Source organism: Lottia gigantea (assembly GCF_000327385.1).
Source record: "Lottia gigantea unplaced genomic scaffold LOTGIsca_107, whole genome shotgun sequence".
NCBI lineage: Eukaryota > Metazoa > Mollusca > Gastropoda > Lottiidae > Lottia > Lottia gigantea.
In genome coordinates, this window is record NW_008706931.1 from 326,048 (window position 1) to 398,136 (window position 72,089).

Here is a 72,089-nt window from a genome sequence, read left to right on the forward strand (position 1 = left end):
AGTGGTAAACATTAAGAAAGGCGACTAAATTAGCAAAGAGTCGCTAAGAATCGTGGAAATAAATTTAAAGAAGCTATTTTAATCTCTTGTTGCCTCTGAGATGAAAAGAAACCAAAATGAAACTTGTTATATGCGACAAGGAAAATTTTTCATGTCTAAAAAGAGAAAAGATAGACATCCTTATTTGTATGATTTTAGTCCCGCGAACCTCCAAAAACTACTCACAGGCTGTAAGGATTATATTGCTTTTTTACGCCAAATAAATGGTAGTCGTGGGTTCTAAATATAATCTCGTACGAAAGTCTGGTTACCATTGATAAGTCATGTTCTTCATCATTCCAGTCGATACAGTTGTAATTGGTACAGATGATCTGAATATCAAGGAATATATAAATATTCTGAAAAGGAGAAAACAAAATAAGAGAAATAAAAGAAAAACTTCACATGAAAATTTGCAGTTTCTCCCTCCGAAAAGGTAACAGAAAAATATGTTCAGATAATAGAAATAGATTATACCGCGAAAGGAAAGCATGCGATAGCCCAGCTTTTCTTAAAATATTTTGAAAATTTTAGTCGATATGAACAAATTGCCTGCGGTCGTGTCTGGGCCCGTAAAAATAGACCCAAAATTTATTTTAAAAACTGAAAATTTATCAAATATTAAATCAAGTACCACTACCCTCGAGCAATTGTGAATTTTCAATTATATATTTTTGAGGAATTTTTTAAAATTGTTAAAGTTGAGGGTGAGATCCTTCGACCATCTTCTTTTTCGCAGTCTGTTTAATAAGAGCCGGGAAAACAATTTCTTAAAATCTCAGTCAAAATTACTGACCACATATCAATCGAATATTCCAGTGGATGCTTTTCGCTATAGAAGTGCAATTTTCCAGACCATTGTAAGCAATATCTCACATCTGACATATATATATATAATATCCAGCAACGTTAGAAACAAACAATGACGTCTTTGCTGATAACTTTATGGTTTCAAAAACAGGTGCAGGTTTTTTTCTTTTCATCCTGATCCTTCAGGATCCCTTATCGATTGCATTATTCCCTTCATCTGTAAGTTCCTGGTTTTGATTGAACTTTATCAATTGAAAATAATACAACAACATGTATACGACCATTATACCCAGTATAGATACGCTCGGAACGAATGCCACGCCCTACTTCAATCCCAGACTTATCAAGAATTTTAGACAAAGTCATTCAAAAGCACTTCCAATAGAAATTGAACATTCATGTATTAAGTATAATAGCAAAAATGTCAGTTATGTGTTTTGATTTTAATACAATTTTAATGTCCATGCTAAAAAAATCTTGATAATATAAGATACCAACGCACCGTTTTAGCGACCCGGGTTGTGAATGGATCCTTAACATTAACTTAATGGGTGAAAACATAAGTATATTTAGTAAGGTATCCACGTCCAAATCTTGAAAAAGATTTAGAAAAATAAAATTGCTCGTTTTAAAATTGGATTGATAAAATATAGGAGGCGATCAAGTCACTCAGCTAAGCGGAAAGAAAATAAAACACACACATAAAACTATACGTTTATTGTCTCACAAATGAAGTCGTCATTTCACTCAAGGAACGTGACCCCTCCGGCCTGACCCCAAATTTGTCAATCGAAAATGCGCCAGTTAATGACAGTTTAGAGTTAAAAAGTGACCAATTTAACATTTGATGTCTTAATCGAGTTAATACTTTTCGAATATGTTAATTTATATCCATGGATGATTTTGTATTCGGATTTTGTGATTTTTCGAGTTGAATTGAAAGTTTTAATTTTTTTGTCAGATTGTCACCTTAGAAATTCATAACGGAACTGTTTGGAAATTTGGAGTGGGATATTGGATCATCGGACAGTGTAAAGTGGACGTAACCAAAAGTCTTACGATCGGAATAATTCCGGATTTAAAAGTGGAGTAAGACAAGGGGACGTTATAGCACCTTAGTCAGTTCGTTTATTGAACCAATAAACTTACGATGCATGTGTGATCTACTTCTTCATTGGTTTTGGATGTTTTATCGAGCTCTTCGTTGAAATGTACGTCTGTATTGTTCGGATCCATTGAAATACGTATGGGCTCAGTTTTATTAATTTTAACTAGTGTAATGCGTCTGAATTGAAGATGTCATAAACTGTAAAGGACTGCCATATCAATTTTCCGTTGTAAAGACATTTTTTACAAAGAATTTAAATACTATTAAATTCTTTAAACACACAATAAAATTCTTGTGTCCATTTAAGTCGGAATGTAAGACTCCGATTAGCAGTTGTCAATATTGTTAACTTGCCTAATCTCTTTTCAAATAATTAGGACAAAATAGATTTGTAGCCACTTGAAACGACAAGAACCCTGAGAACATTAGAAGTAGGCGGTGCTATGCCTATTTACCGATGTCGCATCATCCTTTGTTTAAACTTTTCTGACATTTTTCTAATCTTAACCTAGGAGTTTAAGATTCAAAACGTTTGGTTTTAAAACATCCGATATTGGCCGATCAGGATTAAGTGAAATTTTGGAATAAAATTTCCAGATGATCAGCGGAAAAACGTTGGATTTTGTATCAAGGATATTTCTAGAATGTGCCAATCAACCAAATCGATAAAATTGATACGAAATTTAAAAAACGGAATAGATGATTGCCTTTCTCTGATGAAACATTAATTGGGACGGGCAAAAGGAATTAAAAACTCTAAGCAAATCGAATGATTGCATATGCACTTAAGCTTCCCAAAGGATTGAAATTCTGGATGGCGAAATTTTCATCAAAGTTTTAAAAGAAATTTTGCATAAAATATATGTTCCATTTAGTTAATTTGTGGTTGTGAAAAATTTTGAAAATTTGGAAACAAGATCCGGCTAACTAATGTGAAATACGATGCGTCTATTGTATGTTCTGGGACTGTTGTACGTCAGTGTTTTACTAATCATGTGTAAGAAGGGCAGGCATCGCGGCCGGATGAAAGGCGTTCAATGGTGGTGAGTAAACGTTTTAATGTTGTTTTCGAAGTAAAGGGGTAGAGGTGTAGAACTAGAAGGCGGAAAGTGTAGGGTGAAGGGGGGGTGGGGGAGGATAAGACTGGCTTCTGGGCGAAATTTTAATTATAACTATATTTTCGTTCGCTTTTTGTTCTTATGAAGAATTGATATTTCGGAATACTGAAAAAACATGAAACGAATCAATAATTAAATCTAAATGGTGAGACAGATACTTTGATTAAATTGATTTGACTTTATCAATATAAAATTCTTTTACATTTTTTCGGGGTTTGGTCTAAAAATATACAAAATTCAATATTTTGAAAAGACCTTTTAGAACAAATTGTATGTTGTTTTCCACAATTTGCAAAACCATAATATCGCCAAAATATAACTACAATTATTTTCAAAATAACAAACATGACACGCAAAAACAGTCATTAATAGTTTCTACGGGTCTTCTGTTTTAAAAATTGATACAACCAAGTTCCCGAAATAAGTCGGAGCCACCCAAATGTTCGCAAATGATGGGGAATAGCTAATTTCTATGCCATATGTTGGTAATTGATTTAAATTTACAATTGAATAAGAATAGATTAAATAAGATAGTGAATAATAATAGATAAATACGTCCAGCAATTTGTTTATCTGAAAAGCTATCAAATATGTTTTGAATGTGCTAAATAACAATATGACAAGACCTTTTGTTCTTAGATCATTGTTCTTGAACCAATAATATAGAACCTAGAAATATGTGAAGTGTCGAAACGTGATATATTTTTGAATTAATAACAATATTGCATAACATTGTTCCTGTTTATATTTGAATAATTAATCAATCATATGGCATCTAATAAATATGAGAAGTGGTTGTAGAAAATATGCAATAAAATGAGATTTTACATCACAGTTTTCTGTTCCTTAATTGGACTGTTCCTTATTAAAAGACAATGTCAATGTCATTTGTCTATTCCTTGGATTTCCAAATGTCGACATAACTTTAATTTGTGAATCCTGAACCTGAATCCTGTCATCTGTTCTGAAGCATCCTTTAAACATGTAGATGATTAAGGTTCATATCCAGGTAGGAAAATGTCTGCAACTTTTTTTGGTAATTTTTCTTGCAGGTCCTTGGCCAAAATGGGTCACAGAACCAACGATCTACGAACGTCTGTAACCCAACTTTACAATAACCCAAGCTTACTACCTTTAACGAAAAAACAGAAAAAATTGGTAACCCGAAATCCGGGTTCAATCATGGCAATTGCAAAAGGTGCTAAAATGGCAATAGACGAATGTAAATATCAATTCAAAAACAGGCGATGGAATTGTCCGACCTATGTCGATGGTCACGGTGGTTCTATATTTGGTAAAATTCTCAATACAGGTAAGGATTCTTATTGTTCTTCACATTATAATGGTAATAATAAGTAAATATCTTGATTTTTTCTGTATTTTACTTAAAGTATTGTTGAAGTAGAAATAAACGAAACGAAATATCTGTAGCTGAATTTAAATCAAATTGTAATGTCTCTTACTCATAACAATGAAATAAAAATTCGAAGAATTAGTCACAATTTTCCCACAGTTTGGATAAAATGAACCCAGTTTTTTTCCAATTTAGACTTTTTTTTGTCTTTTGAGCAAGTGAGGAGTAATTTAGTTAGTAAACATTACTTACTAAAGTTAGTAAACATTACTTATAAAAGTCAGGCTTCTCCGCCTTTTTACTTTGAAAATTTTTGACTAGATTTACAATATGGCTGAGAGTTGACCACGACATTTTTACTTATCTTTCTTACAAAGATCAAATAATTAAATATACCCCACCCCATTTTTGTTCTCATGTCTTGGGAAAATTTCATTGCTTCTGTTTCCGAGACATTTGTCAAATTCCGATGCGTATGTTATTCTTAAATCAGATCAAATTAATTAAATGTACTAGGTCATATAATTATATTTGAATACAGTATATATATACCAATAGGTCTTGCTCAAAATAATCATTATAAGATAATTATGTGAACTGTTCAAAGTTCATAAACCCCATAACTTCCGCCGCAACACTCATTTAACTCGGGCTAAAATGCAAAAAGGAACATTCTAAAACCGGAAAAAACAACATGATCCTATTGTATTATTAAGATGTTCACCCCATTGTGTACGACTATAAATAAGTTCCGAAAATTACAGCGTACAAGCAAACTCTACGAGGCATTTGAAAGAACATCCCCAAAAACTACAGAGCAAACCTGAATCATTGAAGAATTACAGAATGACAGAGTCAGATTGATGTAAACCTCCAATGAGTTACTGTTAACGAGAGTTATTAATCGATGGTGTTAATTTCACTCGGACTACTCTAATCAGTCTCACCATCTCGTTCATTATTAATCCCTAGCTTATCCTAGGTATTCAGATAAGAGGCCAACCATTGGTAGATTTTATTGTTTTGATGATACAAGGTGAGAAGTTGAAACTCCGGGGTCAAACTCTCAGATCTACCATGTGTCAATAAACAATTAGATTTAATTTTACCTATTATATCTGCAAGATTTATGGCTTTTTCGATATTGAAATATTTGAGTTGATACTTAAAACAAAGAAATTTTATAATGAATCCCAATAAATACGCTCAAACACGAGAAAACTGAATTTACAGAATCGCTTAAATAATGATATATAGGTATTTGAGTGAAGATTATAAAGTCATTCAGTCAATCATTCTTTTCAAAACTTATTCACCATAATGCCTATAGACTATTTCATAGATGTTTCAAAATTGATCATGTAAATCGTCACATACTCCAATTTTATATCATTAAATCACTCACATTTGTAATGAATAAGAAAGGTCTTATAATGTATCCTTGTCTGATCCTTTTTATATCTATGGTAGTGCTGGGTATCACCAACCATTCCACGTCACGATACGTGCAGCGATACACGGGTCACAATACGATACTTAACTTGATATCGGGGAAAAGGATTAACATTAATATTCTATCAATAGATGGTTTCCATATATAATAATATATAACTTTATAATTGTGATACTTGGTAATGTAATTGAATTGATAGGAGTGGTTAACGTCCATTGTTTTATAAATAGTTTCCTACAACTTCAGTCGAGTCAGTGATTGCATTATAACCATCTTATTAAATTCCTAATTTTTTTTATCTAATGAGAGGGCACTAATCTATGGTAACAAAGCATGCATCTTGAACATGCTCCATGGCAATCCCGATTACAAGAAAATCAAATGCAGTTTTCAAACTTAGTTAGTTAACGCTATAATTTGTAGAAAATCCATATTTATGACATTTGCATGAACTACATAGTATATGTATACAATAATACCCGAGTATTATAGTAATTGAAATGAAAAGTGATAATATAAATGTACCGAGGGCCCTGTTGCGATAACACCCAGGACAACCCATGCATTATTGCATGTTTATCGACTAGAACATACGGGTACGCACAACCAGGATAAAAATCGATGTCACGGCTCCGGAATGTAACGTGGGAGACACTGATTTTTGACTAATACTCGTAATGTGCTTGACAAATCTATAAAATTTGAGATCAATCGCTCTCACACCCTATAGCTACAAAACACTTTTTGTGACAAGGGGGTACAAGTCACTAACGACGATAACGTAACGATAACGTTACGGTCTACTTAAAGCTTTATCCCGCCAATGTTCAATACCGATATTCAATTTAATCAAAACTAAAAAAAATAAAACTGAATAACTGATCGCCCGATTACTTGTTGATTTCATCGTCTGTGATTTTTAGTTAAAGTCATATGAGTGAATAAGTGTATATGTTAGGATTTTACAATACAAAAGGTGTGAAAGAATTGCTGTTTTTAGCTAAGCTATATTTGAATTGTGTAAAATGCATTGTTAATGACATAAAGTCGTCTAAATTCTTAATTTACCTTTTAATGGAACCCTATCTCAGCCAAACATATCCTTTATCAGACATGTGTAACTTCAATAAATAAATGTTTAGAGGACTTGGTGGAATGTGCTACCATCTTGCTATATTCAGATAATGAGACAACAGCTTAACCCTCTGGGTTATAAAGACGAATCATATGAAAAGATTTTGTAAAAGCTGACTGAAATGTGCATGGTTTGATCCAAGGTTACGGTTTCGCTTATTTAATTAGAAGTAAAAACGACATTGGCAATACTATATTGTTTTGATTTGGATAAAATCTCAGGGTCGATATATATCTTTGGATTTTTCAGCCTGTTTTTCTCTTGTAAGTCGTGACGGTTGGAGGGCCTGTCTGCAAAAGGCATCTAGTCGATCGAATTTGAAAATAAACTGGGGTTCTCTGAGTGCAAGGCTTTGCCATTTATAAATCTACTAGCAGCAATAAATAGGAAATGAATGGGCAAAGGCCACCGTCCTTTCCTTTTCGTACTTGTATTGTACACTGTCTTTGTTAGCTTCAAACAAGTAGGACGTTAAACCCCATTTATATTTCAACAGTTCGATTGTTTATCAAATCAAGATTAAAGACAATATTATCTGATTTATTTCAAATAGATAAACTTTACGGATTAAAATTTCGTCATCGACTTTTGATCAACCCTTTGAAAGCCAATGAGAAATATGTCGTATTTCCTCCTTAACTTTAAAATGACACGACCAGATGGTTTACGATTTCATTAAAATCTTTTGTTTTTATAAGTTAGATTTTTTCAGGTGGCTCAAGTCGTTCTTGAGATAGATAGAATCTGAGAGCAATTGGGTTATCAATGGGACGTGTGAGAAAACATTATCAATCGACAATACCTCTTTTGAGCAAAGTTGCAGTATGTTCAAACATATTGCACACATAATAGTTTTTGTGGCTGCTTGAATAAATCCGATGCCTAGATCCCTGGGCTGGACATCAAGCGCTCACTTTTTCAATGGATGTGGCTAAGCCATTCTTTTACATTATCTTGAATGGCTAGTGAACTTAATGGTGCATGTCTATCTCAATGTTTTGAGTTGTTGTTGGTTTATATTTGTTGTGGGGGATTCCTCTAATAGCACACTACCAATATGCCAAAGAAGGATAAGACGTAAAACTCATTTCAATTCTCGCATAAAAAACCCATTTACTTCCTATTTTAATCTGAATTCGATCCTCTACAGATATTTCGTCCCTGAATCATATACATAAAAACAAATTGTTTATCTAAAACTTTCCTTATATCTAGGAACTAGGTGTTAATGGTTTCGAAAACATTTATTAATAATGTGTGAACCCTTTTTAAAGTGAGTTTTTACCCCCTGAGTGGATCTGAAACCAACCCCACGATCAATTCGAAGGCAAAGTGTGAAATCTATCGACATATTTTGTCTATGATACAGGTGACGTCACATGTTCGGTTGGCAATATAAACGAAGCCATTGAGTTTGGAAAGTAAATCGATTTTGATATTTTTCTTGAAATTTTTCTTCATTGAACAATTTTGCCTGTTTTCGTCATCTATAAATTTTTGACAACTTTTACCATATTGTTGCCAATATCTAGTACCCCCGAAACAGGACGTAATACTCACATATTAATGTCGCAAACAATTCTGTGGGTTTTTACTTTTCAATATACGATAGGAGAAACATACCGAACCCAAAAATGATTTAGAAAAGTAAACAACTTATAAAATTTGTTATCAACCATCAAAAGTTAGAGAGTGAGCATTTAACACCATCCTGCTAGACTCCATTCACAATTATTACACTATCTATCACTATATCTGAACAACTGATTCAAACCCGATAGCCATAAAATAGCATCGAGGATACATAAAACATATATAGGCGAAACCGAAAATCATCCTTTAAAAGGATTTAAAGACTTAAAGAGTGTAGTAAATGACCACCCAGTCTTTTCATAAACATGAAGCTCGGCTAATTTTTTATGGGGTATACATTTCTCTAAGTGATCGCAATTTATTATTTAGCCACCAAAGTTTCTTTAATGATGTGATTTATGCCGCTTTTAGCGTGTTACAGTCGACTGTTTCCTTTTCGCACGCCTTATTTTCACCCTTGCTATTGTGTATCAAGATTTTTATGGTTCTATGTCCATTAAGAAGAAATGAAAAGTTCGTTAAAAGCCTAAAAGTTTATAGTTTATGATGCTCACTGAATTGATTTTGGGCAGGTGACTTCATAAAAATACGAAATTAAAACCTTACATGTTCTGCTCGTTTGCCCTTAATGACTCTAACATACCTATCAAATAGTCTATAGAGACATATTTTTGAGATGACAAAAGTGACTTTTACTTATTGTTTGTGCAATTTGATTCAACACTTTTGAGTTCATTCGCTATGTCGACTCTCATCCTCTATTGGACACACCCACAAAACAACTTTGTTAATTGTGGAGTGTTGGCAGAGTAGGCACCTTATATTTTTGAAACTTTGCATTTGTGCCTTTCTGAGACCCCAGTTAGCTAATTTTATCTATAAAATATACGTGTATTATGAAGGCAATAAACCAAAAAAAGAAATGTCTCACCCTACCCAGTTGTAAGGGATTGCGACCAGTGATTTGTACGGGCATCTTGATAATCGTTAATTTATTCAAGATCACCAGATAAAATTTATTTTTAGGCCCTTATCAATCTATTTTGATATGATTTTGGAGGCGATTTATGGGATACTGTGGGAAAATATTTAATTCGGAAATAGATATTACGAAAAATATAGACTTGCCTGTTCTGTATCAGAAAATCTTTTTTTCGTTTTAAATTTAGATCTTGTCAGCAAAAATGCATGCCTTATGATTGAAAACCATGTATTCTTCTACATTTATTTATCAATTTATTAATTCATTCATTCTTTTATTCATTCATTCATTCAAATAACAACACAAGTCATGATTATCTTGAGGTAAACCCCAAAATTATTTATATATTTGTTTGATGTTCTGTATTGAATTAAAAAGCAAACATAAATCATCACATTCAAATTCAAAAGGCGGCACACAATTAATTCAATGGTATTTAAAAAATTCAGACATAACGTTAGATTATAATCGAGATTATTTCTCGAATGAATGAAAACATAACGGCAAAAAAGTCTACCTTGCGTTATACCCTTTTTATAAAGTCACTTTTATACTTAAATTTATTTTAAAAGGCTAATCTTTATTAGAATCTCTATCGCGTGTGTCTGTTTTGTTAATAAATACCTTTTTTACAATTGTACAGATGAATTATACAAAAATATTAATAGGCAATAAATAAATGGTGGTGTTCTATGAACAACTAAAGGGGGTCTGGAACGACCTTGCGACTTGCAAAGTCTATGAGCATCAGGACTTTCGATTTTCAACGACCGTTAGCAGCAGGAAGGATCTTGTAAAATTTGATCGATGGCTGAATTCTTTTAAAAAATTGCAGTTGCCACAAGTTGCCTGTTCGAGTTCCACTTCCCAGCGATAGCTGGATATTGTCGTTGCTATCAGGCGGTAAATTTCTGATACAAGCGATGCATCTTTGTAACATTAGGACGGATATTGCATGAGTCTAACGTATTCAAAAGATGCTAAATGATGAACAAAAATTAGGAAAAATTGTTTTTTGTAGATTTCTTAGCATAAACAATTCACGAATTCATACAGAAAATTTACTAGAATACACGGATCAGAGCTATATTCAGCTATGTGCTTTGAAAATGCAAGTAGATATCAGAGATATGTAAAAAGCGTGGTCAAGTCTGTACGATTTTAGAATTAGAGGAATTTTCTGGTGAATTTCATGTATGTTTATTTCAGAGTTCCTTCCCTTCTTACACATTAATCTAACTCATTATAGGTGTTAATAAAATCATACATTTCTTTTCCTGTTTGAGCTAATAAAAGAGAAGACACAGCTCCAAATATCCTATCAAACTACAGAATGGGCATTATGTTTAAATAATGTTGTTGCAAAACTACACGTTCTTGAAGTTTGGTTTTCGATTTTGACGAAAAGGATGAAGATAGTTTACACCCATTTGGTCCATATAGCCTCATCATCAGAGCAGAAAAAAATAAACGTAAAATAAATCTGGCTGGTTCAAAAACTAAAATACATCCAATTATGTTTTTCTCATTGCAGGTTGTCGTGAAACAGCGTTTATTTATGCCGCTACTAGTGCTGCTGTTTCGCACTCTATTGCACGTGCGTGTTCGGAAGGAAGTATTCATACGTGCTCTTGTGATTTTGAACATAATAAAGTTCCTGTTGGGAAAGACTGGGAATGGAGCGGATGTAGTGACAATGCTCGATATGGACATAAATTCTCTCGGAGATTCGTGGATGTGCTCGAGAAAGGACGAGACTTCCGGTATATGATGAATTTACATAATAACGAGGCTGGACGAGTGGTGAGTCGGCATTTTGTTTAGATATAAATCCAAAATTAAAATCAGATTACAATTTTTTTTCCCAAAATTTTCCATTTCCATTGTAAGCTAACAATTTTTCTATTGCACTTACGTTCTAATGACGTTATTCTTTACCAATCAAAGCGTGTTATGTAGAGCCAGTTTCTTAATGATAATGACGAATTGTCGGATAGCGCAAACCAAAGTAGACAAAACTATCAAAAAAAAAAAGAAAATAACCGTATTCTGATTTCAATTGGATTTAAAATAATTAAGGATGCCTTTCTGATTATTGGATCTTGTTGCATGGGTGCGAAAAAATGGTTCAGACAATTGGTAAGTGACTAGTTCGAAATTTGTCTCACGGTGACAAAAATCAATGACATATTCACTTAAGGAATGCAAAGCGAACTGTATCTATAGAAGAAAATTTCAAATCACGTAGAGCAAGATGCTATAAAAGATGTATGGCCCAGAGCTGTTAAACTAGGACAATAAACAGTAAATTTTAATTATACCCTATCGTCAAAACAAATAAAATCTTGACGAGATCAGAACATTGATATCTTCTGTGAACTCTCCCTTGACTATCGTGCTGTATCAATGGTATACAGAGTTTTCCACGAATATCCCTTGATGTAACAAGCAGTTTATATAGCAAATCGAATTACCTTCAGTGGGTCCATATTCATAAATTTCTCTAAACCATCGTGTTGTATCAATGGTAGTTTTTGACATTTATCCTTTAATGTGATACCAGCTTCATAGTCATCACATGGCTAATAATGATATCATTGCTGAAGTTAGGCTACCTCTGGAGAGTCCACTTAAACATCTACTGTTTCTACTTTCAGCATGTATCGTCTGGTATGAAACAAGAGTGTAAATGTCATGGGATGTCTGGTAGCTGTACCATTAAAACATGTTGGATGCGTCTTCCTCCTTTTAGAAATATAGGTCATATATTAAAAGATAGATTTGATGGTGCTTCAAAAGTCCTTCCTGGTAAGATAGCGTCATAAGAATGTCATAATTTGCAATTTCCAGATCTCTGAAACATAATCCACATTCAAATATTTTCATCAATCAAAAGAAAGCTGGGTTCTGGTAATTTGCAACTAGGAAGATGAAGGGAAAAACAAGATGAGCTTAATACTCCATTTTGGTTTGGTTATCTGTTTAAAGCAGCTAATCGTATAACATAAGATGAACTGGGTGTTGGGTGTTATGTATTATGTTATTCCTATAAAATTGTTCGGTATTTGGTACTATGCTTGTCGAATTGATTGGTTCCATGTTTTTCTTGAAAATCTATTATCTCAATTATCTCTATTATTCAGGCAATACTGGAAGAGCTGTTAAGAGAAAGCGACGAAGGTTCAATTTTAGTCCCGTTAATCCAAACCACAAGCGTCCTGGACGACGTGATTTAGTCTACTTTGAACATTCGCCAACTTTTTGTGAGAAAGAAAACATGATAGGATTTGAGGGGACGGCAGGCAGGGAGTGTAACTCTACCTCACTCGGTGTGAACGGTTGTGACCTTATGTGTTGTGGACGCGGATACAAATCCGAAACGTTTCCTGTGAAGGAAAGATGTCATTGTACTTTTCATTGGTGCTGTCAAGTAAAATGCCAAGTGTGCACTCGATTAAAGGTCCGGAACACGTGCTTATGATTATTTGGATCGCAAGAGGCCAGTGTACTTTCCATCGAAGCTTTGAAGAAAAATTTCAAGTGGGCATTCGATTAAATCAAATGTACGCGTTCGTACACCCGTTTCAAGATAACAATCGGATTATGTAATGGTTACTTCCGGATCAGACGTGCACATGACTATTATGAATTTTTGTTGTTACCATTATACAGTTGTCCGAAAACTATTTATAAATGCAGGGGTCGAGATTTTATTTACTTTTGCATTGTTATTAAAATAAGAATAATTTCATTCTTCTTTAATGTTTCTCTGTAGAAATATGCATGCAAATCTTTTAATGTAATCTTGTTGACTTCTTTGAATTGATGTGAATTGAATTTTGCACTATGTAATTGTGGTGAAAGGTTGGTTGTCATATATTTGAGAATTTACTGATTAGTGATTTACTAGTTCACATTGACATCTAAATATATGGTACGTCCTGTCCTGTTAAATTAATACGTACTGTCGTACTGGTAATAGTGTCTAGAAAAATGCTACGTACTGATTTGTACTGATTTATAAGAACATTCGTACTAAACCCTTTTGGTTCTTGCTGGCATGGAACTAATTTGAAATGCAAATTTTTCGTTCTGATTTATGAATGGTTCGAAACGGCAGAAAAAAGTTTCGAACTCACTTATAAATGGTACATAGTGACCATACTGTAAAAATAGTAAATTGTAAAGTTCCAATATCGTTGTTTATATTATAAAATTATTATATTTATTTCATAGAGATTATACTTAATAAATGTTTTATACAAATTTTGCATTTGTGTAGCTTCTTTATATTGCTGAAATTCAGACATCGGAATTGGAACGGAATTTACTATACTTTCATAGGGATACTTACTGCAGAGGACATCACTAGAGGCATGCTCACTTCCGGAACACATGATGTCACACAACAAGAAGAAGAAGGTATTACGTTAAGCCTTACATTATCATAGGTATACTTACTGCAGCGGAAATCACAAGATATGCAGGACACGGTCACTTAAACGGAAACACGGAACACTCAATGTCACATGTTAAAGGAATACTACCACTAAGAATGGATTTAAAATTTTAAAGTCTCAACAAGTGAATATATTCATCAGTTGGACTTACCAGGTGCTATGACTAAAGAATACAATCAATACAATACAATATATCCATTAAACTAAATAATTATTGAAAACCGCTTCTAAACATGTTTCAAAATAACTTAGTTTAATGAATTATTTCTTAGTTTTATGTATTTATTGTATTAAAGCGGGATTCTGTTGAAGAGTTATGACACCAGGTAAATCCACTGATGAACGAAGGCTGATTTTGGCTAAGTTTGAAATTTCAATTTTTAGGTCATCCCACGAGGAAGTATACCTTTTAGAAGAACAAGGTATCAGTTTTGAACTACTTTATGTTTTACATTATCTACAATCAACATTATTACATTATAAAATACTACATTTATTTTCATATTCTATTGGACATTTATACACAGTATCGCTACAGTTAAAATTTACACTGCACTGATATTTATAAAAGATTTGCACGATATTTAGTATCTATATTACTACGATAAAAATTTACACAAAGGCATTCGTTATATCTATACGCATTATACATTGAACAGAAATACGTTCAACCAGGGTACACTAGCAGAACGAGTCGATTCGGGTGTATTGCATTCCTCGATATACATGTTCGAGTGCACCCAGAACACGGTTACGAATGAAACTTAGTATTAAAATACAACTGATTGAAGTGAGATATCATAGTCGTGTATAGTCCAGAAAATATATCTCACGCGGGGACTTTGCGAACATAAACAAGAGCAGTCCACTTTATTTTTGGGGTAGCTTGATCGGTAATTACAGGCTAAATAGATATTAATTTGCCCTACCTCGAAACAGATTAGACAATTATGGAATCGTTCCAGGACTTACATGGATATATTCGCTTTACTAGATATATATATGTATTTGTTAGACGTTTAAAGCATAAATGAAAGTTCTAAACTAGAAATTACCTTCATAAGTCTACAAAGTTATTTTGTCTACATGAAAACAATATACAATAATACATATGAGACTTGTATCCAAAAGACAACCATCCAACCGCACTGATTGGCCCAACCGGAAGTAATAAAGAATATTTGCGACATTTCTTAATTGTGGCGAAATTTAAAACACTTATAACTTTTAGGTCAAAGTTAAGTAGTTTCTGTCCTTTTATGATTTTATGATATAAGCATTTTCTGCAGAAATTTTTACTTCCGGCTGCGTACACAGACACTCGGATGAGTGGATTTTAAGGTCACCACAATACCTATGGCACTATAACACAAAGTTAACAAACCTCTACAATGAATTCATATTGCATAATATCAAAAAGCACTATTGTGGCATGAAAGGTGATTGCTATGGCAATGGTACTGGGAATTTTGTTCGAAATCTAACCTTTGCTGTAATAAGTCGACACTTCCGTTGCTAATGATTAACAGCATCATCTTACGTCTATTCTATTTGACCAATCAGTGTACGCGTTACATAATTAATTATTATTAATGATTTCGCGCCATCTTTTGCCTCGAAGATCATTGTTGGACGAGAAGAATAATCAAAATTTAGGCCTCAATTTCAGCTTGTTGCAGCAAAGGATATATGTCAAAATCTCAAACCATCTCTGTTATAGCATAATGTGTCGGTGACAGCACTAAAATGCTAAATGAACATGATTCTATTGCATGCAATGAATATTATTCCAGCGATTGTTTATCCACAAAATCTCTATCCAACATTTACTTGTTGGTGTAAAAACCATCAACGATCGTATCATATTGAAAAGGACCGTGAAAGGCAAAAATGCTATAAAGACATTTTATGACATTCCATAGAAAGCCCAATAAAGGGATAGAGTCGTCTGATTATTCGCTTTAGCAGCAGAGCTCAATGAAAAAAAGACGTCTGCTTTGCAGCCTGTGAAAAGGCTAATTTTGGAATTTAACAGTTGTTGTAGCAAATTACTAGACGACTGTATCCCTTCAGTAACGTGACATTTGTCCTCGTATTCACAATGTATTTTCATACATATATTTTGCATACAAATTGGCATTAAATTAATTAATAACACTATATAATAAATAAAAATATCTACTTGTATAACATTTGTTCTTTGACATTATATGTACATTAAAATTTTGCATAATCTATCTGCATATATGGTCAGAGGCTGATACATCGATTATAAGAAGCTTTGATGCTTGCAGCACTAACTCGTTAGTGCTGTTACTACAGCACAAAGCTGATGACATAACGTTAGACAATCTTATTGAAATAGACCAAACTTCCATTTTATAATTCTAATCTAGCCACTACATTAAGGGTCTAACGATGGTGCTTTTGATAACTCTTTGAGTCAACCTGATGACTTTTAATATCAATAACGTTATCCACTACGATTCTGTTTGTTTCAAAATGTTTCTATTTCAATTTTGATTACATTTTGTAGCTTAAATGACTAAAACATTATGTTCTAGTACTACATAACAAAGTCAGGTGATTACATTACTTTAATATCAATATCGATTACCATTAGGTTTATCTAGCGCAGGTTACGTTTGGTAACGTTGAGAGTTCGCTTGTAATAAATTCCATCACGTTTCCAAAAAAAAAAAATCTCGTTACGTTCTAGTACTACTGCACAGGTCCGTTGATTACGTTCGTTTAAATTTTCGATTACGTTTTCAAACACAGGTAACATCATATCTTGCTAAGAAGGCTCTAAATAGAATAGCAACATACATTCACAAAATAAACACGTCATAAGCACCTCGTTTCCGTTTTAATTTTCTGACACGTTTCACATATGACCTCACAACACCACATGAAACGACAGTTACAATTTTCTTTAATAGTCACTTGCTTTTTAGAATAGTTCCGACCACAGCACAATAAGTCACAGCCCCCTACCCCCATTGACGTGGGGTCACATTCCCTACCCCTCGTCCCTAACGCACCTTCCTTTTTGTTTCTTCGGCAGAAATCCGGGGACTCCTCCGAATAAACTAAGTCTTCTTTTGATGGCGGTTTGATTGTATCTCCTTCCGGTATTAAATATTTCCCATCATTCGAACTGATGACCTTTGACCCGCCATCGAATTTCTGTTTTAGGCGATTGCCGACGTCTCTAAATAATGGCATTTTTCTCCAGCAGGTTTTCAGAGTACAAGAACCGGAAAGTCCATGACATTTACATTCTTTGCGCATGTATTTTCTGACAGCCTGAAATATAAAAGTTATAAATTACAAGCAGCCATTGTATCGGCCATATTGCATTTGAAATATCATTAAAGCAATTAATAAAAAAAAAAAAAAAAAATAAAAAAAAAAAAAAATTGGTCAGAAGCTGTATATAAGTTTTCTATAATCTCACCTGCCGCCCTGCTTCATTATTATGCAACTGTACTAATGTTGTGACATCACCACGGCGACGTTTCCTTCTACGTGCATCCATGAATTCGCGCGATTTCTGATATCCAAAATCCACGTTATCGCCACAACCTCCCCACTCCCATTCTCCGTCCGTGGCTATATCTCTCAGGTTGTTATCGCACGTACATTGCAGTAGTCGCCCCATACTACAAGCCTCCGTTACAGCATATACTACTCCGGCCGCTGTTATGGCATACACGAACGCTGCTTCTCTCGTATCTGTAAGTAGAAAGTAGATATGACTTATAAGTAAATAGTAGCCTATAAATAAATGATCGGTAATGATATATATATATATATATATATATATATATATATATATATATCTGTATTTATATATTTTACTTTGTGAAAAAGATCTATAAAGGCTCTGTGCGTCTGATACATATTACCCTTGATAGCAGACCAATTCTCTTAAACTAATAACCCCACTGTGCTATATCTGTCATTACTCAATTTGATCACTTAACAATAGTTTAACACACTTTAATATCGGAAACTATACAAATTGGCAACATCGTCAAAATCACGATTTTGTTTACGATGAATCTAATTGGCCGAGAGGCAAGTCCTCAGCTAATTAAAAGTAGCGATGAGGATATATGTTGGGTAGCCAAAGGATTCCCTCAAACATATACGTAAATACTTGTACAAAAGTGCAACAAATAAAATTTGCTTTATTTCACTCCATTTTGTAAAATTTTCAGATTATTATTAGTACAACGCTGTTTGTACTCTTGATACTGGACAATAAATTATTTGGTAGTGTTAAAATTAATAAAGTTCTTAGTCTTGTTTGACAATACGAACACGTGCTAAACAACTGTCGGATTTCAACAATAAACTTTGTATTTTATTGTTATCAGAAACAAGTATGATGTAGGGCTCATAAAATTTGAGAAAATTCGACCTCGGATTTGATCTTTTCCTATCATGGCGATGGTCTGTTCTTTAACTATGCGCACAGCTTTGTCCGCTATTCAACTATGCACACGACAACAGACGACTTGGTTCTTTCAAGCCGCTAAAATATTAATTTTTAATCTAGTTTTTTTATGAATAGTTATAGACCCGAAGTTAAATATGCGAAATAAATTAATTTTACTCAAAGAAAAGCTGTATTTGTAATACTCGAAGGTTTACCGCTCAATAAATTTGTAATAAAAGGCATTAGGGGCATTAAATGCGCCTTAAAGACGCCCTGCTATGACCGTCATCGACGTAGGTATGATAATCTAAATTTGACATTGGGTCGACTGCAACAAAGGCGTTACATATCTTTTCATAATGCATCATATTCTATACCACAAATAAGCAATCGTCATTCCCTGTTATATTCTTGGTACTGTCGATTTCACGTTATTTCGTAAAATGGTATGCCACTCGTGCGGCGATCGAATCCACTCAAATATGATATGGAATTATATGAAATAATAAATGTTTTACATCTTAATTTACTGCACCCTATTGTTAATGAAGACAAGTTAGATGTGCAGTGTGCAATGAGAAAAATGTATTGAAAAGCGGCCACCAGTTTTTTCCAACTGTCCAGGGTTCTCTAACTACACATCTTTCGACACACTTATCTTATTTATTGTGTTTTGCAAACGACAAAACCATATTTTCGTGTCATTTCCCCCGACCTGCATAACTTTGGGAAACCGAGTTGTAGGCAGCGTATTCTGGAATACCAGTTTAGCGGGCAAGCATGAACCAGGTGAGCCACCTCATAGATATTATGGCATTTAATTTCTGATCTCTATGCGTCATCTCAGTGTGGTTTCTCAACTCATATCCCGGAGTAACTAAAGACATCCACAAACATCTCAATGTCCACTCATAAAACCACCATAAACCCTTTCAATATAATGGTAGATATGATTATTCCGAGGAGCACGACGGGAATGCTCGTTTTATGATCCCTTAATGTCATCTTGTTACTCTTTACATGGTATTCGTGGACCACCTTGAAAGTTCAGATTAAAATACTAGAAAAAGTAAAATTCACGTCGATGTTGAGACCTCGTTTTAAGTTAAATCTTTTCCTCTCTCTAAAAAAGAGCATGGTCCGGTTTTTGAAGGGATTTTCATGTAGTTCTACTATTTTTGAAGATTATGTACAAACATTCAAAACCCAAATCAATCCCGAAAATGGTGAAACATGCCGTTTAAAGGAAATAACCACTATATCAGCTGATAGAAAAGAGTTTCGGCTCTGCATATCATTTTTTCAGCACTCCCGGTGATATTAAAATCATATTCTAAAATATTCAAAACCAAAATAGTAAAATACTAATTTTAAACATATTTCTACCACTTTACATAATATAACTTGAAAAATGTGTTTTTGCATTTTCAGCATTTTTTTTTCTTATTATTAGTAACATATAATTGATAATTTGCTCAGTAAAGATATAGAGTTTAACTTAATAAAAGAACACAGCATCTTTCTATAGAACCACGGTTCCAATCTGCATGAAACTATGGCAAGATATTCTACAAATTTCTTTATAGCAACCGATTCTATAGAATTGTTCAACAGTAAAAAAAATAAGTAGAGTTCTTTCAACTCAAGTTTTTTTCTGAGAAGACTTCAAAGAGATTTTGGTAGTTAAGGCAAGAACCAGACTCCGTAAATGATATTCTACACCCCGTACACACAAAACGTTTTAATCGGCATTCGTCATTAGCTGTTGGTCGGGAACATATCTGACTTAATGAAATGATGTGACGGTTTACATCCTTCTTTACTGCTTTTGGTTTGGGTTAATAAAGATGGCCAACGTCTAGCAGTGAGTAATGAGTTAAAGTTTTTAATAGTGGCATTAAAAAATACCGAGGATCTTAAGGTGCAAGGTTTTAAACATTTAAAGAGACTGTAAAGAGGTTTTCTGAAATTTGTATGTGTATCGGGACACTGAGAGTATCAATTTGCCCCATTCCAATTTTGTGGTTCTTGCAATTTCACAAAAGAATACTTTTATGGCATAAGGTACGAACTACTTAGTTTTAGTGGAATTGCAAGACCCACAGACACAATCATTACTTTAACAGTAATTACGAAAGCTGTGACATTTTTCTGAACCTTCGGCGATTGTGTCTGATTGCCATTTTAGTGTACGAACAGTTGACGTTAGCTTGTCATACGGTGAAACGTTTTAGTTTCCAATCAGACTTGGATAAGAAATTACTGTGTGAATACGGCTTAGATTCTTCGCTAACTATCTTTTACTTTCGACTACAAAAAAGAACATATGTCTTTTTGAAATCGGCAACATCAAAGGGTTGGTAGGCCATAAATATGATGAGGTTTCGAAATCAAAGCAATCATTATGGCAAAGTGCACACAGCGATTCCTTTACTGTGCCAGAAAATGACGAGAAAGCTCTGATAATATTTTGTCGGCTTCTTTGATGTGTAACCTTATCCGTATCGCACGCGCTCTAACTGATTGATGTTTGCCGCTTCAAAGAGATTTTTCTTTTGATCTTCTAATTAAATGACCCTCACTGCAGATAGAATTCTGCAAAAATGGCCTAATTTCTTGGTAGAAAATACTTAGCTCTATCATTTTACTAGTTTCGTCTGGTTCTAGCCAAACGTACGTCGGTTCTTACTCAATCGTTTTTGGGGTTTTGAATTTTCAAACTTAGAGAGTATTTTAGCAGCCTTTTATACAAAAATGGTGAGTGTCTTCTAATATATATTTTCCTTTATGTCTATTCACTCACATTTTTTGTATTTTATTAATATCTTTCTGACAATTTGCTGTTAGATTTGTCAGTGGCTAGTCAAAGTTGAATTAAGGTTTAGGACCAGTGTGTTGAAGACGGTACAGAAAGGAATACGAAATGATTGCATAGGATGCCTAGGGTGATATTTTCTATTAACAAGAGAAAGGAATATTGTTTATTTTGACCGCGTTTCGAGTGGTTTGAGGGAATTGGATATGTTTTTCATATGTTGATATTAATGATTTAATTTAGTGAAGACGGTACCTAAAAGTATGGACTTTGGTTAAGTTACCCATTGATAGAACGGACCAGCTGTGTGTTAGGCTTGTCTAGTGTTTTGTACTTGGGGTAAAAGTCAATGGCTTTGCTCTTGTGACCCCTCCCACGTCTTCGGATAGCCTATTTTGGGAATTATATGAACTTTGTGCCTTTTTTTATGGGTGATCTTATTAAAATTCAGTACAAATATTTCGTTTCGTATTTCCTGTGCTATGACACCGTTCAAAACTTCAACAAAGTACAAAAACGAAACGAATAGTGAATCAGATTGAAAGTTTGGTTGTTAAAAGCCAGTTTGCTTGAATGAGCTCGCACGCGTAGCGTGTGAATTTATGAATAGGAATTCAAGAATTCCATGACTTTAACAGTCAGACCGGCCTTATAATGTTGGTTGGTCTTACTTACCCTTCATTACGAACTATAACAGCTTTTAGGAATTTGGTCATATGAGCACTTGTTTTTTTTTTTTTCATTTTTTACTAATGAAAAATAATTTTATATGTTAATCTCTTAAAATGATGAATTTTTTGTGTATGATTTTATGAAGTTTAACACAATTTCACACATTGCACACTACGTGACGTTGTGGGTCATCTTCAGTTAAATTAGGACGTAAAACTCTATTTTATTGTATTGTAGCGCGCTGTAAGAGCATAAACTGACGCCTGTTAGAATCAAAAGAAACAGAACTTCGAATTACATTCCTTCTGTTTCTGTGAACGCGTGTGTAAAGACTGCGCCTTCGATACATATTTTTTTAAAACTAATGGTTACATTTAACAGGTTAACTTTTTTTCTTTTTTCTTGTTTTAAACAACAGAACGTGCTCGCGAGGTTGTTAGAACGCGTGTTTCTATGTCTTTGTTAAATATCAATTTTTGAACTTTCGCTCCTGTGTAAAAATTTTCGTACATCCAAATTTATATTAGTTAACATCACACTCCACGTGACACATTTGAAGATCAACTTGACGTAACATAACGTTACATATTTTGGTTAGTCGATAATACAAACGTACTATTTCTTTTATAGTTTTACATCGTTATTATATAACGTAAAATATATATGAAAACATTTTTTACGTTACAAAGAGTAACAAAGGCTTTACAACTACGGCATATTTTCTAAAATAAGATAAACCGACGATGTGTATTTTTCATTTTATGGGTAAGGTCTTCCCCTCGTAGATTTATACTATTTTATTAAACTTTGTTCGGAAAATGAAAATAATGAACTCAAACTCAATACTGAGTTGAAACACTCAATCACAGTGTGACGTCGGGTTTTACCGGACAAGAATTCTTGTCCCAATAGCGACATCCGTCACATTAAATGTTAAATTGGTCCTCAATTTGAATAATGTATACGAAGAATGTAAGTTATCGTAGATGCACAAAGCCTTGTGATGAAGATGACTATTTGTTTCTAGAAGTTTCGATATTACCACTCTCACTCCTTAATTAACACTCCAGGCCCATTCAATCCCATGATTCCCTGGGGTGAAATTATTGAATGAGTCACCTCCCCTTATTTGATATACAAGTAGTTATAGGTATCGTATTATATGTACCGTTATATGACGCGCATAATGTATTTTCCACGTGCTTTTCACATTACTGATCAATTTTTAGTGGCCGTTTAGAAGAACTCCTTTATTTTTTATTGCCTAAGGACGATTATTTTATATTTTATGTTGGAAAATGACACAATGGAAAATAATTTTTGACAATCCTTTAAAAGTAATGGCAAAAATAAGAAAAATGATTAAAAATTGTTATGGAATATAAATTAATTTTCTTTTATACAGAATTTTTATTGTTTTTAAATTTAAAAGTTGAAATTGGTTGGTTGAAATTTTTATCCATAAGCCTTCGCTTGCATTATTTTCTCGTTTACAAAATATTTACAGAATTTAAATAAATTAGAGATATATAAAATTGCCCGCTTTTTTGTTTTGCCCATAACATTTTCAGAAATGATGAACTTATGAACTATATTTTTGAGAATTCTCGAAATTTACACAAATACATTTTGGTGGAATTATTTAAAAATTTGACTGACAGATGCATGACGTTACGCTCGTGTTTGAATCTTTGGTTTCGATTTCTTTTGATATTTATAATATGGTGCCACGCTCGTTTCTAGAACGCACAGGCGCGTGCTTAAAGAATTACTCTCCCTTGCATCATAAATAGTTTTAGATATACCGAGTCTTTTAAAATTGAAATGAAATAGAGTTTTTTCGAAACTTTTCAATAAAAACTGAAATTTTACCTTCTTTTTTACACCGATAACGGAACAGACAAATATTGGAAGTGTGCTTTAAATGCAAAAATTAAGTAAGAAAAGCGACGTAGCAACCATACTGAAAAATTCTAGAATATTTCATTTAATGAAAAAGAAAAGCTTCTATTGCACATTTTCCCGTAAACTGTTGCCAAAAAGCGGTACAACAATGCTCTTTTTTTGTTATCCATGTAGAGGAATCTTTAATGTTTGTAAGTCTATCTACAATGAGTTCGGTAGCGGATGAGGATGTTAAATGTTATCAGCCATGTGTTCGAGCGTCGACGTTTTGTTTACTTTTTCTTTTCATTCGCTTGGTTTACAGGTTGTTAAAACTAGTTAAATAAATTATTAGATAATTTTTTGATTTTTTCATAAATTTTTAATAGACAATAATATCAGGCAGGGAAAATTTCTGGATTTTTTTTTTTAAATATTAGACAATTATTTTTGAAACATTTGCTTATAAAATGCCATGGAGTTTTACGTCCTACTATTCCGAACTGTATATAAATTGATTAAAAAAGTTAAATATGATTTTGCATCTGCGTTTCTTCATCATAAATTATATTCGACAATTCGGCTGAGATGTAAAATGTGAAACTTTTAAAATTTTATATACAAAACAATAAGGAATTGATTTTCTGAAAATATAAAATGTTTTTGAATGTGATATACATAAACTAAAAATACATCAATCGATTGAATAAATGGAAAATCCTTTTCTCTTAACAGTCATGGCGTTTGAAAGCAAAAAAGCGCAAAATGAAACATAAATATCAACCCTCACTAACAATTCGGACTATTAGACGATTCTGCATTTTTCTAATAACTCAAATTTATTTGGAAGCAATTTTCTTATAATAGCATTTTCTAATATTTGTACTTGGCTTTCGATTTTAAATTAAAATGATTTTCTCGGACTGTGTTATTCTAATTCTAATTACATTTTATTCAATTTTAAATTCTATATTGTGTTTGAATTCAAATATATTGTTAGGACTTATTATCATTCCTTTTTGGTGATTTTCCGAATTCTACATTACTTCCTAAACATTGATTGACTTAAAATTCATTTCATTTGTTTTGTTTGATGAGTTTTAACCTTTGCACTTACTATTTCCTATTTACTGAATTTATGATTTACAGATTTATGATTACCAAATAATTTGTTGTCACGACACACAATTTTAGTAGTATACTATTGTGGTGTATTGAACACAACGTTTCAACGATTTACATTCCTATCATCAGGTGATGTTAATTGTTTAGTTGTGGTGTACTATCAAACTTCGGAGTTGTATATCATAAAATTTTGTCCCGTTATTTAATGTGACAAAGTGTCTGTTACTGATTACTACTACGTTTTCTACATTTAATTCATGACGTTTTATTTTCGGTTTGTTGAATTCTGATTTTATTTTGAAGTCATTTAATATAATTCCACAATATCTCTGTCACAATTGATTTTGATTTATTTAATTTTATATTTACCTAAATAATAGTCTTATTCTATATTTGATAGATTTCTCTATTTTGTCGCCGGCATGCGATTTTCATTTCAATGAACATTATTTATTCATAAATTCATAATATTGAAATAATATCCAATCAAAATTAATTACTTGAATATTATATTTGTGGAATAAATTCGCGAATTTTATGAAATTATTAAATAAACGTTGGTTCATTATTTTCGACCACGAACGCGGATTTCCATTTTTCGCCGAACTCTTTATTTTCCAAATAACTGTAATTATGAGACTTGTGATGGCAAAATATTATTTTTAATTGGCATGCAGATTGACTCGAGCCTGAGAATTATTTTTAATTATCAAATTTAGGCGTCTTTGATCTCTTTGAGACCAAAAGAATAAAATTAGTCCGTCTTTATTAGTCATTTTCAAGCATTCAGTAAAATTTGATGCAGTTCTTTTTGAAATGCTACGGGCCGTTTGCGATATTATGATCAAATATTTTGTAATATTGGCATAATTAATAAAATCACACTTCTATTTTATTACAAATTTACGATGACATTTTTTGTTCTTTTCGTTTCAGGAAAAAAAAAATTAATATTTTGTTGTAAATTTCTACTATTTAACATTTGTCACATATCAAGATTCTGTTGTTCAAAATGAATTCGGAACAATGAAACAAATTGTGAATTGTAGGTTAGGCAGATGGCACACTTTTTGAGTGTGACTGACTTTTCGTTGATTTCATTATTTTATTTTATTAGTTTATTATTCCAATTACATGTGTAGTTAATTAAGAAAACCAACTTTAATTTTAAACAGAAAGGCATTTATGGATACAACACAGAAAGGCATTTATGGATACAACACAGAAAGGCATTTATGGATACAACACAGAAAGGCATTTATGGATACAACACTAAGTACAAGAAGCCAATCTTGAGTCCGACTCCTTACTTGGATTTTTTTTTTATTAGGGAACGGTATGAGAATGTACTACGGAATTATCGACACATTAGAAAATCGCAAATCATGTCCGAACTCGTAACTGATGTATTCGCTTCTTTTCTTTCCAATTGTTTCGTACTATCATCGTACATTATAACCATAAGGTTGTACATATGGGATAAGTGTCCTATGCGGTGTGTTGCGAGGGGTTATCAATACAGTAGAAAATGGAAGAAGCGAATCGCTTCCACATTGCGCATGGACTTATAACAAAGATAGAAACTAGTCAAAACACACGAAGGATGCCCTCTAAAACTAAAACAATGTCACAATGATTAAACTAGACAGGCATGATATGCCTAATTTAAATTCTATTACTAATAGCTTGTAAACATGCAAAATCTTACACGTGTGTGTTTTCAAATTATGTACCCACATTGAAGGAATTTAGTAGCTAAAAAAGGCTCATGATCGGCGCCTCAAAGCGTCTCATTGAATCCGTTATAGTAGACATGAACGAAGCGCTCATATCAAAGGGCAAACTCCGATCAACTGGTTGGTCGTAGCTTCCGACTTTTTAAGGGATAGGGGGGCATGACGACAGCTATTGATTTCAAGTGGTACGTTGACTAAATCTAGCCATGCACAGATCAGATTTTCCCACATTCCACCAGTTGATGGCAGTTATCGATATTTCAGTTGCTCTCAGATTCTAAGAGTCATAACTTACCACACAAATTTTCTTGACCAGTATCAAGTACTGTCATAGTAGGATGTAAGCACGTGTAAAATAATGCCCATGTTACTAAAAAATAAATGGTACTTACCACGTCGCAATATTTTGGACAGCGAACGTCGTAATGTCGTGCAGTTCCATTTTCTCGTACGAAACTGGTATTGACATTCCATTAGCGCTACTTTAGCTCCCTTTGCCACTTCTTCGACTATTTCCGGCTCTTTCCGGCAAATGGCACGTTGTTTGCCGGCGAGTCGACGAGTTTTACGACATATGCTGTTAGTATCCATTACTAAGGGGCTACCCACTGCCCTGAAAGAAAAAACAATGACCTTTGACATTATCGCTCATTGATAAAAATATACACCCGGTCCATGCGTGTTGAAAATATCTTAAAAGTTGGATATCGCAAAAGAGTTGAACAATATCGCTATGCTGTCTGACAACTTTGACCATAAGGAGGGCAGTGTGACGTCAAGCACTGTTTTGTATTTCTTAGTTAGGACACTATAGTCTCGTACGGCGGCAACCTAGACATCTATACAAAGGCATTGTCTAATTACAGAACTCTGGCTTTCAACCGCCATGAACACATAGCTAATAAATCTTGTAGATATATCATTTGTACAGAATGGTGTATTGTAGATAAGCTTGTAGAATTACCTTCCACAGGCTATCACGTGTTTCGACAACCATACAGGTGGAACAACAACATGTTCAAGTAACCGACAAATAGTTAACTTACAACAAATACCAGACAAGATATGCAACTGCTTGTAATTTGTTATAACGAAATAGAGTTTTACGTCGTAATTCAAATGAATAATATGTCATAAAGAACCGTACTTGGTAACTTTTATAAAGTTGTTATCCCATTAGAGAGTTCGAATTGCTTTTTATGATATTTTATGATTTATTTAGATTAACTTGTTATTCATTTAGAGTGTGAAGCTAATTATTGTTATTTAACACGCCGGGGTGTAAGCGGTATCGTACTTAACGTTTAGAGTTGTTATTCTATCGCTCACATCCCGAGTTCCCGTATTTATTAATGTTATTCTAGTATTTTAGTTTGTCAAATTGTTATCTTCTAAGAGTGTGCAGGTAATTATTGTTATGTATCATTTGGAAGTGTTAGAGGCACGCGACACTTGAATGAAAAATTGATCACAAGAAGGAGCTCTTGAACATATCTGAAGATTAGTTGAAGAGCCCTCGATAGTAAGATGGTTTTGTTAACTTGGTGGTTAAATCTTGGACCAAAGGGGATGACTTGTTATGCGAGATAATATTAATATGCCCTTTTTGCATAAGTCGAAATGACTTCCGGATACAGTTTAATACTCTAGAGGCGACAGGGCCTTGCAACTTAAAAAAAACATCGTTTTCTTATCCTTCTGCAGCTCGAAGAAGTGCTCAGTTTCTAGCACAAAGGGCCTTTTTTTATTGTCACATTCGATCCACATGGAGTTTTTTGCTATGTCGGCCCCTGCCTCATCACGAGCAAGCCTCAGAGTCACTGTGGATTCTAAGAAACGAAGCGATAATTACCATAAATAAATAAAGGTGTATCGTAGACAAACAAGTTTTCAACACGAAATGAATAACAGGAATATTTTTCTTTATAGGCTACTTAACCCTGTCTTTGATTCTTAATTGGAACCGTGGAGGTCTGCAGGAATATTCAACATATGTTTTATGGTTTTGATTGCCTCGGTATTCCAAGTCCCGAGAGTGTCAGAAATCGTGTTGCTTTTGTATTGTTTTTTGAAAGTAATATCTTTTTGAGTTCCATATTGACGAAATGCTTCAAATTAACAGGCGCTGAGATAATCTTTCTCCCGTTGATCATAAACCTATATATTTTTGTTTTTTAGGAACTATAAAGATATAAAGATCACGTGTTAGAATGTCCTTTAGTCTAACTCTCCTCCGCGAACATAATCATGAAAAAATACGTGGTACTCTAAATGAGATGAAATAAAATCGTAAATCGTAAAATCATCCGGCAAATTTTGTGATTTGCATACAAAAGTAACAATATAAGTTGGAATATAAACGTAAAATTTTTGTGCATTTATTGACAATGATAAAGGGTCTAAAGTATCCCCTTGTCTTACTCCATCGCCCAAGTTGTACATAATCGTAAGAAAATCCGCGGCTTAGCGAAATTTTACATACAAAAGTAATTAAACGAGTACAAATGTAAATGTAAAATTCTTTTTTAACATTAGATAATGATATAGGCTTATTCCATCGCCCCACTGCAGGACAGCATCGTAAAACAAATTTGCGGGAAATTCTGAGACAAATTTTTAGTGTGTGATTTGCATACAAAAGTAATAAATCAAAGGAATGAAAATGTAAAAATATAGTATATTTATATACATGTATAATGATAAAGTATCTAAAGTGTCCCCTTGTCTTACTCCACCGCTCAACTTTTACAAAATCGTAACACATCTGCATCCAAATTTTGTGTGTGAGATTTGCATACAAAAGTAATAAAACGAGTGGGAATGTAAATGTAAAAATCTTGTATATTTATAAATAATGAAACAGGCCATGAGGTATATCTCTATCCACGTCCAAATACCTTCAGTAAACACTGATTTTCTTTCATCTTGGCCACCTCAATCTCACCGTAGGGGATTGTTGTCGGTTTTGAAAACTAAGAAATACTTGACAAGTACTTGGTTTGCTTGTTTAAAATAAACACCAATAAATCAAGGGGAAGTGAAATTAAATTCTGATTTATCTTTTCGCGATCTATGTCAAAGTCTTCGCGCCGTAAGAAATTTCTGCTAACATCCATGAAACATATAGTACAGCGTATGGACGTTTTTGACGCTTTCGACTTTCGCTGATTTCCTCATTCACTACTGACTTGTCCCATCATTGATGATTTCCGCTTTCACTACAGTCTTTACATTTTCAATCATTGTTGAATTTCCCCCATCATTGTTGGCTTTTTCTCATCGCCCTATTTCAATCATTGCTTCCCCGCCATTGCTGAATTCCACATCATTGCTGAATTATTGCGTCTTTGCTGACCTTCCCATCATTGCTGAACTTTTCCTATCATTGTTGACATCTTCGAATCATTGCTAATCGCTTTTAATCATTTTCTTCGTTGCTGACTTTTCAACCATTTCAAGCCAAATATCACCCTATTCTAACATCCATATTATATTTTCACCGAACCACTTAATAGTGCATTTTGCCAGGTTGCCAAGTAAATATTGTGTCGGATTTTGACGATTTATGGTCTTCTGTCTGGGTTTAGTTGGGATTTAAAATTCTCCACAATCCTCAAATGTTTCTGGAATGGTTATGCTTTTATACTTGGTTCTGCCATCTTAGCTATGAATTCATTTGTTTATTTCTGATAATTTCTGAAACTATTTGTGCTTTAAATTATTTTTACCAAGAATTTGTACCTGAAAATGCAATGATATGGAGTTTCATTGAATTTTTCTCCGAAAACGTGGAAGGCTTAACATTGAGAGAAAACTATTTTAGTCAAACTGTGGCATTAAACTCTCTTTTTTTCATTTCCATCTGTCGATGAATCTTTATTAACTTGGTCTTGGCTTAATGTCAATGGCAGTTCTTCAAATTTGCATCAGACGACCAAGTTCGCGAGAAAGCGACCAAAACCCTTAGAAATATGGTATTCTCCTTGTAACTCTTGTATTTATATTTTCGGATATTACCAGCAGTATTTGATAACATTTAACCCAAGCGTTATCACTTACGGTAACCTGTTACTTTTTTAACCACCTTGCATGTAATTTATAAAATCTGATAGAATCAGGTAACATCCCTAAAGGGTATTTAGGCACTCATCGTAGCTCACGCCTTCTCGATTCTTTCATTTCAAGAGCCCAGAGTTTCGGCCTCTCAGATTGCACGCCTGTGGACTATCGAACGCCTGTGGTCTATAAATACAATATCAAGTGTTTATGAAACACCGATCCGTTTATATCCTATACGGCATTCTAATATTGAAAATAAAAATATTTTTGGCGCGATTCTTTGGTATTGACGAGTACCAGCTCGCGGTCATTGTGTCTGGTGCTTCTCTTTTAAACAGCTCGTGTTTTCGCCGCCCTTTCACAATCCATTGTTTATAATAGAAGAAACTTAACACGGCGTACACGTGCTCTTCACGTTACGTAAGAAGATGAAATTAATTGTATGCTGTTATCTTGTAAAAGTAAAAAAAAACATGGCGGAAGTGTGGTCTATTTGTATATCAGTTACTAAGTACCGTCTACGTCGTCATTTTGATAAATGAACCTGTTAATTAGCAATTGTTCTTGTCAGAGTCACGAGAACGTTCAGAAATTATAAGTAGACGTAAACAATTTTTGATTGGTTTGTATAAATAGGTGACCAATCACCGATATGACCTTTCATATCCGGTTGACCGGGCCTTAATAGTCGTGGGTAATCAAACACGACCTTAGTGACTATTACGTCTGTCTGCTACTCCTAAAATCTCTTATTCTCGAAATTATCTTGCATTTTCTAATTAATTTTCTTCAAGAAATTATCAGGAAGCGACCAGAACCGTAATACCGAGCCAGAACTACTTGATTTTAAATCTAAAATGATAAAAGTTAAGTAGTTACATGTTTTTTGAATGGAATAAGAATTTCTTTGAATGAAGCGAGGTGTGGCGGTGCCTCTTTGTTTTATTTTAGTTCGATTCAATAAAAACATCATTTTTATTTTGAATTTGAAAATGATATTATATGCTTTGTGGACTCTCTTATTTAATGCGATATTGACAAACAAAAATAATTGAATGATTAGCCAAGCAGAATCTTATACAAGATTGACAAACGAAATTGATAAAATTAACCACGTAAAAGCTGTTAAGATGAAGCCGAATTGACAACCCAAATACCCCAAAACGAATTCTATTTTAGCGAAATGGTCTCTTTTAATTGAGAATAAAAAATAAAATTATATTATTAGCCGTTTGGACTCTAATTACACTATACCACATTGGACAACCGATATACCAAATGATATTATTAACCATGTGTCTCTGAAATGATGACGAATTGACAGCCATCAATATCAAAATGATGTCTATATAGACTCTCAGAAAATTATGTCAACTTGACGAAGCCAATGGAGAAATTAGTCGCCTTTGGTTCCAGAATTTTGACATTTACCAATTTTGAAATTTAGTCCCAAACTGGCTTAAAACTGGTGGTAAACTTTTAGTTAAGAGCCCTTCATTTTAACAAAAGTCAAAAAAAAATATGACTGTTGTTGTAACAGTAACTGTATATGGTTATTTTTCGCTCACTTTAATTTTAGCATATTAAAGTGATACAACGTCTTAGAATGAATATAACATTTAAGTTCTCAAGAATGGTCAATAAGAGTATATATTCATTAGTGAACTTACCTGTTGTCATAAAATTACAACAGAATCCCGGCCAAATCTGGAAAATTGGAAAATTCATAAGACTTAGTAATTATTGAAAAACGCTTAATTTTGATATTAAGAGTTTTTCAATAGTTTATTGCATATTTATGGATAATTACTAAGTGTTATTAAATGACAGCAGGTATATCTACTGATGAATATATGCGCTTATTGGCAAAGTTTAAAATTCTTAAATTTTATGTTCATTCTAATACGTAGTATTCCTCTAAAATATTTTTGTCAAATAATAGCCTTCTTAAAGGGCCTCGGAATATTGTCTCATCGGAACGCTCGTCAGCTATTCAAACCTGCATTACTGACAAAGGAAAATCAGGCTGAAAAAAGGCCAAGTTACTGTGTCAATCTTTGCACGGATTGATCTAAGAAACTCCTAGGTTTGTGGACAGGCGTTGAATAACACAGGAAACTTTCAAACTCCCGGTCTTAATTTAAGTTGTGATGTATTGTTCTTTTGTGGAATTCTGTTTAAATTTGACTTTGTGACACTTTGGTATTTCAAGTTATGTTCCTAATTTCATAGTTCAAGCTCGTAGGTGGTTTCATGCCGATTAAGTAGCTTATTACAGTTCCTGGGTATAAAAAATGCGATTTAATTATGAAGTACATATTGTTGTGCCTTTGAATTACTTTAGATAAAATGTCGAATTTTTGCGTTTTTTTAAATTCCAAATTGGACCTTCAATATTCGTTCGATGGACTTAGTTTACTGTTTTAATGGGCAAAATAAACTATTTGGCGATTGGAAAGATTTCTCTTATTTTCTTTCTCATTTATATACAACTGGTATATTTGCTTTTGCAACATGAATGTCTTCAGAAACCAAATAAGGAAGAGAAAATTACGACGCACAACTCAGATTCATTTTTTTTCTAGACGATATAGGGAATGATGCGGACATGTTCGGTCTTGTTTGGGGTCTATTTCTGTAAGATCTGAGGAACCGATTTAGAAACATCTGAGATTAGAAAGGGCAAACCACCAACAAGTTTCCCACTTTGATGACATACAAGATAAAGGAACATATTTATGGTTTTCTTGGTCCAACAATGGAATTGTATTCAAATATAGAATCGAAAACTAAATTTGCAGTGACTCAGTCAGTTAGACGCTTGCTCGTTTACCTAAGGGGGAAGGAGGGGGGTGTTACCTGCTTTGATCTTCGCATAGGTCGTGCTAATTTCATTCTTTCAGTAATAGCTTTGATAGAAATTTGTCCTCTGAATAATAGTTTGGTAGGTATATGCCTATTTCCTCTTTATAATTTGAATAATAGATTTGATAGGTATATGTCAGCTTCCTTCTTGTGATATGAATAATGATTTTGTAAGTATATGTCAAGTTTGTCAAATTAATAATTGTTTTGATAGGTATATGTCAGTTTTCTCCATTCTTCTTGTGATACGATTAATATGTTTGGAAGTTATATGTCAAGTTCATTGTGATATGAATAATTGTTTTGAAAGGTATATGTCAGTTTTCTCCTTGTGATATGAATAATAGTTTGGTAGGTATATGTCAAGTTTCTTTTTGTGATTTTAATGATAGTTTTGATAGTATATGTCATTTTTCTTCTTGTGATATGAATAATTGTTTTGATAGGTATATGTCAAGTTTCTTCTTGTGATTTGAATATAGCTTTTTTTGATAGATATATGTCAGTTTCGCATTGTGATATGAATTATTTATTTGATCTTAATTTCAAGTTTTTTCTTGTGGTTTAATGACTGTTTTGATATGTCGAATCTCTTCATGTTCTCTGAATAATGAATTTTACTGGTAAACATGCTAATAAATTTTATATGTCAGTTTTCTACGTGAGATTTGCAAAATGTTTTCCATTTTTTTTTTAAAGTGTTCTCCTTTTGATATCATTGGCATTATCAAGAATGCATTATCAATGTTATCAAACAAAGACTACTCGTCGATTACATGCTTAAACCAATTACGACTCAATTTGTGTCAATAAAGAAATTACCCCAATTCGTTTTTCTTTGATGTCCTTTTCGCTACACGCGTTAGACACATATTTATGACGTTTTTGAAATGTTATACATTGTCATTGATACCTCGACAGGGCGGAGGAGGTCAAATTCAACACCAGATTCGATTTATTTTTAGAATTATTGAAATATTTTCCCAATTACAATTTGTCGGTCATGTGATAGAGTCTCGCGATGGCGTTTCTAAACCTTCTTTTTGTAATCGTCATAATCCGAAAACTCTTTTATCTTTTGTCGGTTTGTATGGGAGTTAATCCGTGTTAATTCGTGAGTAAACCGAGACGCTGAAGTGAACTGTTTGCATAAGACATGTAGAAGAATGTGATATTGACTGGATATTAGAGTTGTATTAGTTCTGGATGATCCCGACTAACTCTACACCTACACAAGGTACAAGTTTGTGTTGGTACTTGAGACTCAGCTGCGAGGTGCTAAGTCTTTGCGGCGAGACACAGTTCAAATCCAACCAAAATATGACTCAAGTCTTTTGTTCGATGGCCAGTGTACTCTAGAAGCGACGACGTTTTTTGACCCGACTCGTTCAGTTCGTGGGAAACGGTCTATGCATGCAACGCCTCTCGCTTAATTGTGACGTCAACAAAAACAATCATGCGATGAAAAATACATTTAATGAAACGCCTTACTATGATGCCGATTGACCGAATATTCAGTCGAGAAAAATGACCCATTGATGCATTATTAACTATGGAGTGTGTCTTGCAGTGTGCGAGGGACATAACTATGACATAACTTAACCTTTCTGATGTCCTAACTGTCGTGGCATCTTAAACAAACACTACGCATATAGGTTCCCAGTTAAGGTCCCAATGGAATAATACGACGCATTCAATCGACCAGACCTCTAGCTGCAGAAAATAGGATTAAAATTCAAACAATTGCTATAATTGAACCCCAACCCCATCACTATTTCTATTCCATATCATTATATCAGCAAATTAGTTATATATGAAATTTATTTGCTCCATTGACTAATGCCTGCAATTAATGTGCTGTCTGGCTTTGTGAACCTACTTCCAATATCTATCACGGTTTGGTTGAAAAGTTCTGAGGCACAGGATTAGCCTTGAATTGGCGAGTCAAAAGACCCCTGGAATTGTAAACTAAAATAGGAAAAGCTTCGAAGGCACAACATTAACCTATGGCGTGATTAGGGATCGACCCCCATCCTTATATAAGCGAGATAAAAGACCGAAATGTAAACCGAATACGGACAAGCTTTCAAGAAGGCACAACATCAAAAGACCGCTGGATAGAAAAGCTTTGTATGTAATTGTGAGCTGGATCCAGAAAACCTTCCAAGCGATTGGCGATCGAACCCCAAATCTTTCATTAGAGAGTCAGATACGATCGCAACAGAACAGTCTACTGCATGTCTGCAGACGGGACTTGATAATAACACTAATAATGTTTTTAAACTGGTTAACCCTCGCTACGAGCAGTTATTAAAATATTAATTTGATTAGTCTGTTTTATTCCAAGTATTTCATGACTTTCTAAGAGGTAATTCCCTTGTAATTATGGAAGTTTTTCAAATATGTCATATTGCTACATACAGGCATGTAGAATGTTAATTTGATACAACCACCCGAATAACTCTACATTGTTGTCTTCTTACTATTTACGCAAGGAAACTTATATGAGTTTTACGTCTAATTCTAGCACCATCATCAGAGCAATGAAGATAGGCAAAGTGATATATTGTACAGTAAGGGTGTTAATGGTAGAACAGTATCATTAGCCTATTAGGGTATTATTGTACTTTAGAAAACACAGCGATATCTAATGGAGTTTTAGTAGAGCAATCATATTTTTTGTTATAGTTATAGAGACTTTAAGACCCATTTAAGCATCTTATTGTGTTTATGAAGACGAACAAAAGCAAAGTAGTGTGCAACGGGAGGAATTTTACCAAGTCATCAATTACGTCCACTATTGTTAACCGTACTAGAAAATCAATAATACCCACAATAAGATAATCTACTTTATGTCCAATGCTTAAAATCCCTTATACCAGCTTGGTCCATTTCCTCTAGGACATTAAGAAATGAAAAAGTATATTCCACGGGCTCATAATGTCACACAGTGGTATATCCCCTGCCCACACTCAACCCTATTCCACTTATCTCCCACGAACTCAACCCTATTCCACCTATCTCCCACGAACTCAACCCTATTCCTCTTATCTCCCACGAACTCAACCCTATTCCATCAATTTCCCTCAAAGCACTAAACACATTTACCTGAACAAACCGATATGTTCTCAAAGATATGTTTTGGACACTCTCTTCCATCCAAAGACCTCCCACGCATTAAAAGACATCTCATGGGTTAAAATTACCACCCATTCATTATAGCCCTGGAAAACTAAAATAAGCACTAACTTCCACAAACCGATAATGTTCGCAGGGACTGCTTTATATCCCCCTCCCTTTTCATCCAAAGAACCCCCAAGCATCAAAATCCCCACCCAATAAATTCATACTCCTGGGGCACTAAAATAATAAGAAACACTCACCACCACAGACCAATAATGTTCGCAGGGAAAATGAGATAGAAGTATAATCCAATCAAAACACCCTGTACACGCATCGCTATCCACGATTCTTTTTTTCTCTTGTCTCTTGTCTTTTCCTCTGAAAGGTCAATGATCACTTTTTTGATTAGATCACTTGGTAGTATCACTTTAATTTGATTATATAACTGTGCTAATATCACTTTAATTCGATAGTATCACTTTGATTTGATTGATTATCTCAGTTGGATGGTATCACTTATAATTTCAAATTTGTATCGCATTGATTTTATTATATCACTTGAGTTGATAGTATAAATTTAATTGATCGTATCACTTGATTACACCGATCGTATCACGTTGATTTGATCACGTACTTAGACTGTAATCACCAAGTTTTGTTAACTTTATAATCCCAAAAATCAGCATCAGATAGAAGTCAATTTATACACAAAACATTTTAACACAACAATCGCGATGTATGAAATTTCCAAATTGGAACATCTAAACACAAAATAAATCCAGGACTTAAATTTGACACGGTTAATTTTAAATCAGTTTTTAATTTCTAGACACTTTAATAAAATTAGAAGAACTAATTAAAATTTTGGAAGTTGAATTTGAAGAATTTTCTTGTTTGTATAATTGATGCCAATCCAAAAGAATATAAATTCTCCAAGACGAATCAGGAATATTTATGGAAATTGAAGATACGGTACCTATTGCCAGAAGTTAAGCACTCAATTGCCAAATGAATAAAGAAATAGATATAATCACATTGAATGAAAATTGAAATGCCGAACTTCTCAGACGCGTCTATACTAAGAACTTGCATCGATGCATCAACACCGAGCCAAAATTATTTTTTATAACTTTTTGTGAGTTGTGTAAAATGGGTATAGGCAATAAAAATTTCAATATTGGTTCATTTAGTTGAATGTAATTTATAAAGAGGTGGGGTTTATCCCACCTTCGTTTTACATTGTGAACTCAGTAGAGTTAAAACACTGCCCACTCGTTTTTTTTTCTCTTAGCATGGGTCCAGAATCCTAATTCTGAATGACGTTTCCACTATCGCAATGCCGTTCCAATTTGAACTTAATTCGGTGGAAAATTTCTTCGTTGTAGTGACTCCCATTTCAAAATTTCGTCGTTGATTCGCATTAAATGTATGACAAATCCCTCAATCCGTGTGTGGCCATCATAAATCGTGAAATCACACGTTTGATTTCGACAAGCAGCGATCTGGAAAGGTCCCCTTCTTTTTCTGAAAGCACATAAAAAAGTAACAAATATGTTTATTAGTTTTCACAGTCAAATTTCAACATAAAATATTATAGTTATTCGCCCTTAGATGAAAGGGGGTATATTCAATGAACTTAAAATCTTTTTTTCCATTTCCATGAAAACTGTAGCCCTACCGCATAAAACTGCTAGAGATAGCCACGTTGATAGGCAAAATGCTACAAAAAATCTGTCTACGTAATGCAAGAAAAACGATGCACTATAGTGATGCAAATTCGAAATTTAAATCTAACAAAAAAAAACTTATTAAAGATCTAGGAAACATCATCGGAAAAAACACAAACGAATAACAACCACAAAAAAATTATCACAAAAACAACATCGTTTTAGTTAAAAAGATATTATTCTGATTGACTATAGGTAAAATATTAATTCTAAACCAATTCTGAAAATATCAAAATCTAGAAAATACAAACAAACAAATACAAATTGGAAAAAATGATATTGAAAATCTAGAAAATATCAACGAAAACTTAATTTGATTGTTACCATTTGATTTAATGTACTTTTCCTATTTTTATTGTAAAAGTTATGCTTATTCAAGTCAATTTATTCGAAAAGCGTATTTTATTTAAAATAAAAACAGAAATCAAATATTATTTTATAGAACTATTTTGTTAAAATTGAATGAATCTTATTTTCTCATGTAATTTTGTACAATGGCCACTCAATACAAACGAGTGAACTAATCCGTAGAGAAAAAAAGAAACCTACATCGAATGTGATTTTGTGAGTTGTATTTTAATCGTAGTGTACTCTTAACAAAAGCGAAAAGTCAAAACTGCATTAAACTGGACTTACTGTAATATCCGTAACATTCGGAAATTCCGATTAAATGACATAGGTAATGCATGCAATAAAATAGCTACTTAATTGTTACATATAGCCTAAAATTACCTAGCAAATTTCTCCTTAAAAGCGTAGACAAAGGACAAAACAAGACGATAAAAGTTATTGTTTGTATTGAAACAGACAGGACAATAAAATTGTTGGGGTGGTGTTATTCACTTTTCAACAATATATTGTTCAATTAAGACGCTTTAACTCAATTTACAGAGAAAATAGGGGTGGGGCAATGACTTTTAATTAATTTTGAATTAACTTATGGACTACATTAGCTGAACATTTTATGAAGTTTCGAATATGTTGCTCTTGAAGTGTAACTAAAATTTCGAAACAATATTTGATTGGATAAATTAAATTTCTTACTCTGTAACATTTAGATATTACAGCATTTTGTAACGAAGTTTATATACGTTGAAATGAGTTTTTTCCCTATGCAAATGTCTCACAACGTTTCAAAAATATTACACTTTTACACCTAACGCAGCATCTTGTTATGCTTTTAAGCCAGAAGGTCTTGTTTACGGCAGCTCTCGGAAGTTTCTGTAACGCTTCAGGCTTCAGCTACTTGCAGACCATTAGCGAAATGTCCAATATGGACCATTTTATCGTCACATATAAGATTTTAGGAATTCAATAAAATTAAAGAAGTACACTACACACAAGCATGTTAAGTTTCTCTCCTTACTATAAATGAAATTCACGAACGTGGGTGATATTTTGGTTTGTTTCGTTCTCTTTGAAGTTTTTAATAAATGGCTAAATTCCTCGTCTATTTAAATAGATGTATTATATTGTTCTTTCGGGTTGATAAAACATCTAGATCAATTTTTGTTTAGTAATTTAGATACGAAGTGCATATTGTAGGCCTATTTGAAGATATTTTTGTACCTTGGGGCCTTACTACACTTTATATCCTCTCGTTTGGCTATAAATATATCACTCTCAACATTAACTAGGATGGCTATCTTGTGTCTATCGTTAATTAATTTACTAATTTTCTAAGTGACAATTACGCCACTTTTCTGCTAATACTTAGTACAAGTGGAATAAATGTCGACCATTAATTACGTTCATATTTGGGTACAAACCGTAGCACAGTCGGTTACAGCCTATGATTTCTGACGTCATTTACTTGGTAACTTTGCTAACCCGTCTGAATTATTTAATGACACCCTCGTACTGGGTTTGCCAATGTATTCACTCAAAAGAGTCTATTTCGATATTCTAAAAGTCCTTATTTATTTTTTTTTTCGAAGTTAATTCACGAAACAATGGTGCGTGGCCGTTGTAATGAACTGCAATATTCGGTAACCCTTTAATAAACAATATCCAAACAATAACGTTTTGTTTATAAATTTAAAAACAATTTAGACACATTTATGTTACAATTTGACACAAAAGTTATATAAATTACGTTTCTTTTTATATATGGTGTGCATTTTCTCAGTCGCATGCAAATCACCATCTCTATAAGAATAACTTAAGCAATTGCCATTAATTAATAACGAATGGTAAAAAAGATAAGTTATATTTATTAACTGCATTTTGTCCCATTTTGACCTATTCTGTTAGCTACAACGCGTTTTATTTAATTTTCTACAATCCTTTTTATTTCGTTACATTTTGTCCTAAATGCTGTCATATTCTGTCCATTTTCTTTATTTTAGAGTTTGTCCTATTCTATAAGCTACAGTTTATCCTATTCTATTAGCTACAATTTGTCATATTCTATTAGCTACAGTTTGTCCTATTCTATTAGCTTTAGTTTGTCATATTCTATTAGCCACAGTTTGTCCTATTATATTATGTAAAGGATATCCTATTCTATTAGCTACAGTTTGTCCTATTCTATTAGCTATAGTTTGTCATATTCTATTAGCTACAGTTTGTCCTATTTTATTAGCTACAGTTTGTCCTATTTTATTAGCTACAGTTTGTCCTATTCTATTAGCTACAGTTTGTCCTATTCTATTAGCTACAGTTTATCCTATTATATAATGTAAAGGATATCCTATTTTATTAGCTACAGTATGTCCTATACTATTAGCTACAGTTTGTCCTATTTTATTAGCTACAATTTGTCATATTCTATTAGCTACAGTTTGTCCTATTCTATTAGCTATAGTTTGTCATATTCTATTAGCTACAGTTTGTCCTATTATATTATGTAAAGGATATCCTATTTTATTAGCTACGGTTTGTCCTATTCTATTAGCTACAGTTTATCCTATTATATAATGTAAAGGATATCCTATTTTATTAGCTACAGTTTGTCCTATTCTATTAGCTACAGTTTATCCTATTATATAATGTAAAGGATATCCTATTTTATTAGCTACAGTATGTCCTATACTATTAGCTACAGTTTGTCCTATTTTATTAGCTACAATTTGTCATATTCTATTAGCTACAGTTTGTCCTATTCTATTAGCTATAGTTTGTCATATTCTATTAGCTACAGTTTGTCCTATTATATTATGTAAAGGATATCCTATTTTATTAGCTACAGTTTGTCCTATTCTATTAGCTACAGTTTATCCTATTATATAATGTAAAGGATATCCTATTTTATTAGCTACAGTTTGTCCTATTCTATTAGCTATAGTTTGTCATATTCTATTAGCTACAGTTTGTCATATTCTATTAGCTACAGTTTGTCCTATTCTGTATGTTACGTTTGGTTGTGTCTTGTTTGTAACATTTTGTCCTATTCTTTATGTTAAATTCAGTCCTACCTTTATGTGACATTTTGCTTATCTATTAGCGACATTGCGTCACATCATACATGCTACATGAGTTTCTATTTTATTTGCTATATTTTGTCCTATTTTTTACATTTCTTCTTATTCTATTTTCTATATTGGTTTTCTTTAGTGATGGCATGCCTTCTTCATTACATTTGGTCAGTTATATTTATCTCATGTCCCAAGTACATGCACACAATCTAATATCCAACAAATTCTTCCCTGATTAGCATTTAAAAAATAAAAAACTGCAGACGAGACACAAGTCCAAAGTACGGGTAGTAATTTATTGAATAGACATATTTTGGCAAAAAATAAATGCTTTTGGCTAAGCCGTTATGAATTATTTTCGATTTAAAGTATGTCATTGCCCAGAGGCCTGTTCATATTCACACACTTATAATAAAAGTCAATCACTTAAAAAAGTTGATGAAATTTGCGATAAAAATCATAAAAAACCGTTCCCAATATTTCGTTTATTGTTTTCTGATTCATTCTTTTAGGAAGGGTCAAATTCATTCATTCATTAAAGCTTTCATTTTCAAGAAAGGATATGAATGATTCTTTACTATCATTTATTCATTCAATCATTTTAAAAAATGGCTCATGTCAGTCAGTCATTCATTATTCATTCATTCATTAAATTTTAAAACATTATTCATTCATTAGGGAAAGACCGATGGTAATGAATTGAATATGAATAAATGAATGAATGGATGATAACAATTAAAAGGAATGAATCATTTGAATGAAGATCGATAAAGGGAAAAATATGACAATATATGAATTGAATAAAGTATGAAAGAAGAAATATATTGAATAATTAAATGATTTCAGAGAAATGAAAATGAATAAATGAATGAATATTGAACTGGAAATAAAATGATAATGGATTTATAATAATATACTAAAAAAATTATTAGCTATGTGGACAACAATGGGCAAACCAAAGCAATATTAGTTGTATGGACTACAAATTGATGCACAGATGAAAATGCAGGACATGAAAGAATAACATTCGGGAGAATGAATTAATTAAAAAATGCTGATTAATTAATATTAGATATAACAAACATATATCAGCTTTATGGAGCTTCAAACGGGACGTCGAAATAACAAACCCTAATTCCACACAAATGAAAATGGATTGAATGAATGAATAATTGAATGAGTTATAACCGAATGAATGAATGAAGTCGGAAACCAAATATTACAATCTTGAATTAACGATGAAAAATATTAATGGATGTATGAATAAATCGAAGAATTAAAAGATAGTTAAAAGATAGTTAAAAGAATAATATAACAAATAAACAAATCAAAATAAACAATGAATAATTATGCAATTTCACAAATATATAAAAGCATAACACATTATATTTTAATAATTATATATTAAATAGGTCAAATGAACTATTGATATATGCCGACAACTCTGACATATATTAAACTTTGCGGCAAGATCAAAGCAAATATATTGCATATATATGATATATATGAATTGACTTTCGCTCAAGATACGAGATTTGTGCGTTTTCTCGGGGCATATTAATATTCGTGTTAAACGTTACAAAGTTTTGCCATTAGAATCAAAGAACATATAATATTAAAAGTTTCAAAAGGACTTAAATTCATTAAGATTTTGACAAATAAATTTTGTACATACCTTTTTTAAAGCCGATTCAATTTTTCCTACAACAGCGAGTATCCATGTGGAAGACAATATGAAATCGGCCAAGTTTTCTCAGTTATCACAAATTATAAAACAAATCTACTTCAAAAGATTAACATTGAAATAAAAAAATATATCTATGATACAAAAGTCCGTAGCAGACGGATTCGACGAATAGGTCACGCTTGCTTTCTGAGGTCACATGGGGTATTCACGAAAACGAGGCAAAAGTACCGGGTTTTTGAATGGCGACGGTCAGTGAAGAGATAAGACTCTCAGTGGTTCCGCAGAAAATATCACTTCCGGTTTTCACAGCTGATCGAAGATCGGTTGCCACAGTTTCCAAGTTTGATTGAAATCGCCTTGTTTTAGAAGGAAACCATCACACATGTGCATTGAATTCGCGGCCACGCTTGACTATTTTGGTTAGATTTGACTCGTTAGCCGCGTTGTGTGTATCAACAGTTTGGGATAAGGCCAATTTTCTTTCCTTTCTTTTCAAATGGTTTGAGGTTTTGTTTAAGATTTTCTTGCCTATTCGTATCGTAGACAATACAAAATATCTTCAGTATAAAATATGGTGCTATTTTTTATTGCCTGTTAATAATGATATTAAATTGGATAATATGGAGTTTTACGTCTTAGATGTTTTTTTTTTTAAAAATAGTATATGGGTGTTTTTTTCACTGTTTGTCAGTCTTACAATTTAGTATATTAGTAAGCAATAAAACCACAATTATAATGAAAAACCAACCTTATAAGCTAATGAATGTGACTGCAATAAAATAAAAGTCTTTCATACATACTATTTAAATTTCATTATTATTTCGTTTTATGTGCTTTTCTCATTCCTGAATTTGGGTCTGTTACAATAAATAAAAATACGACAACATTGTAGAAGCCAGTCAAGAAAGCCCATTCTTAACACAGAAAACTATCATTAAAAGCTCGTTGGACAAATTCGCAGAGTTTTGTATGACACAATCCACCTGTCAGCTATGTTATTTTGCTTTGTCTAAGTTTTAGCTGTCAACATGCTCTAGTTTCGATCGATCGATATGTGGTTTCATTAACTATTTTATCTTCATTATCAATAATGTCAATCAAATTAGTCTTTTATTTACGCCTGGTAAACCGTTACTTAGACTAGATCAGATTGTCAGGTGATGTGTACACATGCTCACTTCCGGTCAATTTACGTTAGACTTTTACCGTGTCTGGAGAGTTTTTCTTATCTGAAGTAGAGAATTGGATCCTTTTAAATTCTATCATTTATAGCACTATCATTATTGCCAACACCAGACCAAGCACGAAATTTTCTGGTCTCCATTGACTGGATTGGCGAGATTACCGATGCAGTTGGTAAAAGAAGTCACCATTGCCCGAGGTACTGGCCTGGACACAATTTCGATGTCATGCATGGTATTCGCTACTTCTATATTCTCCTTAACGCTCGGTAATCACCATTTTGCCGTTTGCTAAGTCATGTGGGCATATCGCCACTGGCGGCGCCATCATCCCGAAATCGAGCTTATAAGTAGTGGGCATTTGAGACTGAATTAAAAATGCGACAATACTCAGGAGACTTCATAGTCGTAAACCTTCATGGAGTGTTTGAGAGGGTTTTCTCTAGACAAATTGCGTAGTTTTTGTATTTTCGAATATTGACTCAATAGGGGCACAATTGAGGGTGTAAACAAACCATTTTTCTAGAGGAGGGGGGGGGGGAATGCCAGTCCACTACTGGCACCACCACCGAGTATTCCACGCGTTATAATAGTCCCACGAGTACGTAAAACTTCAATTCATCAATTTTACTTAGTTGATACTAGCATCCAATCGTGAATCATTTTATAGGTTGAATTTCTCGATGGTATTCAAATCATGACAGTTTATTTAATATTCGCTGATAAAGACCTACGTGAGGTGGTCGTAAAAAATCCACGGTAATTTAATTTGGACGTCAGGTGGTGTTAAAAAAACACGACGATGATATTTAATTTTTAGCCCATAAATCTCGAAAAGTTAAATATATTTTTAATCACTGAATTTTGTGGCCTCAATAAAAAAGCAAGTCTGTGTCGAATGCCATGATAATTTTTAAAACATTACAATTTTATGGTAACCTTACTCTAGGATGAAACCGGTGCTCATGATAACAGCCGGCTCGCTGAATTTTGATTGGTAAAACGGCGGGCTATAAAAGTTGTGAATCGAGCGATTGGAGGGGATAATTCAATAGTTTGCACATCATTTAGTTGTTAACTACGACATAAAAAGTTCCTTAATCACATCAACTCGCTTCCATTTCAAACACACTCGTCCATACTCGACAGCTTCCTCTAGTTGGAACAAAGGATGCTGTTCGAAACTTTAAAAGATAATTTGGCGGTAAAGCTTGTTGAGATTGAGTATTCTTGATCTTGCAATCTGCATCTATGCATCATTGCATCTGATAGTTGACTTTCCCAAGCTTAATACCGAACTTCCGGAGAGCTTGTTTTCCATATGATATGCATGTGGATGCTTTAGGATCGTTGACTCGACAAAACCTTTAATTATTACTTTGAATTTTTAAACTAGGTTTCTTTTGTTAAAACCTATTACACCTCGCAGAGAATGTTAAGCACCAAGATATGCATGACTCTTTCCATCCACATGATATCGCTATGTGACGGTATTAGACATGGGTCATCAATGCACTGACAATGACATCCAATACAAGATGGTGACAGTCTTATAATAAACGAGTCGTCCATCTGTACGTGGGTCCCTTCATCTACGAGTGATTCCGTGTGGCGTGTGCCTCGTGTCAGCGGCAATCTATTGGCACCGCCTGAAAGTTTCTGTTATTTTGACTGTTGTTATGTAAATTAAAGTGTTAAGAAGTGTGTATTCGAGATAAAGTTAGGTTTGAAAAAGTCGATGACAGTTTTATTGCGATGAGGTAACCGGAGGAGTAGCGATTTGACTACCTGTTCCTAGCCCAGATATTTTCTTAAAGTCATAGTTTGGGTTTTATGAAAATTTGTTTCAAAATTTGTTATTGCTGTTTATGTGCTTTGAATTCTAAAATACTTTCACGGTTTTTGTTTTGCAATATTTCTTTGAAAATGTATATGTTTCTAGCCTTGATTATATCGATATTTGTCTTTGATTTGAAATTTTTAAAATTAATCATTTTAACAAAACCTTTGATTTTGATTTGAATCAATCGATTCTGTATTTTGTTTCGATTTGAATAATTATATATGTTTTCATAATAATAGTAATTGCGACATTAGTTAGTCCTGGTCAGTTTACAATTTAGCCCTTTAACAAACAAACAACACCAAAACAAACAATGCTTAACAAATATAAAAATTGACTTCAAAATATTAAACTTTGAAATTGTTGTTGTTACGGAAAAGTTTATCTTTGTATTGATTTTGTTTTGGATAAAATATTATTTTTGTGAGTAAACTGTGACTTTAATGTATACTTCTTAGCGAATTATTTACGTGTTTGAAAGTCTAGACTAAATTCTGTAAATTATCTGTGTATTTTGTTCCTATCATCGTGTCATAATCATTATATTCTACATGTAGTTATTCTGAGAGTGATTCCTGCTATTCTTATATATTACCCCCCCCCCCCCCCCCCCCCCCCCCCCACACACACACACTTCCATCATGTAAACTGTATTAGATTTGTGGACTCTCTCTAGGGATGCCAAGATGAGACCCACCCTCCTCCAACCCTCTATCATGTAAACTATATTAGCTATGTGTAAAGAATGCTTAGATGATCAACCACAATACCAGTTAATTTTACCAGTTATTGTGGAGTTGACTATTGTAAGTAAACATTATTAGCTATGTGTACTCCTTGAAATGGATGTCGAGTTGACTTTCGTGATAACAAATAATATATGGGCTCTTGAAATGAATGCCAAATTACCAAATACCAAAAATAAAAGCCAAAATGGCCCATTAAAATTTGCTTCCGTTTGAGTTTTACGTCCTGCTTTATCTGCGCCTGACGATTCTATGTGCAATGGCATATACATTGCATTTTATGTTAAAACATGGCAAGTATATCAAAGTAATACTACGCACAATATTTCAGTATGCTTTAATTGTTTGGCATTACGGATGTACTGTGGGGTTTCAGATAATATTCTGATATAATATATGACATTTTATCATTATTACTAGCTGAGGTATGATAAATTTTCCATTTAAATGATAAATAGTAATAAGATAATTTGACAAATCCTAATTGAGTTACATGATAGATGGCAAACTTTTTTTTACACTTTTTATCGGGTGTATTTTCTACCACCTACATATCTTGTTTCTACATATTGTTTTTTAAAATTTGTTTTGATTCAATTTGTTTTTATTGTTTTATGTGTGCCATTAGAAATGGTCGTTGCGAATTAAATTTTGGGTTATTTCATGTTTCATGTTGCTCTACAATAAGTCTGTCTTCTTTTCTTGCAAATAGAAGAAATGTTCTGTCAGCTTATAGGAACACCGGATATCACCTAACTTTGGGTCATAATCAAGAAGAAAGTCCATTGCATAATTGTCAGCTTATCGAAACACAATCACCTAACTATGGGTTTTATTCCACGGAGACTTTAACTGTGGTACGGATGTCAGATTACAGAAATCCAGAGAGTCATACATTGTAGTACGGGTGTCAGCTTACAAGAACAACAGACATCACCTCACTATGAGTTATATTCCAGAGCATGATACACTGTGGCACGGGTTAGACATCACACAACTTTGTCTTAAATAGATGGTGGTCGACTGTTGTACCTTTGTGGGTTATATTCTAGACAATGGCCTGCTGCCTTACTATTGCTAGCTTATAAATACACCAAGCACCACTAACATTGTACTTGAGATTTTTCAAGATAAAACTGGGTAATTTTTCGAAGAGTGGTTGTTTCATTTACGTTAACGCCATACATCACCTAACTCTGTGGGGCCTCTCCAATGTGGTTTGTTAGGCATATGACTTTTTTCTTTCTTTCTCTTAGTGTATATCGAAATTTTCTCATGAAATTCGACAAACGAAGGTGTGGAATAGATGAAATTCCAATAGAGCTACATGTTCTAGGGATTGCCAAATTCTGCATCTTTCAACAGCAAAGTCTGTCAATTGCGTTTTGACCTCGTTTGAAACCTATTTCTCGCTGCACTTTATATGTCAAAGAATTTTTCCAGACGCTCGCTGTCAGGTGTCAAAACGTTGCCGAATATTTACGATGCCGTATTTTTATATTTTCAGATATTTTTGAAGACCTGAGAGAATAGAATGACGAATAAATCTTCCGACTTCACCCCATTCAAGTTGGAGAAAAAGTTTGAATTTGATAGAAATTCCATTCACCCCGATCAGCAAGTGAATTGCAGAGACACTTTTATTGCTTTGAAATGGGGAATATCACCTTCGAGTCTTGGCATCAAATTTGATTGCGCTAGTATGTGGGTTTTAATTCGATGCGCGGCTGTTGTGATAATGAGGTAATATGAAAAAACAATGGTGCCGTTACAGGTTTAAAGATGGGTTAGCCCTTTCTGAAAAAAGCAAGGAAACCATAAGATGAAGGAATTCGTGATATCATGGAATATTAACACATTAATCCTTCCCGTACAGAGGATATTCGTCATAAGTCTCGGGAAAATGCATCATTCTGAATCCTACAAGGGAAATCGTTCTCGAGAATATCATTTGGATCATCCAGGGAATATATTTTAAAACGCCCAAAAATGGACGCGCTTGTGAAATGTTCAAGACAATATGAGTGTCCCCATTCTGATTTATCAACAGTGTTCGCTTCAATTAGGTCTCCAACAACCCTTGCTGTAGCGGGTATGTCATCAATTAGCGATCTTGATTTATCAGAGGCAATCATTGTGTGACTTAAGCCTACTTATGAGGATGGAGTTTCACAACAAATGGAATGGAATCGGCAACTATGGGTTTTGTTAATACATGTAGTTTTCATTCCAGTGATATAAATACATGTTCTATATCTGCACTTTTAATTTTAGTGTTTAATACTTCAAAAAGATTTGAGGTATATGTCCAAAAGTTATTATTCATTTAGAATATGATAATGCATATTATTTTTACGTTATAATTCAATGAATCATGAATATTTTTGATTTCAAAATGAGAAGATGTATTCATTTTGTCAATAATAAACACCATTAAATATTTTGTGAAATTATTTTTTCTGTATTACAATTATCATTTCATTTCTTATTCTTATGCTACTTTTTTTTATAATAGAAATATTTTAAATAGTGTTATATTAATACATATTTACCATTTCATTTCGAACTTGTTAATGTTTGTAATGTTTTATTTCCAATTTGATATCTATTATTTGATTTCAATAATAAAAATACTTTTAATATTGTTATATTTAAACATGGTATTTATCATTTCATTCAAAATATAATTATCTGTTATATTGTTATTCTAATTGATATTTATTATATCATTTCAAATTGGTATTCCTGAAATATAATCTAACTATATTGATATCTATGATCTCATTTTAAAATATTGCAATTGTATTTCATTATATTTTTAATATTTTAAAATTTATGCCAAATTTACAACGTTGAGTCACTATTTTATGTTATAAATTTATCACTATTTCTATTTATAAATAAATGAAATCCAGTGTATTGTTGCTTTGCAGTTTCCTCGAGACTCCCAGTTGCATTCACAGACTGCAATAATCAGTAAATTGAGAAAGATGTCTTCTCCGTTACAGTGAAGGGGACATAACTCGAATAGAACTTTTCTTATGCTTATCCAGTATTTCAGAAGAAATATAACAGTTATAGAACAGAAATCATTTTATTTTCCTTTTTTGTTATTTTGAATATATAAAACATATATATATATATATATAAATATAAATATATAGTTCTAGTTTCATGACCTAGGACAAATGCAAATGTATATGCACACTGTACAGACTGAATGAAAGTAGCTGATCGAGACTGGTTACTTAAGGTGTCTTATATCTTATTTCATTGTAGATGAACCATATGTCAAATGAATTTTAAAATGCAATTTCCGAATAATCTTGAGTTACACTAGCTAGTAATATGACTCAAATAGATGACAAAATCCTTTGAATTTCAGAAACCACCAACAAATTTTAAAATTTTATCAAATCTTAAATAAATTATATAAACTAACATCAAAGAAACAAGAACGGTAACTCATGTTTGTATTTAACTGTATTATCATATTAGTTTCAATATACATCACTATCAACAAGGTGAGAATAGACCACATGGGATTTTTTATAAACACTTGAAATTTCAAATATACATGAATATACTTCACAGGTTTTTGGCGTCTCTCCTCCTGGGTTTGAACTAGGAATGAATGACAATTTTATTAAGGCAATGGTAATCTAACGTACACAGTCTGTAGCACACGGTGACTCTGAGACGAGCGACTAGACATTATCTCTTTGTCGACCCCTTCAACCTGTAGAATTAATAGGGGAAAACCATGCTGCAATCTCCTAAGGTAATAAATCGACTTGTAACGAGTACAAGACCCGTACGATAGCAAACATCTTAATTTCTTACTAATAATAAAAATTATCCAATAACTATTCTATGATAAAATTCTCATTGTTAAAAGTGCTCTATAATTGATGTATTGAGCACTATTCTAACAGTGGTATTTCTATATAGCCCTACAAGTGATGTAAAGCGCACTATTTTAACAGTTGTATTTCTATATCGCTCTACAATTGATGTATCCAGCACTATTTTAACAGTGGTATTTCTATAGAGCTCTATAATTGATGTATTGAGCACTATTCTAACAGTGGTATTTCTATATAGCTCTACAATTGATGTATTGAGCATTATTTTAACAGTGGTATTTCAATAGAGCTCTATAATTGATGTATTGAGCATTATTTTAACAGTGGTATTTCAATAGAGCTCTATAATTGATGTATTAAGCACTATTTTAACAGTGGTATTTCTATATAGTTCTACAATTGATGTATTGAGCATTATTTTGATAGTGGTATTTCTATATAGCTCTACAATTGATGTATTCAGCTCTATTTTAACAGTGATATTTCTAAATATCTCTACAATTGATGTATTGAGCACAATTTTAACAGTGGTATTTCTATATAGCTCTACAATTGATGTATTCAGCTCTATTTTAACAGTGATATTTCTAAATATCTCTACAATTGATGTATTGAGCACAATTTTAATAGTGGTATTTCTATATAGCTCTACAATTGATGTATTGAGCACAATTTTAACAGTGATATTTCTATATAGCTCTACAATTGATGTATTGAGCACTATTTTGATAGTGGTAATTCTATATAGCTCTACAATTGATGTATTCAGCTCTATTTTAACAGTGATATTTCTAAATAGCTCTACAATTGATGTATTGAGCACAATTTTAACAATGATATTTCTATATAGCTCTACAATTGATGTATTGAGCACTATTTTAAGAGAGATATTTCTAAATAGCTCTACAATTGATGTATTGAGCACTATTTTAACAGAGATATTTCTAAATAGCTCTACAATTGATGTATTGAGCACAATTTTAACAATGATATTTCTATATAGCTCTACAATTGATATATTGCGCAGTATTTTGATAGTGGTATTTCTATATATCTCTACAATTGATGTATTCAGCTCTATTTTAACAGTGATATTTCTATATAGCTCTACAATTGATGTATTGAGCACTATTTTAACAGTGGCATTTCTATATAGCTCTACAATTGATGTTTTCAGCACAATTTTATCAGTGAAAAATTTTTGTTATTGATTTTTCGAATTTTTTACTGATTATTTCAAAATGAAATTGTTAGTCAGTCTCCAACTAGTTATGATAGTCTTAAAAAAGATATTGTTTTGATAAAAAGAAATTGCAGGTTTGTAATTTTTTTTTTATTTAATATAAACACACTTCCCTTTCAGAAATTTCTATTTTATTTTAAACTAAATTTAGAATTTCAACATTTATAACAAATCTTAATTCAGAAAAAGCAAACTGTGCAATAAGCAAATTATTAATAAGAACAATTTACAATTAGCAAAATTAACAATAAACAAAATTTACAATAGGCAAACTATACAATAGAAAAATTTACAATATGCAAAGTTCACAGTAGCTAAGTTATATAATAAATAGGCAAATTATACAATAAGAAAAATTTACAATAAGCAAACTTTACATATCAGACATCCAATATTTTCGAGAAAGAGTTCTGTAAAAGAATAATGAACAATATCAAGTACAAGTTTATAATCATTACGCAATAATTTATTCAAATCATTTCAAGTAACTCCATAAATTTATACAACAAATTACAACATATAATTTTTTACAAGTGCAAGAAATTTACAAAATCTATAAGCTTAAATATTTCAAGTTAACCTCATTTATGTCAAATTATTTCAAAAAAATTAACTTGAAATTATATTTCGAACTTTTGATCGATTTGGTCCAACAATTGTCAATGAATACTTTTGTTTTCATGCATTTCATAAAAAAAAATTGATAGATACCAAATATTCATTAACAAATCTCACATTAAAACGTCGAAGATATGTTTAGAATTTCATTCCATGGGGTTAATTAAGGGCGATTATTTGACGCCGTCGATCTGTAAGTTTTAAAACAGTGTCGTTGCGTACCAAGAAAGTTATTGACGCCCCACATTTGCGATGTTGAAAAAAGTGTGAAAACTTGTTGTATTCTGATCGAGCGATACGATTCACCTTATTGAAAATAATTCAACGCTCGATGAACATGTTGAAAGTTTAAAGTCGAATTGAACATCTTCATTGAAGTGGCAAATCCTTGAAAATTGATAAAAATAACTCAATTGGTAATATTTAATGTGTTCGATATTGTGCTAGAGACAATTATATATTAAATAAATAGCAAACTGTACAACATTTCACATTGGCTCTAATGTTATGTGGACTGATGAGCAATGGATAAACTAGATTAGTAGGAGCTCGTTGGCGTGTGTTGACATCCCCCCTCCTCCCCTGAGTGATTTTTTCAACATATCCCAATAAGATGCATTATAAGGAAGGCACGTAACTCCATTTTACCAAACGGAGTGTTCAATTCGACGCACACTCACCAATCCTTTGACAGAACGCCGTAGGTTTTCTTTTGACAATATCATTATCTGGACGTCTAGATAGTGCTTAAGTACTGTCTGGCCAACGGGGGTTTCTTGCAGTCTCTGCAGAACTACTAAAGTCAGAGATGTGATAATGTGATACGTTGTTGACCTTTAGCCTAGGTAATGTTTTAGGCCAAACATGATACTGTTTGGCACCTTTTTCAACATCTGTTCTGCACTCAATTCACATTTAATTTTTAAAACGCGTTCATAGCTGATCCCCTAATAATCGTCTAAATATTTTCCAAACTAGCTCGATTTTAGGTAATCGTATTATTTTTTAAAATTAACAGCACATTTGTGGTCAACTTGTCAGCATTTTATTCCTTAGTAATTCTTAATCGTGTTCGTAAGGCAACTAATAAAACGCATTATGGAATAACAACGCCTGTTCCCACGACATGTATCCGCCCGTCCTAGGATTGAAGCCGTCCTATTATAAAGAGTTACACCGATGTTTACCTAAAACTTAGGATGGTTTCTAGGCTGACCCACGAACCACGGCTATCTAGAACATTAGTATCCGCTGCTACAGTGTTACGTGTAAACACATTTTTTTTAATTAGTTGCGAGCTTCTGTTTAAATTTCAGAGTTTGAGTGTATGAAGGTATGACGAAGTTATTATACGCTTTTGTCTGCATTATAAAAGACGGGGATTTTGTAGGATTATAAGGCGCTGGTCCTCAATCTTTAAGGAAGAGCTAAATATATAAATAGTCATCCCCAAGGGTGAAAAGGTGAGTGGTACATGTTTTTACTTATTCACGTACCTTAATCTGCACTGTGACTAATCAGGCCTTCGTTTGAACAGTGGTGGATCAGTCAAAATGAAATGAAAGAAGTTTTACGCTCGACTGTTCTGTACCTTATCGGGCAACTGTTCTGCACTTTATGGTAAATAAATGTAGGTTTTGGCTCTAACCTGTTCAGAATATAATTTAAAGTTTGGCTGTTTGAAATATTATTTGGCTACTGTTATTTGTTTATTAGAAAGAATTGTGTTTTGTGTACGTTTTAGTACAATGACCATTTTGCAACAGTCGAATAGGCTAGACCCTTTTGCAGACCAATATTTACCGTCCTATCCGAGCAATTAATGAGGGGGAAAGAAACCTTCTCGAATTTCTTGTGCCACTGGAATTTGGCTTATCAACTGGGCATCGCTACCTAAGAGTCCGCACGATGTTTTTTTCGTATTCAACCATCCATACTTAAGTCATAAAATCGGTGTTATTTAGGCAAGTCAGTTAAGGTTGGTCTTGATTTGGGTCATTAACTAAAGCTTCTATTGTTTGGAAATTCGTTTTCCCACGTATACGCAATTTGACCGGGAAACTAAATTAAGAAAGGAGAATTTGTGTCAAAAATACCAAGTCGTTATTTACTTCTTCGAAGAAAAAAATTACATGAGTCAATTGCGTGGTTGTAAATTGGGTTTATGGATTTGTCAACACTTTGGTGTATATCCCACTAATTTATATTGAATGCGTTATAGGCTGTGTGAATGAGCTTTTGTTGGAACAGCCACGTCGCAGAGTATCACTGGCTGAACATATCCTGCTTCGCTAGCGACACAAACCATAGTATATAATATGAATTATATAAATAAACACAAAAACATAACTAAAGTTAACAACAAGCCTATAAAAGAGGGTTCTGAGTTCTTCGATTTCAAAATAACAATGCCATTGTCGAGAAAAAGAAGTGATTAATTCACGCTTTGAATGGAGCACCATTGCTGATAACGGTAATGCTTGACGGTTACTTTCGGAAAGGTGGTTAACTGGCGTTTGAAAAAAAGCACAGTTCAACCATCTCCATGTAAACAGCATCGCAATATTTTATCAATGACTGTAAGACTAGAAACAAAAACATTAAAAACCTAAGTGCATTTCTCCGATGATACGTGCTAAATTCCAGCAAATCAAAACAATTAAGTCTATCATCGACAGGTTCATTTCTGTTTTTAAGAAAATCTATAAAAATGATGGTTTAGATGATGTGATATGCTATTAAATCACCAGCTAATATCACGGAGTCAAACGTTTGCCGGAAGGCCGGTACCATCTTCATAATATTAAACTATTACGAACTTATATCTTGACTGCAATGGCCACCTTTGCGTGTCACAAAAGTTTGTTAATGCAGCGATTTAAATGGTTTGCACGCTAGCAGAGGCCTCAACAGAAGGCTTGTTAACAATAAGCCACATCCCGGAAGTGTCGATAAACGGAAATAAGTTCTTGAACATGGCAAATCGGAGCTACCGTTAATATGGGTAGTTAAAATGGTGGCCATATGGTAGGCATCAAGGAGACCTTCCTATATCTATCTTTATATCAACAGTTGTAGAAATACTTCAATCAGTTTAAAACCTAACGCATTGATATAATCTCAATTGGCTATCATTATGAGCAATTTGACTATTAGATGTTTTGGATGCTTCTGGATTGTACGGATTAATTTTGATTGATGATTCCAAAAGAAAACTTTTTTCAGCTGATTCTTTTAAACTTTACGTATTGAATGCAATTGATATTTCTATGATACCGTATAAGAGTGACTGGATGTTCCAAGCACAAGGAAATTTGGATGTTATGTCTGTAATTAAGTACCGGATATTCAAAAGTGTGAATATGATATCAGTAGGTAAGCTGATTTTATTTTGAGAATACAGTTTATTTTACTTCTATTGCAGATTTCTTTCCTCAAGGAAAGCCGTGGATGTCATTTGGGAGCTAAATCTCCATCTATTCTGTATTTGGACGCGTACGCTTTTGACTCCAACTCATAAATTATCCATTCTCTGAACTATTTGCTTTGAACATGTATTTCTGACACGGTGATACCACCAGAAACGACAAGATCGCTACTAAGTAGACCAATCACTTTGTCGCAAATACGTATACCTTTGTCACACTAAAGCACTAGAATCTACCAGTTTGCGAACTGGATAAAGTATCTCTGCTTTCAGTAACTTCATTTTTGATCAGCCCTAAAAATCACTCTTTAACTCAGATATATTTGCCACTGTTTCCCCGTCATATTACGGGGAACCTCATTTCTTTTATTACATAACACCCTTTCTGTCACCGCCCCCTGTCACTTTTTGGTCTACCTTGCAGTTCTCCTTCGGTAATTTGCACTCAAAAATCATTCTTTTTATTCCTAAATTTTTTTGTTTTTGCCACGGTTACCCCGCCATAATCTGTTAGTTTGCCACGCGAGTAATCTTGTTTATATAACAGTCGTTTTAAGTGGTTAAAATCAAAGAAACTACTTGAATATTTACTATACATTTCCCCGCGTTCTGCACTAAGTGTGTTTCATCCTTTTTTAAATGTTTCATTTACTTAAACCACTACAGTAATTCTTACCTGGTCTGCAACACAAAATACATTTTTAGAATTTTTGTTTTTTTATACTAAGTTTTGTACTATAGTACCTTTATAGTCTAACTAAAATGTAAGCGAGACGTAACCTTGATAAAAACCGATGAAGAACGGTTGCCTATAATTTTCCAAAATTACTGAAACACGACCAAAAATGCATTTCTGTATTTTGTTATGTCACCAATAATAAGAGATGTATTTATTACACATACGTATATATATGTAAAGTATAATATCAATAAAAAGTTCGCATAAATATAGTTAGGATTTTTACCTGTTTTCAATGGCATGAACTAAAAAGCCGTTTGTGGAAATTCCATCAGATTCGGACTGTTACGAGATTGCTATGATTATGCGTTTAAGTTTCATCGAGAAAAAAAAATATATTGGACGGACTGTCGGGCCGAACGCCAAAGGGCATTGAAATACGACAAAATTAAAATAATTGCGTAGTCACTGTGAACATACAGACATTTACCAAGTTTCTTCAAAATCGACGACTACAGCCCCTACTATATCGACAAATTCTGTTGACGGACTAAAGGATTCGATGGACGACCGAAACACATTTGCTATATGAGAATTATTTTTTTTATCGGGAAATCTAAAGGATGAACGATGACTCAAGCCTGTAAAATGACCCTGTGCTTTATGACTTACTAATTGCCCAGCCTATATTTCCACGGTGTGACGAGATCAAAGAATGGGAATGTGTCACTTTACGATGTTTTTATCTAAGAATTCGAGGATTTGCTAGTGATACTTTATAAATGATTGGCGTAAACATGCAGATCATTTTTGTGGTGTTTTAAGGGCGGTAATGGATACTTTTTTCATAGCGACGTAGGAATTCTTTAAAGGAATATGATCGCCTGTAACACTTGTTAAATTTAAAATCTGAATATTCGTTTAAATATAATTGATAAAACTCTCAGAAACAATGACGCATGGTCAGTTTAAGATTTTTAAATAATTTTTTAAGACATATACCATAGTCAATTTTAGTATTTAAAAAAATATCAAAATTAAATCTGAAGTTGCGTTCGTCTATAATTCAAATACAGAATCTGAAGATCACACAGGCGATAGTGACAGTACTTCTGGCCTTTATTGTTGGGATTCACATTTGTGAGCAAAGCCAATATGACATTAGTACACTTTGAGGGTTTATCTTATCATTATATAGGCTCCAGAACCCATATCCAACCTCTAATTGCAGGGCACCTGGTATCACTCTGCAACTGGGTTAGTCAACTCAACATCAACATTGATTTCATACTTTAATTTGGTGCTATTATCGCAAAAAATATAGACTTCATAAAGCAATACTTAAATCACATTTGTCTGGAATTTTAAGAAATTTGTTATTTCTACTCAAAATTAATTAAACACTTAAGTCAAAGAATTCCACAGTGAAGTATTTTAAGGACCCTGAGAAATTATCGAATGTGCGATTTGAATATGGCAATATTATGTAATACTGCCGACATACGTTTTGGGTATAAAATCTTCATCAGGGCAGCTAGGTTTTGATTTGCTATAATAAAACTTCAGGCGTATGTCCGTAGTAAGTGAACTCACCGAAAAGGAGCGAGATGCCAACAACTAAATATTTCTACAGTACAATACAGTGATCGTTATACAAAACGAAAATTTGAATATGATTTTAATTAACATACTCAACCTAGAGCACATTATTTCACTCTGTGACGAGACTTGCCAACTGAAATTCAGATTTTAACAAGTATTAACAGTTAATTTTCCCGTTCAAACGATCAAACCTGTGCCGTGTCATTCCCTTTCAGAGAGTTCACAATACCATTTTTTGAATTTTCTTTGAATATTAATTAGTGGACCAAACTGAACTTTAAATATATGATACTATAATATGTGAGTTGTGGTCACGTGACTAGTAGTAATACTAAGGTTTTGAATAATTAAACCATATAGATATGGGTGTATGGGATAGGTTTTTATTTGATTTATTAAGGATACTGATATGTTTTGATAAGACAAGTTATGTCTTATACCAATTAAATTTCCTAGGTTTTGATTTCTGGAACTCGACGAGCTAGAATTTGGGTGATTGGTATTGGTCAAAGTAGGTATGGAAAAGATTTTAGTGTCAATTCTTATTATCAAAAACAATGATATGTGTTAATGATTGGGAATCAAGGTAGGCTCATTATACCATTATAATATCCTAGGTTTTGTATGTTCGGAACTTGTCGAAGTATTGTATTGGTTTTGAAATGATTATTTAACGATATAGATATGAGTGAAATCATTGTAGTTCTTGTACCAATATAATATCATAGGTTTTTAATTTCTGGAATTTGGCGAGCTAGGTTTTGGATATTCGGAATATTGTCAACGAAGGCATAGTGTATGTTTTAAGGGACGTTTAAAGAGGATTTTTAACTTTTTTTTATGTGTATCAGGGACACTGATAGCATCAATTTGCACCATTCCAATTTTCAATCAGACATTTGGGGTTCCTGCAATTCCGCTAATACTCTGTGTGTTTTATGACGCAACTCCCACAAAAGTCTTATGTAATGCAAGCAAGTTTTGCGGGGGTTACGTCATAAAACATTTAGTTCCATCTTTCTAATGGTATTGATATTGTTTAAGTTTTGAAATAGGCAAGATAGTTATACTTATTCCCTAGGTTTTGGTTTCCTAATATAAAATTTAATATGATAGGCATAAACTAGAATTCCTTTAACAATTTCCTTTATAATATCGCCTAGGAAGGATATGCACTAATTTATAAACGTAGGATAAATAGGTTCAAGACCAATCTATCTAAGATTTCATTTTAGTTTCTTTTTTTTTCTGTTTCGTTTTCATTGTAATCTAACGAGTTAGTTCCACTGTTCTGTTCTAATAACGTTATTTCAAACTAATCAAAGTGTGATATAACAAGGACGAAATGTGGGCAAGCGAAACCCAAAGAGGCTGTTATAGGCTCATCTTTGGGTTTCGCTATTCCACAATGGGTTCAAATTAGGTTTCCACGGTCTAAAAATTTGTGGAGGCTTTTAACGAAATTTACATCCTACGTTTTGACAGTTTGACTGAAACCTACAAGACGTAGTGAAACTAGATAGTTATATTACTCTTTAATTTGCTACTTATCATACACTTCATTAGTCCAGTCTGAAAACATAATTTAGGTATTAATTTAATGGCCGCCAATTCCTATCTCTCCACCCCCGTTCAATTATCCGTTACTTTTTTATCTTTCATTTTCAACCATCTTAAGCCTTGCTTTAATTAGTCTCAATATCAACCATCAAAAATTACTACTAGACATCATCTCGTAAATTCTTCGGTTCAGAATTGCGGAATTTGCAGCATTTTACTATAACCGGAAGACAGACGAGTATACTGAAAATCTTAACACGAAGCAAGGTATTTTATTTCGACACTTTTAGATTAATAAGCTAATTTTTGGTTATTAATTTCGTTTCAGGTTTATGGAATTTGAACTGAATTTGACTGCAACCGGAAGTGAGAAGAGTATCTTAACCCCAAAACGAAAATATATCACAAAGTAGATTACATACATATGCTTATTATCGGCGAGATCTTAGAAAGTTAGTCTTACACATCAAAGGAACGCTTTGTGTATATTTTGGAGCTTCGTCAACGTATATGTTGTGTTTTGAGACACAAATTAGCTTAATTTTTATTGAGAATTAGCCAGATCGTCTGCTAGACCGTTTTCAAATTTCAGCTGCTTAAAGTGAAATTGACGGCTGTGGGGTGTAATGTGCTCGAATGAATCACACTCAGTGACGTGAAACTACTTATATAAATCGTAATCCAAACCTACTAACAAACGGATGTTTCCTTTTTTATTGCCGTTGATGATTTTTAGGAAGGGTCATTGAAGAGATAAGATCTGACCACACAAAAAAGATAATCCGCCTGGTCGCGTGGGATACATTTTGGAGATTCTTAAAGGATATACTATGTAGTTTGGATACATTCTGGGAAGGTCTAACCAAAGATTTTGATGACGGAAATAAGAAGCAGCAACTACACGGATGAAGTGCTTCTCTTCGGCGCTCGACGATTGTGATCTGATTCGAAACAAATCAAACCTAGAATTTGTTTTAGTTTTACGGGCTCTAACATTTTTGGTGCAGAATAATAGTTATAGAAATATCGTGAATTACAAATTGAGTGAGATGAAGTCGTTCAAAATTTTTGTAATTTGACCTTCTGTGTCACAATCACAAAGGATTTAAAAACAGTATCAAATAGTATAGTATTAAAATAGTTTCAAACGTGTTATATGATTCGTGTGATCGGAATTGTTTTAACTGTTGATCATTACAACAAAGTTTTTTCAATGGATTAATTTCTTTCGGTATCTTTCGGTATCCACACTATACAGAAACATATAGACAGGATTACAAGAGACTAGGTTACATTTTACCAAACCGGAAGTGCTGTGTTCTTGAACTTTTGTAACTTAAATCTAAGAGTCCAATCAGCAAATGTTATTAAAAATTATTAAGCACAATAGCAGAGTGGTAACTGGTGCTGGTATACCACACCTTGTCTAGGACAATCCATTCATTAAGAGTTTTTGTGTGTTTTTGTGTCTTTTCTAACCTGACTGAGTTACAAGCTGTTGAATCTAAAATCGCAAAGTGGAACAAGGTGTTTTAAGGATTTTATAATACGGGACTTTCCATATATCAACAGTTCGATATGATATACGCAATGCCCGCCAAAATATCGTAAAATGAAGACGTGTTCACAGAAGAAGATGAAGAATTTTGGATGGATGGTGCGAGGTTGAAGATGCTCCTAGCTGTGTCTGTTTTATTTGTGGCTAGCTTGCCACTAATTCAGTAAGTAATTCTTTTTCTGAAAAGGACGATTTTGCATTTGAGCATTTTCGATTTTGTTTTTCTGGAAGTTATGGCCATAGGTTTGAAGAATGTAATGCCTATACAAACATTTATCACATGCATTTCTAGCAATGTATTTAACATTGAGTAATTCTTATTCTCCAGTTCAAGTTAGTGATATTTCGTTCTCAAAGGCGGTCATTTAAAATACTAAAGCGTTGTTTTAATGGAAAATGTTGAAATAAAAATATTGTTAAAGCAGAACCCCCCTCCCCCCTCCCCCCCCCCCCACCCGTTGTTATTCTTGAATGTTTTGAAACAAACGTTGATTGATAATGCTAGGTGTGAATATTACGTCACTGTTATATTTTCGGGAATGTGGTCATGTTCCAGTCTTTTTTTTAAACGCATATCATCCAGAAAGAGCAATTCAAGGTAATGGTCGTGCTTGTCGCGGGACTGTTCGGCAATTAATTTACAAATAGCATCTTGGGTTATCCAGTCTGGATCGTAAGCATATCGCGCAAATCATTACCTATATCGAAGGGTGACTGAGGTTACAAAAGCAAAGGGTTATTTCGGCGTCAAGGTATTGTTCCGGTTCGATGAATCGAACACACCATATATTGTGTTACCATCGCACGCCTGTTTGTATATTCAGCATTAATTAAGTGTAACTTGGTGGGCCTATTTTAAAATGATTAAGATTGTGATCTTATGATGACGAGTTAACGGCATAGTTAACATAGCTCAGTATTATAACATTACAATAAAATATATATTTGTGTGTAATAAAATCTATTACATTAGTAATTTACGGTGACAAACCAATATAACCTATTATTAACATTGATTAAGGGGTGTAGTCGTCTAAATATTTGCTTAAACCTTAAAGTGATATGTTTCAGTGGGACTAATGTAATCAATTATGCACAAATTATGAAATAAATCTAAGAGTGAAACTAAATTTAATTCAATTACATTAATGTAAAATCGTATGAACACAATATTATCGGAAACCCCCTTACATTCTTATCGGAATTTTTTTTAATTTGATTTTTCCGAACCAAATTTACATTTTTTCAGAAGTTCAGCAAATAGTATCCTGAGATTGAAAATACCAAAAATTCCAAAGCTCGACCCTAACACAGTTTGTAAAACGTATCCTGATTTGTCGGAAGCTCAATACGATTTGTGTCGTAAATACCCGGATGTGACGGCGTCTGCTATTCAAGGAGTTCAAGTCGCCATTCACGAATGTCAGTTTCAGCTAGCTGAATACCGCTGGAATTGTTCATCGTTAGAGAGAAAGAATAAAAATCCGCATTCTAGTCCATTGCTTTCAAAAGGTAATTGTTCTCCTATTGCAATTCATTCATTCATCCATTACTTCATTATATCAAAAATTCATTTATTCATTCAGATATTTATTTATTTATTCATTCATTCAATTAATTAAAAAATCTTAAATTCATTCTATTACAAATTCATTCATTCATTCACAAAATCATTCCTTCGACGTGCGGTTCCAAAATCAAAAAATGTGGTCAAGCATCCACTCCCACGCTTGATGTACCAAAAGATCAAAATAACATTCATTATACTGTAAGTTGAAGTATGAGTGGGAGAATCTACTGGATATAAACAATTTACAACTCTCTAGAGGGTTAGGGACTATATTCAGTTTGTTGTTTTTACCAACCTGGCTATTGGTCAGAACATTGCCAATTGAAACCAGTTGCAAACGTAACTACTTGTCCTTCTTACATAGAAATAACGGACACGATCTTAGTTGACCACCATTTGAATCACTACGCCAGATAATCATGTTGCCTTAATGGCATGTGAACACACCTTATTGTTCTGTCTAATAAATGTCACAATGTTCCTAGAGCCTGCGTCATTTCCGCCGAAATTATGTTTTAATATTTCACAAAGACGTTCTATACACAAGTTATTGTTTTCATTCCAAGAAATTGCCGCCAGCTCGTTTTAAGTATATTCTGTGTCTGTGTTTTAAATAGAAGGTTACTGCGGTTTAAAAACTTTGTGGCACGCCATTTTGTTTTTTGAAGATTTTCTTTGATTGTCGTGCCCTCTAGCGTCTCTATTTATCTTTGTGGTTTGTGTCGTTTTTCAGCACTGAATTAACCCTGTTTATATCGATGCCATGTTTCAAATAAAATTCCATTCAAACTTAAGATAATATTTAAATAGTCTAGAGCAGTTAACTAAAGTGGGTGGATGAAAAACACACACGGCTTATACAGCAGCAATGTAATTTTTCATATAATATGCTTTGGAATGTATAGTCACATCGTGAGTCGTTATATTGCTTTACGGGTGGGTTCATCCGCGTCCATAAATTTGGAAATCACCTCTCTTTGATATCGATGCCACATTCTAAATACTGTTCACTTAATACTGTTTCATTTCTTTGAGGATTGAAGTGGGTGGTGTAAAAAAGGCAACATATTCCGTGCTTTATAATACTAGTACTAGTGCTAGACTTCTTGTGTTGACAGTTCGGCTTCAATAAGCTTTCAACCCTTTTGCCAAAACCCAAATACATGCTCCATCCTCCGAATTGCCTGATGACACTCTGCGATTGATATTAATAAAAACCGAATTCTTTTACATTTGCAGGTTATAAGGAAACGTCTTTCGCATACGCCATATCGTCAGCCGGAGTAACTCATCAAGTTTCGAAAGCTTGTAGTATGGGAAAGCTCAAATCTTGTGGATGCGACATGAGTGTTTATGGTAATCAACAGAACTTTGAATGGGGTGGTTGCAGCCACAATATCAATTTCGGGGCAAAATATGCCTCCAAATTCCTCGATTCCAAAGAACGTACCAGTCGTGATATTCATGCTCAAATTAATCTCCATAACAACAGAGCTGGTCGATTGGTAAGTTTTGGGTACCACAGTTCCTCGGATCCTCGGATCCAAACATTTTTGTGTTCCAACGTCAGCATTTGAATATACCCAAAGTAAACAAAATAGTAAAAGTACTGAACTTCTTTGTCTCTTTAGCCGACGCCATTTATATCTTGTTGAATCACTGCATTTACCACATAACCATAAGTGGTCGTTCTTTATTCCAGGCCATCATTCGACATGTACGTAAACAGTGTAAGTGCCACGGTATGTCTGGAAGCTGTGAACTGAAAACCTGTTGGAAAGCAGCTCCAGACTTCCGGGCAGTGGGAACTATACTGAAGAAGAAGTACGATAGGGCGACCAAGGTACAGGTACTGTTTGATTCTCATTCTTAGCATGGGTATTGTGCTGTAACATCTGAAACGTCTTCCCGTGAGGTATATGTATTGCTCTGTAACATCTTAAACTTCTTCAAAGATCATTGTGCTATGGGATGCTTTACGTTTCTTAACTTTTTGCAGACATACTAAATTGTATGATTCAAGGGAAGTAACCATCTTTAAACTCTTATTATTCCAATATCAGTAGTTGCCCCCCTTAGCATAAGTTGAAATTCTAAAACGAAACTCTGCAGAACATGCTTTCTCTTCTCGAAACACCTGATGATCCTTCAGAGGAGTCCACCAGTATACAACTATTACTCCTAATTTTGTCATGTTTTTGACGAGACTTTGTTTAAAAGAATTGTAATGCTTGTACGGATTATACTTCAAATTTTCTGGAACAGAGAATTCCTCTTACAAATTCAGAAAAGGACATGTATTATTCCTTTTAGAGCCTATGTAATACCGAACATCGCGATGGGTCGGACTCGATCAATTATTTCTACTAGTGGTTGATCATACGAAAGGTTTTTAGGTGGAAATAAAAGGCTTGGGAATTTTTCATGACTAAAAATGGCTGTAAACTACTTACGTATGGGTTATTTCCATTTAAGAACCACACGTAGTTTCGTATGGTGATTGAATTCAGTTCCAATCACATTTTGCCTATCTTGTTTGTATGCCTTGATATGTTAATAATAAAATAACAAAATTAGTCTGCGGATCGATTTTGGATTGAGACCGACTAATTTGTTCTGCCCTTTTATTAGCTGTGAATATTCCATATATATTTTTTTGTGTGTTAATGTAAACAACCAGCCTTCAGTTTGTGAGCTGAGAATACCCTAATAATCGATATACAAAAGAAAAGCTAATCAATACCTGAATTTCATATCTATAGGGATACAGTCGTCTAGCGGTGGCGTATGGTGCCATGCCACACCTTCCTCTCACCCCCTAAGGATAGATCAAATGAAATATTTATTCTAATTCTGACCGCTCACTTCAGCAAAGCCCCCCAAGACTAAAATCCAAAAGGGTAGTCAAGGTGCTTTTGGAGTATATTATTGAGTTAATGGGAAATATTCGTCTAAATATAAAACATATTCTGAGAGTATAGATAATAGAGATTCTATAGGGGTATTTTCTTCAAAATATTTACCAGTTGGTGGGGTTGAATTTCAGCCACTATTCACTATATAAAATGAAACTAAAATAAAATAAATATTCAACGTCACTTTTTGTTAGTCATAAATTTTGTCGAGGGCTAGATATGAAGCAAAAAATTGACAACTGTATCCCTAAGAATATGCTAGGTCAGAATGACTTTTGTTCAAATCAGGTGTACTGCATGCTAGGCAAGATATTTTTAAGTTTTCAAATTTATAGCTACGTCCAACAAATCGATTGTGTCATTTTCATTTTACATGAGGCTCTTGGAAGGACTTACTTAGAGATGTATAATTATATGACACTGATACAGCTTAGTTTCAGTAAACCTGCATCATCAGATTGGTGTACCAACGTACAGGTGACACTGAGGTCTAAGACCCTAGGGTGTAATTACAAATCTCTTATGCAGATATTGATATAATATTTATAATACTTACAAATGCATGGTGCAATATTCATATGTGTTGCAATGTAAATACTCGTACGTTTCATTAATATGTAGACGATGCAGCTACCTTTATATTCTGAAAAATGACACATATAGACTGTCTCCCTATATTTATATATATATATATTGTTCATGTTAATAAAATACATCTTTTCTATTTTCAGGTCGATATTACAAACAGTGCCAATACAAAACTTATCAAACGCAATGGACGTATACCAAAACACTTAGAGCTTCTGTTTTATGAGAAATCTCCGAATTTCTGCGATCCTAATCCGTTAGTGGACTCGCCAGGTACGACTGGACGATTGTGCAATAAAACAAGCGGTGGTATAAACAATTGCGAAACGCTGTGTTGCGGACGCGGGTATAATACGTTACGTGTCAAACGTACAGAACGTTGTCATTGTAAATTTTTCTGGTGCTGTTACGTTACGTGTAAGACTTGCGAGTACGACGAATGGGTTACTGTGTGTAAATAAGAATAAATGACAAATTATTGTATCTATTTTAATTTAAGACCTCTGATTGGTCAGTCGTATGTGTGGATAGATGACCAATCAAATACATGTAAATTTCGGGAATTATTTGAAAGTTGAGATGGTTTCAATAACATTTAAAATAGAGCTAATTAGAAACCTTGTAAATGGAGCAGAGATATTGTGAACAAACTGAAAAGATGTTGAACTAACCGGATATTATATTGATGATAACCGAATATGACGTTTTTAAGTAGATTTAAATCTCCCTTTTTGCGAGTCTTTAGCCATCAACAAAATACACATATCAAAATATGTTCATGTTGATACATTGTTATTGTGTACTATAACTGGAGAGATAGTATGCTTACCTATCAAAGTTTAAACAAGAATTTAACCTTAGAGAGGCAACATAGTATGATAGCCATATTGAAAATAATGCCCCAGATGAAATCCATAAAATGTTCACAATGTTAATCATTTATTTAGCCATAGTAACGTAGAGGTATCTGTCAGACGATCTAACCGTTTCACCTTTGATGCAGCTGACTCTCGTCATGTTTTTACCTTTACTAATCGGTCTTTTTAATACTCGACAAATGAAAACTAATGATGACATCGTGAGTCGTTGAATTCTGTTGACTACAACGCCCTTGAAAATGTATTTCGGGAATAATTATTTTATTGCCTAGAGTACTTAACAGATTTTAAATAATGAAGGTTCAAAGAAAAAACAGTTCTGTTGCATAAACTGTAATTTACCCATTGAATCATAGAATTTCACGAAAACTCGGAGATCTGATATATCCTTTGGGTATTTGAATGCAGAATATAAATTTTATTATTGTGTTCAGAAATAAAATGTAAAATTATCTAAAACTGAAGTTGTATTATATAAGAAATAGTAACATGATTTGACGGGCTTTTTGAGATGTCTTGAAGAAATCCCAGGTTGATAAAAACGGCAGTGGTATCAGGTGTTCTTAAAAGAGTTAAAATTCTAATAATGCCAAATAAGCAAAATAGCTTGAATACCATTGTGCAGTGTCGTGGATTTCCAGGTGCAAAAGTACACCAAGTTACGGTAGAAGTAGTATTGAATGTTGATGACATAAGATTTGAAAATGGTCTAGGTGAAGATGACTACTGAAATAGTAGAGACATTTTTTAAAAGCTCTCCCACTGGTGATTGTTAGCTATAAGCTATTTATTGGTTTGTTCCTAAAAACATGTGCTGTCTACAATCGCCTATTATCCCTGATGAATCCATATAGGCAGGAATAGCCTGGAATACAGCAACACACAGATTATTTTTTTTCTGGAAAACAGCCTCGTGTCTACATGGACTAGATTAGTCTGAATGTTCCAACATAAGCAGACTCATCTCACTTAGAAAAATAATTACTGTCAAGTTTCCATATTTTCCGGCTTTTAGTATTAATTAATTTCCTTTGTTAACCCACTTAAAGTCAACGTGGTCCTATTCTGTGATTGACTTTTTGATCCACAAGAGATTGGCCTCTAAGAGTCAAATTTGTTTCTAATCTTAACCGGAAGTTGGTAAGGATGGTCGTCAAGATAGTCAACCGGAAACTAAAGATCTAGTATCGAAATTGCTTGTATATTAGTACGAAAATTAATTCATTCATTCGTTGATTGGTTGATTAATTTATTCATTCTTGTGTGCGTACATGCTTCCCTTCGTGTGTGCGTACATCATCATTCATTCACTCATTTATTCATTTAAATTCGTTCATTCATTCATAGATTTTTTTCGCTCGGTATTTAAATAAAGGGTGCTTCGTGTTCAAGAGTAAGTGTGTGTATAATTCTTTTTCTATTAATTCTTCAAAAAATGACAAGTTTTATGATGAAATACTTTAGCTGTAGACACTAAACATTATTTCAGCCTCCAAAAAAATGTTAATAACTCTAATACGTCACTATATATATATCTATAAATGTTTCAAATCAAATCAAAAGTCACTTGAAGTTTAAGACATCCCTCTAATACCTTGACATCATAAGAATGACACGTGTCTACCAGCTTGAATATATGAATTATCTCCCTTGTGAGAATTAGATATATAACCAATCGAATGCCTCGTTAGAAAGAACAATTAAGAAATGACAGACGAGAATTAGTAGTACACGAGCAATTTGTTTTGCAATATGAAAACAGTTTTTCTATATGCAGCTCAGTGTATTTGTCAGCCACAATTGTCTCTCACCCATTCCGCTAAATTTCTCTCATTTACAACATAGACACCAGTCAGTCTACTCCATCTTCAAAACCTCAAGCTATTACGAACTTCGTTCTTATACCTTGACTGCAATAGTCATATTTCTTGTGGGATGACAGTTTGTTAATGAAGCGATTTGGTTCGCTAGCCATAATGTTAATAGCCTTTCTGTCGAAGGCCCTGATTGGTTGTATTCTATCGCGTACAAACCAATCAAATCGCTGCATTTTGTGATACAAAATGTAGTTAAGGTATAAGACGAAGTTTGTTGTAGCTTGACATTTTGAAGATGCCAGTCAATCCACTCTATCTTAAGTACTACAACTGTGTCTTCCTGTTTATTTGGGGTTGAGATATATCTATGGTAATAGATCGAAGTAGTTTCATGATAAACCTAATAATATTAAACTTGGTAATACTAATGGTCTAGTTTTATATATAAACCTAATAAACAGCCTCTGTACTTTTACACAAAAGTAAATGAGGTCTCTTTTTGTCCTTTTAGGAATTACGAATAGCAACTGGTTTGGAAAGTACCATGAACTAATACTGTGGACCTTTTTGTTGTATTGTGAACTAATTATTGTATTGCTTACTTATAGGTTATATTTTAGACTAATTTAAATATTGTACCATTGACTAATATGACGTATTGGTTATCATTGTGAAATATTTGAGACTGCAAGTATTCGAGACTAGTTTTGTTACTAGACCTTTATGTGGTATTATTGAATAACATGTTGTATTATAGACTAATATGTTGTATTACAGATTAATTGGTAGTATTATAGTCTAATATGTTGTATTATAGACTAAAATGTTGTATTATAGACTAATTGTTTGTAATATGGCTAATATGTTTTTTATAGACTTATATGTTGTACTATAGACTAACTGTTTGTATTTTAGACTAATATGTTATTTTGTAGACTACTTTGTGGTATTATAGACTAATATGTTGTATTATAGAATAATATGTCGTATTATATACTACTTCGTTGTATTATAGACTGATATGTTGAATTGTGGACTAACGTGTTACATTATGGACCAATATGTTGTTTTATAGACTAATTCGTGGTATAATAGACGAATATGTTGTTTTATAGACTAAATTGTGTGATATTGTAGATTAATATATCGCATTATAGACTAATATGTTGTATTACATTCTAATTCGTGGTATTATAGACTATGTTGTTTTATAGACTAATTTGTTATATGTTGTATTATAGACTTATATTGAATTGTGATCTAGGTCATAAATTTTCTAAATGAAGTATTTGTTACATTCTAGGCCTTTACATTTAGGTGAATACCTCCAGCCCCCTACCATTGACAATCATCTTTATTTTATTCGGCTTTTACATATAAAGACATGTTGTCACTTTGTCACTACCAATTGCTGTACTCCAGGATGCCGTGGGCGATTGAATTTTATAATTCTACAAAACACAAAACTCTCTAAACAATTTTATTTAACATTTCATCATTGACCGGAAATGACGCAAACCGGGTTGATGCCAGTTATTCTATCTTCCGAAGCCGGAATTACCAAAAACTGAAAGATAACAAGAAAGCGTTATTGAGATTAAAACAAATAATAACAAGCGCCATTTAAACTTAAAAAGGTAACTACAATGCTCTATCAACAAAGAAAATACAACTTTAAAGTTTTGTTAACACTTAGAAATTTACAACAAAGTGTTATCGCAACTGAATAGCTTACATTAGTATACGTCAATAGCAGTAATTCCTGTTTTTATCGGAACGCAATCGTCCCCCACGTTAAGCATAGATCATCACTTATTTAAAAAAAAGCCTTCTTCGTCTTATATCTACAATTCGCCACCGAATACAGCCAATTAGAGAAAGACATATTATGGCTTGTTGTTTACAGACTTTTGGGATACACGAAAGGTGTATTGTAGTCAAGGTATAAAACTAAGTTCGTTTTAGTTTGATATTGTGAAGATGTAAAACATACGCCAAATTCATTGGCAAACATCATACCATAACTCACCTCGTTTGCTTAGAGAGCTACCTGATTTGGGTTCCAATATTTGCATTAAAACGCTGTCAGGAATTCTCAAATCTGAAACAATTCAATAATGAGTTCAAGTATGAGTTCCTTCATCTTAAAGGTGGTAAAGAGTGGGCGGGGACAACGTGTAGTATCTGGGAATGTGGAGCATTGTTGGATTTAGTCGAATTTAAAACTGAGAAACTGAACTCAAATGGAACGGTGTGTTTCGTCCTAATTTCTGCTCTGAATATAACCAAGGTAAATGAGTCCGTTTCCATTTTGTCAGTCGATCGATCGTCAATGTATACGGTCTGTAGCGCAAAGGGCCTTGGTTTATTGTCCCACTGAACGACTATCA

At 33.3% G+C, this 72,089-nt stretch overlaps 5 protein-coding genes across 5 annotated transcripts in view; 3 read left to right on the forward strand and 2 right to left on the reverse strand.

Annotated features, from left to right (window-relative positions):
- Positions 1-4,140: 4,140 nt before the first annotated feature.
- LOTGIDRAFT_170942 (hypothetical protein) lies at positions 4,141-13,073 on the forward strand (the record flags this gene model as incomplete). Its single annotated transcript, XM_009046808.1, has 4 exons — positions 4,141-4,387; positions 11,127-11,395; positions 12,250-12,400; positions 12,736-13,073. The coding sequence occupies 4 exons, from the start codon at positions 4,141-4,143 to the stop codon at positions 13,071-13,073; spliced, it is 1,005 nt and encodes a 334-aa protein (XP_009045056.1).
- A 3,826-nt stretch (positions 13,074-16,899) lies between these two features.
- Positions 16,900-37,112, reverse strand: LOTGIDRAFT_136505 (hypothetical protein; the record flags this gene model as incomplete). The annotated part of the gene is made up of 4 exons (XM_009046809.1): positions 16,900-17,361; positions 17,513-17,790; positions 27,124-27,344; positions 37,039-37,112. 4 exons carry the CDS (start codon positions 37,110-37,112, stop codon positions 16,900-16,902), a joined length of 1,035 nt encoding a protein of 344 aa, XP_009045057.1.
- Positions 37,113-63,172: 26,060 nt separating this feature from the next.
- On the forward strand, positions 63,173-63,445 carry LOTGIDRAFT_89402 (hypothetical protein; the record flags this gene model as incomplete). Its single annotated transcript, XM_009046810.1, has 1 exon — positions 63,173-63,445. A coding segment is annotated over one exon (273 nt), but the record flags the coding sequence as incomplete, so codon positions are not given.
- A 1,309-nt stretch (positions 63,446-64,754) lies between these two features.
- LOTGIDRAFT_136550 (hypothetical protein) lies at positions 64,755-67,465 on the forward strand (the record flags this gene model as incomplete). The annotated part of the gene is made up of 3 exons (XM_009046811.1): positions 64,755-65,006; positions 65,204-65,344; positions 67,148-67,465. Coding segments are annotated over 3 exons (711 nt in total), but the record flags the coding sequence as incomplete, so codon positions are not given.
- A 3,772-nt stretch (positions 67,466-71,237) lies between these two features.
- LOTGIDRAFT_170945 (hypothetical protein) overlaps positions 71,238-72,089 on the reverse strand; it is a gene marked incomplete at both ends in the record, with an annotated part of 4,036 nt that continues 3,184 nt past the window's right edge. The window contains 2 exons of the mRNA XM_009046812.1: positions 71,238-71,266; positions 71,729-71,800. Of these exons, the coding sequence (XP_009045060.1) occupies positions 71,238-71,266; positions 71,729-71,800 (101 nt within the window). The remainder of the gene's footprint in view (positions 71,267-71,728; positions 71,801-72,089) is intronic.